This window comes from Suncus etruscus, chromosome 8 (assembly GCF_024139225.1).
Source record: "Suncus etruscus isolate mSunEtr1 chromosome 8, mSunEtr1.pri.cur, whole genome shotgun sequence".
Classification (NCBI taxonomy): domain Eukaryota; kingdom Metazoa; phylum Chordata; class Mammalia; order Eulipotyphla; family Soricidae; genus Suncus; species Suncus etruscus.
Window position 1 is genome coordinate 46,041,628 of NC_064855.1, and position 72,089 is coordinate 46,113,716.

Sequence of the window (72,089 nt, forward strand, 5' to 3'; positions counted from 1 at the left end):
ACTCTTATCCACTGCTGGTGGGAATGCTGTCTAGTTCAACCTTTATGGAAAGCGATATGGAGATTCCTCCAAAAACTGGAAATCGAGCTCCCATACGATCCAGCTATACCACTCCTAGGAATATACCCTAGGAACACAAAAATACAATACAAAAACCCCTTCCTTACACCTATATTCATTGCAGCTCTATTTACCATAGCAAGACTCTGGAAACAACCAAGATGCCCTTCAACAGATGAATGGCTAAAGAAACTGTGGTACATATACACAATGGAATATTATGCAGCTGTCAGGAGAGATGAAGTCATGAAATTTTCCTATACATGGATGTACATGGAATCTATTATGCTGAGTGAAATAAGTCAGAGAGAGAGAGAAAAACGCAGAATGGTCTCACTCATCTATGGGTTTTAAGAAAAATGAAAGACACCCTTGTAATAATAATTTTCAGACACAAAAGAGAAAAGAGCTGGAAGTTCCAGCTCACCTCAGGAAGCTCACCACAAAGAGTGATGAGTTTAGTTAGAGAAATAACTACATTTTGAACTGTCCTAATATTGAGAATGTATGAGGGAAATGTAGAGCCTGTTTAGGGTACAGGCGGGGGTTGGGTGGGGAGGAGGGTGATTTGGGACTTGGGTGATGGGAATGTTGCACTGGTGATGGGTGGTGTTCCTTTTATGACTGAAACCCAAACACAATCATGTATGTAATCAAGGTGTTTAAATAAAAAAAAAAATTAAAAAAAAAAAAAAAAAAAAAAAAAGAAAAAAAGTTTAACTAGAAAAAAAAAAAAATAAAATAAATTAAATCAAATAAGCTGAACATGGTGGAGTCCTTCTAGAGGCTTTCAACCTCAGTTTGAGCGAGGACATGAAAAAGGTAATTGAAACACAACATTAATACAGAAAGAAATATCCAATTAAATATCCAGTGAGCACTACAGCAATAAAGACAAGCAGCACTCAATAGTCTTGGTTCTGAAATCAAACTATGCCAGAGTACAAAAAGAGAGAGAAAGATAAAATAAAATAAAATAAAATTGGAGACATCAACTTTAATATCTACACCAAAATAAAGACGTCAATAAAAATCATTTAATAAATTTATATGTGGAAAATGATTATTTTGTGCTTTTTTTCTTTTTCTCCCTGCTTAGGCACAGTAACTATTGGGGATATTATAGAGGGAATTCCCTTGGCATAGGAGATACAGGGTTTCTCCACCCCTGAAGTATACTCTCATGGGATTAACTATAGACTCCTTGCATGATCATTTACTCTTCCCTCGGTGCTTTTTTCAACCCCCAACTTCTTCTTCTTTTTTTTTTTTTTTTTTGGTTTTTGGGCCACACCCGGCGTTGCTCAGGGGTTACTCCTGGCTGTCTGCTTAGAAATAGCTCCCGGCAGGCACGGGGGACCATATGGGACACTGGGATTCGAACCAACCACCTTTGGTCCTGGATCGGCTGCTTGCAAGGAAAACGCCACTGTGCTATTTCTCCGGGCCCACAACCCCCAACTTCTAATCCTTTCTCCTTTCCTGACAATCTGCCCTTTGTATTTTAGACTTCAGTACCAACCACAGAAACAGTAACCTCAAGATTAAGGGTTGAACTGTGTCTTGTCGTGATGAGGTGTTCATCAGTCTTCATGTAGCCCATCAAATTATGAGGAACAAGTCATGCCAGATTAGGAACCTGGTCTATTCAGCATGTCTTCTGATTGATTTTTGCAAGGACCTCACTTCTACATAGGGTCATGTTCTGGCATAGAAGAAATTAGGTCTTGTGTCTTTTGGAAGACACAGTTCAACCCTTAATCTTGAGGTTACTGTTTCTGTGTTTAATTTTTATTTTCCCATTTTTACAAAAATTTAAACATTTGTACACTGTCAGCAATTATGAGACACCTCCTTATTCTACCTTCTTGCTAACCATCAAAATATTGTTTATAATAGATGGTTATTTGTAGTTTTAATTTGAACTTTCTTGATTACTAATGATGTTGAGCATCTTTTTATGCATATGTTGGCCATTTGTGTCTTTTGTGAAAAATCTATTCAAATAATTTACCTATTTTTAAGATGGGGTTGTTTATTTTCTATTGACTGAAAGTAGAGCTTTATTTATTCTGGATATATGTCCTTTGTCAGATGCATGTATTACAAATATTTTTTTGTCTTGCATTTTAATTTTCTTAAGTGTTTCTCCAGAGGCTGGAGTGATAGTCCAGTAGATCAGGGTGCTTGCTTGCCTTTCATCAGGCCAACCTAGGTAAAATCTCCAAAATCCCATATGGTCCTCCAAGCCCTTCCAGGAATTATCTTTGACCACAGAAACAGGAATAAGCCCTGAGCACCATCAGGTATAGTACAGAAACAAAATAAAAGGGAAGAAGGAAGGAAGGAAGGAAGGAAGGAAGGAAGGAAGGAAGGAAGGAAGGAAGGAAGGAAGGAAGGAAGGAAGAGGGAAGGAAGGAAGAAGGAAGGAAGGAAGGAAGGAAGGAAGAAGGAAGGAAGGAAGAAGGAAGGAAGGAAGGAAGGAAGAAGGAAGGAAGGAAGGAAAAAGGAAGGAAGGAAGGAAGGAAGAAGGAAGGAAGGAAGGAAGGAAGGAAGGAAGAAAGAAGGGAGGGAGGGAGGGAGGGTGAGAGAGAGGGTGGGAGAGAGGGAGGAAGGAAGGAAGAAAAAGAAGGAAGGGTAAAGGGAAGAAAGGAAGGAAGAAAAAAGTGTTTCTGGAAGTACAGAACTTTCAAATTTTGATAAAGCCTAATTGGTTGCTTTTTCCTTTTACACAGTTCACATTTTGTAGTCTTACCTGTGTATTCTGCCTTTCTCATAGTTCCAAAGACTTTCTGTGTGTTCTAAAATATTTATATTTTAAACTATTGTTTTTTTCCTTTGGGGGGGCAGGGGAGATGTTTGGATCTACACTGAACAATATTTAGGGATCACTCTGAATTCTGTATTCAGGGATCATTCCTGGAATTTTCCAGGGACCATATACTGTGCTGTGGATGAAATCAGGTTCTCCTACATACAAGGCAAGCACCCTACTTGGTGTACCTCTATTTAAATTTGACATATTTCTAGTTACAGTTTGTTTTATTTCTTTCACCCCCTCTTCCTTAGGAATATCTGGAGTCAGTCTCGAGGAGATCCATCATCCTTGCCTTAGGAATATCTATTTGTTACAGTATCCTTTGCTGAAAAGGATATATATAACATATATATATGTAATATATATCCTTTTACATATATATGTAATATATATCCTTTTCAGCAAAGGATACTGTAACAAAAAACCCTATATATATGTATGTGTATATATACATACATACACACACACACACACACACACACACACACATATATACGTCACCCAGTGACGTTCAGGGATTACTCCTGGCTATGTGCTCAGAAATTGCTCCTGGCTTGGGGAACCATATGGTATGCCGGGGGATTGAATAATGGTTTATTGTGGGTCAGCCGTGTGCAAGGCAAGTGCCGTACCATTGCACCACTACGCTGGTCCCTGAAAAGGATATTTTTTAATTTTCTTTCTCACTTTATCAAAAATGCATAATATGTATGAGCATCCAACATTTTATCCAGTTGTACTTAATACTTTTATATGAAATCATGCCCATTACTGATCTCTTTTTTTTTATACAACATAAAAGGCCAACCAGGCTGGTACCAAACCTCTGTTCTTGTGGATAATACACTGCACCAAGTTTTCTGTACACTATTGCTGTGTGTATTTATCAGAGGAACAGGAAGAGGCTTTTAGGATATTTTCGTTTCTTACAGTCCTGTAACTGCCTATGGATTTCTACTTCTTTCTTGCTTCCTTGCTCTGATATTTTTAATGTATGATGTGACATTCTAGAGAACAGAGGTCAAATCTGTGGATGTCATTTTGATTTGTAGGGCACCTCTCAATACTCAAGGCATGCATGAAGTCTTTAGCACTTGATTGAAGCAAATTCAATAGCCCTCAGTTTCCTCCTCTATAAGATGAAATAATGGCTCCTCTCTATTAGCTCAATTTAATTTAAAACCATAGGCTGTTCATGTATAAAAAGTCCATCTGATTGAGGCTGGTCAAGCAGATATGGCACTTGAACCTGGCTGATTCAGCTGTTTGGGAGTCTATTGAGCAGAACACCTAGGACAGATGGCAGTCTAACTTTATCATATAACATACTTTTCTGATCAGTATTGACTAGAAAAATCCTTGGATTGACCTCTATTGAAATGAATATTTTAGGTCTGGGGAGATGAGTCAAGGGTAAAGAGTATATGTTTTGCATGAGAGAGCTCTATGCTCTATGCTCCAGCACCACCCAACAGTGCTATTGCTCTTCCACTCCAAAAGAACTATAGGAAATATTTTTAATCCCTTTCTATAATCTGTGCTTCTAACCTTCCATAGTTCTATGTCCTGCTTTCTGTGGATCCCTAACTGAGGAAAATTCTGTTCTATCCTTATTTATGTCAAAGTATAGTCTGATCCTAATGGACTTGGAGGGTAACCTTGAATGGAGAGTGCAGGGAAGAGATGTCCTGAAATAACAGCAGGCACCCCAGGTGACATGAAGGATATATGAATGTTGTTGACTATGGATAAAGTGGCTCCATGTTGTCATGGTGATGGAGGTACATGTGCCTCTGTGTGAGTGTGGAGAGTGTGTGTGTGTCTGTGTGTGTGTTTACATAATTGAGTGTCTGAGTAGCATCCATGGTTTCTAATAGCAGCTGGTCAGTGCCTCCACCATGCCTGAATTACTGCCTCGCTTCCTTCCCATGTCCTCCCCGCCTTGGCCCCAGCTGTCCTGATCCCTGTTGACAAATGGTTGTCCTTCACAGTCAAGTACTAGTGGTACTCTAATTAATGAATGTGCTAAATATTCCTCTCTCCTCTCTGCACATTTGTCTAAGTAGACTGTCACATGCAAATCTCAGAGAAGTGTATGCAGAAGCACAGAGGGGCTTCGGGAATGGGACTGGCTGAGAAGGGCTTGTGAAATCACCATCACCAGCAGGCAGGTCTCTAGGGAATGTGTGTCAATTTTCTATGGCATGTGGCTGCATGTTACCCTTTCTTTACTTTAGGGCTTGAGGAACCATTGCTCTATTCTTTGTTTTCTCAAGGGTTCGCCAAGCCTGATGCAACTTAATCAGGGAGGCTCCACTTTGAAAGCTTTTCTAGAAGTAGCACTGTGCAGGGTGCTACTTGAAAACCCAGACTTGCAAGGAGGCTTTTGTTTGAATTTGTTTTGCTCCATACTGGTCTGTGACTTTGGACATATGCTTTAACTTCTCTGAACCTCAGTTTTATCCCTTGGCTGATGGAAAGAGGGACTTGTTCCCAAAGGATTTATTGAGGAGTAATGAATTCTCATATCGTGGTGCCTGGTACAGGTTATTTCCCCAGAACTCAGCCACCTGGTGCCTAGGGTCCTAGGCCTAGTCTACTCCAGTGCGGGTCCTGCTGGATCTGTGGGTCACAGACACTCTTGTTAGGAATCTGCTTGCAAGTTGACTGCTTCCTTCATTTTTAATTTTGTTCTGTCTCAGCAGCTCTCCATTGAGTTGAATGGCATTTCCACAGGCTTCACCTCAGAGAAGTGTTCCCAGAAACTTAATGTGCAGTCTGTAATTTAATGGCTCTCTCGGCACATTTTCTGAAAAATGCCCTTCTCGCCTGAAGTGTCCTCTTTCCCCAGCCTGCTACTGGCTTTCCACCTCAGCAGGCTAATCGAGGACTATGTAGGTCCCACCATGGGATTGAGGACCAATGACTGAACCTCTTAGAAAAAGCTTTCTTTAAAGTAGCAGTAGCTAGCACCCCCACCACCACCATCACCAGTGCTGGCATTGGTGAAATACCTAGAGGTGAAGTACTTCTTTCTTGTTGCCTGTAAAAGCTGGCAAAATTTCCAAGGGCATTTTATGCTGACCTTGCTGTATTATGTGGATACTGTTTTCTGTGGAACTTTTATGGACCTGAAGAGGTCCACACTTCTATAGCAAGGACCTAAACACACAGCAACCTGCAGGTGAGAGAGGTTTCTGTAAAAATGAAATCTTGTTACTAATTTTTTTAAATTTTTCTCCATATTTTTGGTTTGGGAACCACTGCCTGAGCAGTAAACTCAGGGCTTACTTCTGATAGTGCTCAGGGATCACTCATGGTAGGCTTGGGGTAGAGGGGCTATATGCAGTGCTAGGGATTGAATCCAGACGTTGGCTGTGTGCAAGGCCAACATATTCCCCCAAACTATCTTTCTGATCCTGAAATTGTATTTTAATCTGAGATTACAAGTAATGGGCTATGTTCCTTATGAAACAGTCTCCTTTGGGGGACAAAAAGAAAAAGAAATGAAACAGTTTCCTGGAACTTAATGACAATCTATGGAAACTACCAAATTCTTTCACTGTCCTGTTATTTGGTTGCTTTAGGAAAGAATACCTGGGGAGCCTGGACCAATGAGATTGTCTCAGAAGTTTCATTGTTTTATTTTTTACAACATATCTAGTGTAGAAATACATATTAATTATAGAGTCCTGAAAGGTTATGGATGGTGATGGGTGGATGGTGAGGCCTTTCTCTGCCAGCCCAGGCCACGCGTCGGTGGGTCTGAAGATTCAGTGTAGTGGCAGGGAAATGATCCACAGGAAATCATGAAGTTTCAGAAGACAAGGTTTTATTACAAACCATAGCCACCATGTGTGACCTTAATCTAACTTTTTTTTGTTTTGTTTTGTTTTTGGGCCACACCCGGCGGTGCTCAGGGGTTACTCCTGGCTGTCTGCTCAGAAATAGCTCCTGGCAGGCACGGGGGACCATATGGGACACTGGGATTCGAACCAACCACCTTTGGTCTGGATTGGCTGCTTGCAAAGCAAACGCTGCTGTGCTATCTCTCCGGGCCCTAATCTGACCTTTTTTTTGTTTTGTTTTTTTGTTTTTTGTTTTTTTGGGCCACACCGGCGATGCTCAGGGGTTACTCCTGGCTGTCTGCTCAGAAATAGCTCCTGGCAGGCACGGGGGACCATATGGGACACCAGGATTCGAACAAACCACCTTTGGTCCTGGATCGGCTGCTTGCAAGGCAAACACCACTGTGCTATCTTTCTGGGTCCTAATCTGACCTTTTAAGCAGGCTCCTTCAGCCGCCCAGCATCTCAACCTGTTTCTATCATCTCTACCTCACCTGTCAATCTCCACAGGCTTCTCCTCCTCAATCCCCCTACACCCCTGAGGAAACCCCTTTATTAGCAATCACAGACCCCTCCCAGTTATGGGAGGATCTCCCTCTCCAGGTGAGATAGGAGGAAGTTGGGAGAGGGGCTACAATCTGGCAATGCTCAGGGGTAACTCCTGGGTGTGTTCTCAGGCGGGCTCCTGGCAGGTTCAGGTAGTCATACGGAATGCTAAAGTTGGAACCCAGGTTGGGCCACATGGAAGAACCCTTCTTGCTATACTATTTCTCTGGCCCGATCCTAAAAATTTAGCTAAAAGAAGTTAATCATTTATTTGCAGATGACAGAAGCTTGGTGATATAAAAGTGGATTGGGGTGGATTTATTTATTTTTATTGGGGGGGTCACACCTGGCAGTGCTCAGGGGTTACTCAGAAATTGCTCCTGGCAGGCTCGGGGGGCCAGATGGGATGCCAGGATTCAAATCACCATCCTTCTGCATGCAAGGCAAATGCCTTACCTCCATGCTATCTCTCCGGCCGCTGGGGTGGATTTACTTTTCATTGTGTGGAGAAAACCTAACTATAAAGAAAAAAAAAGGCTGATATGCCAACAGAAACAAAAAGAAGGAGAAAGGCAGACAGAGGAAGAGGAAGTGAATGATACAGAGAGAGAGAGAGAGAGAGAGAGAGAGAGAGAGAGAGAGAGAGAGAGAGAGACAGACAGACAGAGAATTCCCTGACTCCAAGACTCATTTAACTGCTTTTTTTCAACTTTTGGTTGTTTAGCACCTTGAATTCTTTAGTTGATATATTTGACTTAACTTTTCTTTGTCTATAGTTAACTGCAATTTTGTTTTACTTATTTAAAGAAAATACATTACATAGTTGAAATAATTGATGGCAGTACATTTATTTTAAGACAAGTGAGAGAAAAGTTATTTTAAATAAGAATAGAAAGAAAAGATAAAAAAGAAAAAGAGAAGAAAGTTTAAATAAAGAAAAAGTACAGGGGCTGGAGAGGTGGCGCTAGAGGTAAGGCATCTGCCTTGTAAGCACTAGCCTAGGGCGGACTGTGATTCCATCCTCTGGCATCCCATATGGTCCCCCAAGCCAGGAGCAATTTCTGAGCTCATAGCCAGGATTAGCCCCTGAGCATCATTGGGTGTGACACTAAAACAAAAACAAAAACAAAAAGTACAATAGTAAGCACATTTTGTAAAAATTATTGTATCTCCAATAAAGTTATTAATGGCAGAAGGTTTAATAAGTTTTTGTTAGCATTTCATTCTGTTATATTGGTGTGTTCCTATGTGATGACAGTATCAAATAAATGAAATTATTCAGAAATTCAAAGCACTATTACTGATACTGTGGATTTTACATTTTAGGGATGTGTTCTCAGCTTCCAAGCTTTTTGCAAGGATGGGGGTGGGGGGGTTGAGAATGCCTGCACTCACTCCAAAAAGCCCTGGTGACATCATCCCAAATACCAGTGCAGCTGAAGCTTGGTCAGATTGGTATGCCCAAAGAGAATTGTAGAGGAGTGATGAGGCATGGCTATTGACAAAATGATTTTAGGTTATGGATGCAGCAGATGTTGCTTCGGCAGGCTGAAAGTTTGTCCAACCCTCCCCTTCCTAGGTTGCTAGCTTTCTGCTGTATGGCCAGTGGACACATGATTTTTCGTGGCTTGGTTTACATTTCATTAAAAAAAAGAGTGAATCTATAAATCCGGTCCCATATGAACATGGCAACTTCCTAGTTGACTGCTTTTGAGCCAACCTCTGTTCTATTGACTGCAACTGGGATCTGATGAGTATTAAACTAGTCTTTATGGGAGTCTGGCTTCTCCATCAGTGTGCCTGAGCATTTCCTAAAGTTTAATTCCTTGAAGTGTATGTACACAATCAAATTTATTAAGGTAAATAGAGGTAAATAAGGTAAAATAAGGTAAATAAGGTTTTTGTTTGTTTGTTTGGTTTTTGGGCCACACTGACGTTTCAGGGGTTACTTCTGGCTATGCGCTCAGAAATCGCCCCAGGCTTGGGGGGATCATATGGGACGCTGTGGGATCAAACCGTGTTCTGTCCTAGGCTAGCGCTTGCAAGGCGGAAGCTTTACCTCTAGTGCCACCTCTACACCCCCAATACTCAGCCCCTAACTAATCTTGCAAAGCACCCTGGGCAAGCCGGCCTGGGCTGCTCCTGGACTAGTTTCCATGTCTGCCTTTTGCCTCCAAAACCTTTTTTTCTCTCTCTGCAAGCTGGCAGTTCTAGGTATGGGATGCACATTTCTTGTAGGTGTCTTCCTTTATGCTCTATTGTCTTCTTCACTAATATTTACTCTCTGCTGCCACTGAGTATTTTGGCCAATTCTCTCTCAGGAGGGAAAATTTGAGAAAAAGCTGTCCTTTATCATTGCCAAGTAATTGTTTCCTTTAGAATGAAGATCACTGGAATCTTTCATCCCTCTCCTTCTTTCTTGATCAAGAGTCATGGGTGGGTTTTATTAGCAATAGAGGTAGGGATTTCACAAATATTATAAAAAACATTATCTGCTTATTTTTTTTAACAAGAAAATCACACCCCCTGCTCTTCTTAGGTATTGAGGCATTGATGCCTTTGCTTTTGTTAATGTTTTTAAGTGAGTCTTTTTTTTTTTTTTTTTTTGATCTTGGCAATGCTGGCAAACCTTTTCTCTCTTTTTTTATTTTTTTATTTAAACACCTTGATTACATACATGATTGTGTTTGGGTTCAGTTATGTAAAGAACACCACCCATCACCAGTGCAACATTCCCATCACCAATGTCCTCCCCACCCAACCCCCGCCTGTACTCTAGACAGGCTTTCTATTTTCCTCATACATTCTCATTATTAGGATAGTTCACAATGTAGTTATTTCTCTAACTAAACTCATCCCTGTTTGTGGTGAGCTTCATGAGGTGAGCTGTAACTTCCAGCCTTTCTCTCTTTTGTGTCTGAAAATTATTATTGTAAGAATCTCTTTCATTTTTCTTAAAACTCACAGACAACTGAGACCATTCTGCATCTTTCTCTCTCTTTCTGACTTATTTTACTCAGCATAATAGATTCCATGTACATCCATGTATAGGAAAATTTCATGACTTCATCTCTCCTGACATCTGCATAATATTTCATTGTGTATATGTACATCAGTTCTCAGACCACTTACCTCTACCAGCAGCCAACTAACTCTCCTTTGTTTTTATGTAAAGAGCCACTGACTGTTCATGGAGGCTATACCTGGCAGTGCTTGGGTGTCACACGCTGATATGGCTTAAACCCTTGCATTGCTGGGCATGTATGCTCCCTATGCACTCTCTCTAGGGCCTTCCTTAGCTTTACTATGATGTTTTTCTTTTCTTTTCTTTTTTCTTTTTTTAAACACTGCAATGTTCTTGCAATGTGTTTGCAATGTAAAAGCCAAGTGCAGGTTTCTCAACAGTGACCCCAGAAAGGGGAGAAAATCATTCTGCGCTGTTGAACAATCCATTCTGTTGCAGTTTTCTGTAGGATCCACTTGTAATCACATTTTTGGGGGGTTTTAGAGGCCAAACCCAAAAGTTCTAAAGTATTACTCCTGGCTCTGTCAGAGAACACTCCTGCTGGGGCTTGAGAAATAATATTGGGTGCCAGAAAATTGAACTCAGTTGGCTGTGGCATTTGTGTCCGCGTGACATATATACATTTAAACTTCACCCAAAAATGTTCTTAATTCTTTATTGTTTCTAAGAAAAACAAAATGGAATGCTCTAGATTTGGAGGATAACATTCAAATAGGTCCCTAAAATCAGTGTATATGTAGCCATGACTTCCTATACAGTGGTCCTCTCTGACTGCCAAGCCTAATCCATAAACAATTCAGCTATACAATGTATATAGCCCCTCTGATATATTTTCCTTCCCCCACACCAGAGCCCCTTCTACTCACTCATCTTCCAATCCAGATTCATTATCTTCCCCTTAATTAACCCTCTTTACTCTCTGTTCTTAACTTGTTAGGCACCAGCAGATTCTGCCCTTTCTCACACCCCTACAAAGCTCGTTATTACTCCTTAACTCTCTCACCCCCAACCACCAGTACCTCACATTTACTCTTTTTAACTTCAGTACTGCACAGTCCTAATCACAGACCAAAGTCGTGCATTGGATTTAACAACCCCCAACTATTTCAAAAGACATAAAATGGACACATATGTCTTTTGAATATTTTATTATATGTATTTCTTTGACAGCTATAACTCTTACTAAGTATTTTTTTTTTTACAGTGACGATTCTACCCACTTTTTATCTTTTCTTCTCTTTGTGAGCTGTTCAATAAGAAATTTTGGTGAAAGAGTCCCTCAGTTTAATGCTTATGATTGAACCATGTCATAGGGGTTGTTGGACTTGTTCATATGGCCCCATATGCGCCGATAACGCCATGTGCCATTGTTCCTTGTTTGCATAGGCACATTAAAATGGGAAAATACTATATATACAAATAAGTTCTTATCTAATAGAGATTGGAACACACAAATCTTGTAGTGCAATGGGACCTTACACCCTGAACATTGATATAATGACCAGGCACAGGCCTCAGAAGAATGGGCATCCTCCATTTACCCCTGAACCAGGGAACCTATCTACGAAACATCCAAGGTTTTTTATAACAACAACTGGAAGCAATCCTCTACCACTGCTCTGACATCAACCTGCTCAAAAGAGACTTCCCTTAACACTAAGAAGACTTGACAACAACAACGACCTGCTTACTGGACAGGGTTCTCTGCATTGCCCTTTAATTGTGAAGTGAAATGAGAGGGCGCTCCGCACCATCCTGACTGCAATGTAGGATATGCAGATTCCAGGATCTCTAATACAGAAACATGATACCAACAACAGAGACTGTGTGAAAAATAAAAGTATGTTGGCACTACAGACAACGACTTGGATTGGGCAAACTAGTTTGCCTGGAGCCTAGAGTTGGTCTTATGCCAGGAAACCTCAGGGGTAGGGTCTCCTTGTATTTAGGTCAAGGTTTTTCCTTTCCATGTCCCCCATATTTTGGTGGGCCTATACAAACAATAATTGCCACTCTAACACTGTTTTTACTGTGCTCCTTTGACTCTAATCCTTAAGAAAAACAACCCACTTAAACTTTTGAGGTTAACTTAAACTAATATGCATGTGCATGGAAATGTAAAAAAGTACTTTGCCTTCAATGTTTAAGGAGTTACATAAGTTTTATGTCTTTAGACTGCTTTGTGTGCTAAGAAATATTATGTATTACAATCTGCGGACTTGTGGGACAAATAATTGTACATGGCTTCTGTTTTATTTTTCTTAATTGTTCTTTGGCTGAAAGTTCAAAGTTCAGATATCAACAAGGGTATTTCTGAGAATTCTGTTTATGGATGATTGTCCTTCCTGTAACTTTACCTTGTCCTCTTTCTTTGCATCTTAGTTCTCATAATTAAAAAGAAAAAAAATTTTAAAAAGTGCCTATTTGCTGTACTGTTTCTTTGTTCTCTAATCATATTTGTGCTTCTTACTAGAACTTTTATATTTAGATTTCATTTTTGTTTGCTTGTTTTTTGGGGCCACACCTGGCAGTGCTCAGGGGTTACTGTGCTCAGAAATCGCTCCTGGCTCGGGGGGATCATATGGGATGCTGGGGACTGAACCCACGTCCATCCTGGGTCAGCCACATGCAAAGAAAAATGTCCTACTGCTGTGTTACCACTCTGGCTCCAGATTTCATTATTTCTTGTTTGTTTTGGTTTTTGTTAATGGGCCACTATGCAGTATTCCAACATTACTCCTGACTCTGCTTAGAAATTACTTCTGGAAGGCTTGGGGGACCAAATGGGATGCCAGGGATCAAACTTGGGTTGACTGTGTGTAAGTCAAATGCTCTACCCATTGTGCTAATGCTCCAGCCCCTGGATTTCATTCTTATCTGACCATTTTTATTTTCTGTAGAAATAGAAATATTAGCTACCCCAGAGCACTGTCACTCATAATTTAGACCTAGTTAAGGGGGCTCTGTAAAAGTCCTTTTTCTTGGTAAAAGGCTCATTCCCTACAGACACTAAAAAAAAAAAATCAAGAATAATATTCTCAGAACCTAGATTTTTTTGGTGTCTTATTTATTTATTTGTTTTGTTATTAAAATATTTTACTTAATGTAGCTTGGGGCCATACCTGGCCATGTTCAAGAACTATTCATGGCTCTGAACTCAGAGATCACTTAGGGGACTGACTGTATTGGGGTGTTGGGATTGAACTTGGGTCAACTGTGTGCAAGGCAAGCACCCTACCTGCTGTACTGCCTCAATAGTATAATACTTTGCTTTCTATTTAAAAGAAAAAGGTGGTAGCCTTGTGTCATTGTATCCTGACTTTCAGAAATTGTAATAATGAAAGGTGGTGCATACCTCACTTCCCCTTTCTGCAGTCTAGAATCGGTGCCACATAGCTGGAACAGTTCTCTTTGTGAAGCCCGAGACAAACATGGATCAAGAAATTGTGGGTAACATTGTCCTGTTGGTCATTGTCACTCTTATCAGCGTGGTCCAGAATGGTAAGTTAGGGAGCCCTTCCATAGGGTGGAATGCAAGGGCAATTTGGATTTGCTGATTGTGAAAGACAGGCGTCTGTAGTTCAGTGTGTGTGAGTGCTATTGACTATCTGTATTTGCTTTCTTCTCAAAAAAAAATTTGAACGTATAGGGAGGAGTGCATGCCTTGGCATAGACTTGTTATTTACCTTCTTTTGAGCTTTTACTTTGTGGGGTGACTAATCATGTTGGCAGAGCCTGGGGCAGCCACCTGCAGGCTTTACAAAAGTCCTTGCTGACATGTCTATACCAACATTTTAGCTTTTAATTAATGACACTGGAAGGGAGGGTGGAAGGCAGGAAGTCTAGAAAGAGAAATGCTACTTTCATTTTGACACTGGACTTAACTGAGTGGAGTCACAATCACCTGCCATTTAAGCTAAAAAAATGTGAATTGGGGACTGGAGGAAGGGGAAACACCTATTATTTTACCTCTGTATTGTTTTTCTTTTCTTTTAAAAAAATGTTTTCTTTTTTTTTTCTTTTCTTTTTTTTTTTTTAAGTTTATTTCTGGGCCATACTCAGTAGAGCTCAGGCCTCACTCTGACTTTGTCCTCAGAGATTTAGGATGCCCATATAGGGATTGAATATGGTTCAGCTGCTAGTATTCTACCTGCTGTACTGTTAGAAAATGTATTCTTTGTAGTCTGTAGAAGACTTTATGCATAATTTGGAAGCATTTAATAAATACATATTACATAGATACAGAGAATAAGGAAGGATTTGAGGTTTGTTTATTTATTTTTGGGGGGCCACACCCATTTGATGCTCAGGGGTTACTCCTGGCTTGGGGGGACTGTATGGGATGCTGGGGGATCAAACCACTGTCCGTCCTAGGCTAGCACTTGCAAGGCAGACACCTTACCTCTAGCGCCACCTCTCCAGCTCCAATGTTTGTTTATATTTTGATGAAACTAAGTTTAAAATCATGTTTAAAACTAATTGTTTATATGAGCTGGAGAAATATCACACTAGGAAAGGTGCTTGCCTTGCATGCAACCAACCAGAGTTCAATCTCTGGCCATCTATATTCTTCCTTGAGCACCATGAGGAGTAATTCCTGAATTCAGAACAGGACTAACCCCTAAGCATTGCCAGGAGGCGGTTCCAAAACAAAAACAAAAAATCCCAGCACCCAGACCTGTAAAACCAACAACTGTATATGAGTTTTTCCTAAAGCTTTGAATTCTGATAGCCTCAGATGATTTTTATTACCATCTCCAGTAGCTTTGTATTTTGCAGTTTATTAAGAGGAATTTAAAAACTCGGTGGTAGTTCCTGAATGTTTACACACTGCTACACTTTGAATTTGAGTATTTAATTAATTTGAGATAGTCTGCTGCCCCCCAAAAAGCAACAAACACACATTTAGGTCATAGTTTCTTGCCAGCCTCCTCACTCCCGACTGGCCCAACTGTAACTTTGAGTAGGCCTCTCATCTGGAAGAACACTTTGAGCTTTCTGACCTAACGTTTTTATATGAGATCATATGCAACGGAAATGCTGTGAGGAAATGAACAAAGGGATGGTTTATACTGCCTTTCCTCAAGTTTTGCTATTTCTTGAACCATGTCTGGGCTTCCTTTACCTGGGAAATCAGCAGGCAGGTTATTATTCAACCTGTGTACGCCTCTGGGGATACTGCTCGATTGCGGTCTGTGTTGGCAGGTAGAGGGAGGTGTAGCAGTAAATAAGACAGCAGAGGGAAAAGATAGGCAGGCCAGGGGAGCTGGAAACTTCTTTATACAATTCTAATAAACCTCAAGGTTACTACTGTGGATCAACTTTATAGAGTTCAGAAAATATGCAAAAATACTGGTATTTTTCTCCCAACCCACTTCTTATTTCCCCAAATGCCATTCCCAACCCTTCTTGTTAAAGACATATTTACATGTTTTTTTCCCCCAGGCACCACTGCACACTTTAACCTTGTCTTCAAACAATAAGACCCTGTCCACCTATATCTGAGAGCTGTGGTCTTGTTACATATGAGCCTCATTTCACTCAGGGTTAAGCTAGAGGCTGGCCCACCTGCTGCAACTTCCTTTTCTGCCCCAGGAACATTCTTTAGTCATCAGAATCTGTGGATTTCTTCCAACTTGATCCGAATGCAGATCAGGAAAGGTAGAACAAGTTGAAAATCTCTCCTGCCAAAAGTCTTCCTCCAAAACTGCACAAGCTGTGTTCCCATGGAGCACAGAGAAAACCATAATCTAGAAATGGTAGTCAGAAAGCTCCCACCTTCTTTGTCAAGGTGCCAGCAGCTCAGAGGTGAAGCAAATCTGGGAAACACAGAGATAAGATAGAGACAACTTCCACAGGAAGCCATACTAATTAGGATGATGAGGGACAGTGTGTGAAGCCTGCCTAAGAAGACTGTTCCTGCATGTCAGGTTATAGGAAAGGTAGTGGGAGTTAGTATTCTTTCTTTGCTTTTTTTTTGTTTTTGTTTTTGGGCCACACCCGGCGGTGCTCAGGGGTTACTCCTGGCTGTCTGCTCAGAAATAGCTCCTGGCAGGCACGGGAGACCATATGGGACACCGGGATTCGAACCAACCACCTTTGGTCCTGGATCGGCTGCTTGCAAGGCAAATGCCGCTGTGCTATCTCTCCGGGCCCCGTATTCTTTCTTTTCTATAGGAGGCAAACTTCTCTATTTCCTTCCTTTTCTAAAGTCCAGAAGAGAGACCAATGACTCTGCTGACCATTGATTAGTAAGAGATAAGGAAAGAAACTAAGTTGACAGTCGTCACCTGCCTTTCTGGTGATCACTGTTATTCCTGCACCAACCACACAGTCTGATTGATAAACCTAACAACACAACCTGGGTGATTTAGATTCTAAATATAGAACTGTGGGGGTTGAGGTGATAATACAGAAAGTAGGGTGCTTGCCTTCTACTTATATGACCCTGGCTCAATCCCTGTAATCTCATATGGTCCCTTGAGCATCACCAGGAGTGACTCCTGAGTGTAGAGTCAGGGGGAGAAGAAAGGTAAAGAATTATGGACTTCTGAAGTTCCCTAAGTATAGACCTTATCTTTATTTAAAAAATTTTTTTTTGCTTTGGGGCATACCTGGAGGATATTCCAGGTTCTGCACTCAGAAATGACTCCTGGCAGACTTAGGGCACCATAGGATAATGGAAATAGAACTCAGGTTGGCTGCATGAAAGGCAAATACCCTACTTACTGTACTATCAGTCTGTCTCAACAAGCTTTGTCTTTAAACACCATCAAAAAAATTCTATCTGCACCCTCTAGGATTGGAAGTTTGGGAATATTCACACTCTACTAAGTTCTCTTTCTTCTCATATCTTATTTGATATGAGAGTTTGCTTTGTGTCAAGCACATGGCTTGTGCTGGACATAATGCTAGCTTATTTAATCACTGCATTCTAGGAAACAACTATTATTCTTGTTTCAGAAAATAAATGTGTGTTGGAGTGATTGGAATAATAGTGGATTGTTTTAAAGCTGTTAGTGAGGTGTAAACATAGTATGCTTATATGGCAGAGTGCCTCACTTTGTTCATCCAGCACTCACTCCTAAGGAAGTGTTTTCATTGACTTCAGATCACTGCCTTGTGTTTTCTACCAACCTGCCCTGTCTCTGTTGGAAAAGTATATACCAGGTATGCTACTTTGGTATTTATCAAGTTAGTGTAATCTTCCTTCTCCACCCAAACATCTAATTTGGTTTCTAGAACCCCGTGTCAAGGGTGGAGTTATTTCTTCATTTTAAGATGCAGATTGGCACTTTCTGTGTAGGAAAACTATTTTTGCAATCCAGCTACAAAGTCTATTAAAATAATCTATACATAAATTATTGCTTTGAGAACTTAAAGCACACTGGGAACTCACATTTTTAACTCTGAGGTTAACTAAAATTTCAAGATCTTTCTATGCAATCCTGAGGAAGTGATTTCACTTCACTGACCTAGAGTTTCCTGAAGTTACAAGTCTGGTTATGTGTAACCTCACTATGTGGTATTTGAAGAAACTACATGTCATAGATAATATTAGAGAAGTGGCCAGCATGGGGGTAGACGTGGCCTTGTCTCTCTGTGTCTGTCTCCATTTTTCTCTAGCCAAGATAAATGTCAGTGGTCATTGCACACACTGTTTCTGTATCAGAATAAGAGATGATGGGGAGCAGAGGATTGGTGAGGAGTAGTCAAAGGAAGTGTAACTCTTTCAAGTTCAACTTAGAAGTATCCCTGAGTGGAACTATGGACTGAGGACAGGTTTGTTTTTTTCTTGTTAAAAGGGTAAGAATGCTGAGTAGCTTTTAGGGATGTAAAAAAAGGAAAGAAAAGATAGAGGTTCAAGAAACAGGGAAAACACCAATGAAACAGAATTTCCAACATGAATGGCAGGAACAGAGTCAATACTAAGTCTTGGAAAAGAGGAAGGGGTTGCACTTTGAGCAATGATAGAAGAAAGGCAGACTCAAAGAAACAGAACCAAATTGTGTTGCTGGCTGTAGAAACCACAGATGTTCTGCATAGTATCTTCTTTCATATATTAAGAGACTATCTTGGTCCTGGAATGACACACATCAGAACCTAGACCTAAATGTGTGGTCAGAAGAGATATTCAGAGGGTCTGGAATGATAGTATAGTGAGCAGGGCACTTGCCTCGCATGTGACCAACCTGAGTTTGATCCCCAGGACCCCTCATGCACCACGCACTAGAACTGATCCCTGAAAGCAAAACCAGGCATAAGCCCCGGTTGTGGTCCAAACCTTCCAAACCCTGCTACTTAAAAGAATAAATATTGAGAGTAGGTAGATACTTGCCTGAGCCTGGACAGTAAATTGAGTCCCTGCCATGAGCTTCAAGGTGACATGGCTCTAAGGAGAGCCACATACTCACATGGTCAATTGGATCTGAATCTCAGCTTTCCACTGAAGTGACTTAGAAAGTTATTAGACTGCTTAATACCCAATGCCTTTGTCTGCATCTGCAAGGTGGGGGAGCACCAGGGAACCCCTGTTATGTATCTCTTACAGAGCCTATGAGTTGACACACCTTCATCCTCTCCTTCATCTTCATTCATTGCACTGGTTCAGTGCAATGCTCAAATTGGGCATGCTACAAGTTGAAAGAAGATAGTTTGACTGAAAATAAAGCCAGGAAGGAATTTTTATTCATCAACAATTACAATTCAGAGGGTGACATGAAGCTGGTGAAAAGGAACATTGAGGCTGGGTCTCCAAAAATTATATTTTCTCCTTTCACTTTGGAAATGGGGTTAAAGAAATAAAATCAGAGAGGATGAAAGAGTGAGAGAACCCCTTTCTTCATTCTGCAGACACCCACTCCGGCGTTTTGTTGCCCTGCCCTGACCCTACGTACCCTCCTCCTTCCTATGCCCTGGTCTCAGCCCCACCAAACATATTTTAAACATATACTAAGAATAGCAGTCACCTGATGATGCAGTCTTCAGTGATACCTGCCAAACACAGCATATTTTCCCCGTGAACTCTGTTTTCTGTGGTTGTTTCTCTGCTCTCCTCACTAGAACACATGTTCTTTGTGTCCTTCATGTTTTTCTTCTAAAAGTGTGATAGAAGACAAATATCACAGAAAGAACCATTCCCCTGTACTTACTCTTTCTTTGGCTTCATTTGTAAATCTACAAGATTCCACTCCCTCACCTCCCACATCTCTCATTATAAGTTTAACATGCTATATACCCCACACTCGGTCACTATAATATTAAATTCCCATGGAGTACAGTGATCTAACTCTTACATCTGATTTTGTCCCCTGCATCTTCCATCTGATTTCTTTCCCTGATTCCTTCATCTGTTTTTATCCTCTGTGCTGCTCATGCCCTCCTCCCAAGCACAATGTATGTGGCCTCCCTCTAGAATGAATTCTCATCTACCTTCAGCAAGGCATTTCAACATTATGGTTTTACCTTGACTCATTGGTCTTTTTCCTTGGACTGGAGGGAGATCCTTGAAAGGAGGGAGACTGTGTCTTGCTTTCTATGGGGATTAGCAGATAGCAGTGCTCTCTGCCTGTCTGTGTCTATCTAATCCATCCATCCATCCATCCATCCATCCATCCATCCATCCATCCATCCATCCATCCACCCATCCATCCATCCATCTATCCATCCATCCATTCATCTATACATCCATCCATTCATCTTCCCTAAAGAATGCTTGGTGAAGCACAGTAGGAATGTTGGATGAGTAACCATATGAGCTAATGAACTTTCTAGAAAATAATGGAGGGGGTAACTGGCTCATACATATTCCCATGACAAACCAAATCCAAATCTTTTTCTCTGGCAGCGTTCTTTGCTCAGAAGGTGGAACATGAAAGCAGGACCCAGAATGTGCGAACCTTCCAGAGGACAGGGACACTCGCCTTTGAGAAGGTCTACACTGCCAAGTGAGTGATTCTAAACATTGACACTGCCGACATGAGCATGCAGTCTGCCATATGGACTGAAGCATATTCACAAGGTCACATGTCTCTCTAGGCCAGTGTGGAGAATGCCAGACAGGTGGGCTTCCCAAAGCACATTGAACTTGACATGGGGACACACCTCTTGGTGCTAGAAAGTGCAGACATTATAAGTAACAAGTGGAGCTGGGGCTGAGGCTCAGTGACAGAGCACATGCCTTTATACCAGGACCTGAGTTTGACTTAGCTCGTCATGTTCTCCATACTCTTCATTCCCTCCACTATGTACACCCTTCTCAAGCGCTGGCTAGGAGTGGCCTGTGACCTGGGCACTATTGTGTGTGTTCCATACAGAAAATGAAAAAAGGAAAAGAGATGGGCAATTGTTTGGATTGGAGACATGTGATATCTATAGACCCTTGCTGCCTTTATGATTCCACATACCTGTCATGTATGCAAAGGAGGAACCAGTTTCCCAACAATGTTCACACATTGCTCTAATTTCCGGAATCAGTTCTGAGGTCAGACAAAAATTTCATTAGGTAGTAGGGCTCCTTGAGTAACCCCATTCTGAAAAGAAAGAGCAAGCCAATTGTGCAAATGTTCCCTATTCCTTCTCCTTTATTTTCACTAGGCATGCTGTTGCAGTGATAATGCCACAAAGGTGCTGTTTGGTCAGCAAATTCTCAGGAGATTGTTCTAAGGGGCACTTTACTTTTATGGAAAATGTATTTTTTTTTGTTCACACTCAGTGGTGCTCAGGGGTTATTTCTGCTCTGTGATCAGGCAGATTTCTGGCAGGCACAGGAGACCATATTGGATGCCAGGATTTGAACCACTGTCTGGCTGCATGCAAGGCAAATGCCCTACCACTGTGCTATCTCTCCAGTCCCTGGAAAATGTATAAATTTTTGTTGCGACTTAGGGGCCCCACTCAGCTGTAGTCAGGGCTTAACCCTAGTTCTCAGGTGCTCAACAAACTCTCTATGGTGCCAGAGATTGAAAAGGGGTTAGCCCTCAGCTAACATCATGTATGAAAGTAAAATCCAAATGGATTAAAGACCTTGATATCAGATTTGAAGCTATAAGGTATATAAAACAACATGTAGGTAAATCACTCCATGACATTGAGACTAAAGGCAACTTAAGGAGAAAACAGCACTCTCCAAACAAGTGGAAGCAGAGATAAATAGATGGGACTATATTAAGCTGAGAAGCTTCTGCACCTCAAAGGAAATAGTGCCCAGAATACAAAAGCCACCCACTGAGTGGGAGAAATTATTCACTCAATACCCATCAGATAAAGGACTACTATCCAAAATATACAAGGTATTGACAGAACTATACAAGAATAAAACATCTAACCCCATCAAAAAATGGGGAGAAGAAATGAACAGACACTTTGTAAAAGAAGAAATGCAAATGGCCAAAAGGCACATGAAAAGATGCTCAACATCACTAATCATCAGGGAGATGCAAATCAAAAGAATTATGAGGTACAACCTCATGCCACTGAGATTGGCACACATCACAAATAAGGAAAACAAGCAGTGCTGATGGGGATGTGGAGAGAAAGGAACTCTTTTTCACTGCTGGTGGGAATGCGGTCTAGTCCAACCTTTATGGAAAGCGATCTGGAGATTCCTCCACAAACTAGAAATTGAGCTCCCATACGATCCCGCTATACCACTTGTAGGAATATACCCAAGGAACACAAAAATACAATACAAAAATCCCTTCCTCACATCTATATTCATTGCAGCGCTATTTACAATAGCCAGACTCTGGAAACAACCAAGATGCCCTTCAACAGATGAGTGGCTAAAGAAACTATGGTACATAATATACACAATGGAATACTATGCAGCCGTCAGGAGAGATGAAGTCATGAAATTTTCCTATACATGAATGTACACGGAATCTATTATGCTGAGAGAAATAAGTCATGGGGAGAGAAAAAGACACAGAATAGTTTCACTTATCTATGGGTTTTAAGAAAAATGAAAGACATATTTAGCAGTATCTCAGAGACAAGAGAGATGAGGGCTGGTAGGTGCAAAGTGGTGAGTGCAGTTAGAGAAATAACTACTCTAAGAACTATCATAACAATGTGAATGAATGAGAGAAGTAGAAAGCCTGTCTCGAGTACAGGTGTGGGTGGGATGGGGAGTAGGTAGATCTGGGAAATTGGTGGTGGGAATCTTTCACTGGTGAAGGAGGTGTTCTTTACATGACTGTAATCATACAACTGCAATCATGTTTGTAATCACGGTGTTTAAATAAAGATAATTTAACAATAAAAAAAAAGAAAAGGGGTTAGCCCATGCTAGGCAGATACCTTTGACCCTGTTCAATGTCTCTGGCCATAGAAATGCAGGGTTTGAGAGTCTATTACCTCTGAGCTCCTCTGTGACCAGTAGAGCCTTTATAAACAAGATATTTTTTATATGGCCAGAGATCTTACCACAATGGAAAGCAGTAATAGCAGAAGCAGGCCTGCAGACTCGTGCAGAAGTGACAGGAGGCTCTGAGGCCTGCTGGTTGAGAGAGAGCAGGCCAGACTAGTGGGTTTCTACCACTTCCTCCTGGAAATAGTGTCAAACTAGCTGTTGTGTGTGTGTGTGTGTGTGTGTGTGTGTGTGTGTGTGTGTGTGTGTGTGTGTTTAATTAGCTACGGTGGAGGCACTGCCTTGGTGCCAGTCTTCAAATTGTGGAAGAATCGTTGGTGGTTGTGCTGTGTCATTTAAAAGGGTGGTGTGGACTTCCTAAGGCCAGAAGGAGCCACTGGGTACAGTGAGAGTGGGGTGATTGTTGCTTGGGGTTTCTAACATGGAGGTTACTGCATCCTATCTACTTCAATCTATGGCAGGGGTCTCAAACTCGAGGCCTGCGGGCGGTTTGCAGCCCTCCGTACAACATTTTGTGGCCCACGGCCGGCCTTCAGATATCGCAGTAATCTCGATTATTCGCTTACTGAATAATCGCAATGAAAATCGAATTAGTAAGAAAAAAATCGCATTAAACATTCACATACTCCGTGCAGTCTGTTCGGGGTACGCAAATGTTTAATGCGATTTTTTTCTTACTAATGCGATTTTTTTTTCTTTTTCTTTTTCTTTTTTTTTTATTTAAACACCTTGATTACATACATGATTGTGTTTGGGTTTCAGTCATGTAAAGAACACCACCCATCACCAGTGCAACATTCCCATCACCAATGTCCCAATATTCGGTAAGCAAAATCCCTTATGTGGCCCTGCCTCACCCAGACTTTGCCTCCTGCGGCCCCCAGGTAAATTGAGTTTGAGACCCCTGATCTATGGGCATTTTTTTTTTTTTAGTTTTTGGGCCACACCCGGCAGTGCTCAGGGGTTACTCCTGGCTGTCTGCTCAGAAATAGCTCCTGGCAGGCACGGGGGACCATATGGGACACCGGGATTCGAACCAACCACCTTTGGTCCTGGATCGGTTGCTTGCAAGGCAAACGCCGCTGTTCTATCTCTCCGGGCCCGCATTTTGTTTTTTATTTTTTAAGATTGGAGGTCTGAGAGGGGACAAAAATCATGGACTGAAAGAGAGCTGGGAATAGGTAAGGAGGGGACTCCTATGAGTCACCCAAACACCACTGAAGTTCTGTTACTAAGACCACTTCCTCCCTGACATAGCTCCATGTGTGTCTGTGGATGGTTATAGAGAGGCTGAATCACAGATGCATAAGACAGCTGCTGCTGGCCAAAGCAGGTTGTCAGGGTTGGTCTGCCTTGGTCAGGAGGCTGTAAGAGGATTATTGTTTGTTAGGTGAGGGGTTCATTTGTTAGTTCAGTTACTTGTCCCTAGTAAAAGCTTCTCCCAGTGCACCAGGAGGCAGTCAGGATGAGTGGTTGAGGTAGAAGAAAAGAGCATGTATTTAATCTTGCTATCTGAAAAATAAGAGTGAAGCATCACTCATTTTTAAGACACACTGAGAATGGTTGGGCTCATGTTTATATATATAATGATGATAAAATAATTTGGTTGATGGTTTGTGTTTAGCAAGAATGTTTAACAACAATAACTATAAAGGAAAGGTAGCATAGAGGATAAATGTGCACTCGCACTCACGAACGAATGTGTGTTTTGTTGGACCACACCTGACAGTGTTCAAGGCTTATGCCTAGCTTTGTGCTCAGGGATCACTTGGCAGAACTTGGCAACCATATATAATGCCAGGATGTCCTGGTTGTTCATGTCTAAAGCAAGCCTCTTGCCCACTATACTCTGTCTGGCCTGGAATCTATTTCCTTTAGCATAAAAATTGATGGCAAACAAATACTTTGCAAGTTTGAGGCAGATTTAGTAGCTCAAGCTTAGTCTCAGTTTATGGTCTAGCCCACCATCTCCTCTGAAACATTAGAGAAATGTGAACCTTAAACTTTATTTGTGTGTATAAAAGACTGAATTCAAAGGTATGCATCTGCCCACGAGCATGACTAGAACATTTAATGCATCAATGCTTGATTTTTTTTTTGATATCCTGCTTGATTGACCTAAGATCCCTCTCCTTGAGTGTACAAGCCCAGGTTGCAGAGAATACCCAAAATTGTAAAGTTATGGCTTTTTCCTTTTAACTGTGTTCCCTACCTAGATGAGCAGTTCATGCATTCTTTAAAAAAATTGTTTGTTTTGGGGCTACATCTGGTGGTACTCAGAGCTTACTCCTGGCTCTGTGTCCATCTGCTGTACTATTTCTGGCCCTGGTTTATGCTATCTTAAAGAGTGCTGCAGAGAAGTTATACAACAAAAAATATTTTTAGTTTTGTGTCACACCTGTCTGCACACAGAAATCACTCCTGGCTAAGTCAAAGGATCATGTGGAATGCCAGAGATTAAATCCAGGTTGGCCACATAAAAGGCAAGTGCCCTTCCTGCTGTACTTTCTCTCAGACCCCAACAAAGCAAAAAATTTAAGAATATAAATGTGCAAAGAGTTAGTATGATTTCTGGTGGTCCAAGAAAGTGTAGTCTCATCTTACTATAGACCTTGCCTCTCATTTTATAGTACTTAGCCAGGGTTTAACATTTCACAAAAGACATTATGGGAAATGCCACCCTAATGTTCCTTCTCCTCTTTACCTCTCAGAATCCAGTCTAGACTAATTTTTAAGCACGTGTCATATGACCTGAAGTTAATAGTTAATACATTGAGACTGTTGATTAGTATTGACACTCTTGATGGTATGTACTTACTTTAAATTAACCTTAACTAATATTAATCTAAGTGCTTCTGTTCCTAAAGGTGAAGAAAAATGGAAGTAGCAATGACTTCTTTTCACCATAAAAACATTGAAAATTCAGAGCATCAAATTGAACATAGCATGGTAAATTGCCTCAAAATCAGCTTAGAAACTCAGTTAGGCTTCAAGGATTGAGAACTAAAATAGGTTTGTTAGTTTAGTCTTGCAGATAAAAATGGCACAGAATTCTTTACGAAAGAAGATTTGCAGTAATAATAATTTGTCAGTAGGAAAGACATTTCCATTGGGATTTACCTAAATGAAAACATTGAAGCAATAATAGCACTCACATATTGAATTCTTACTATGAATCAGGTATCACTTTATTTCATTTTCTTCTCACAACCATCTGGAGAAGTAATTAATAATTTCTCCATTCATCTCTACAGAGGGAAAAAAATTGAGACTCAGAGAAACAAGGAAACACACCAACATTCACATTGCCAGTAATAAATGGCACCTCTCAGGATAGAGTCAGGCTGTGTGATGAATATCTGCTGGAGATTCATTGTAGTTACTGAAGTCCTGAATTCAGTGCTGCATTGGCACTTTGTTGAGAAGAGACACATGTGTATGAAGCTTTGGATGAAAGAGAATTTCTGACCCCTATTGTCAGGATGGCCCAGTTCTCTGGGTTCTTTCCAGGGGATGGATCAAGGGTTGGGCACTGCAGCATTCTTAGTGAAATCACTGATGCGAGGCCCTTTATGTCTAAACACAAGTACACAGCTAATTTATGGGGTAAATGATGAGAACTCTGGAGAAGAAACCAGATGAGGAATTCCAAAGAACACATTTGACTAAAAGGTCAAATATAGTGTTAAAATGGCACCTTTGGTACTACCTATGCTGTGTGAAATAAATTTGAACACTATATAATCAAATGTATTGAAATATATTTGAAATAAATCAAGTTATTCTCAAACCTGAGCACAAATCAGACTTGACAAGAGAGTTCACTAAAATTCAGATTCCTAGGCCCTTCTTGGAGAGTTTTGAGTAAAAATTTGATTTTTTTGACTAATGTTTGCATTTCTAGCAAGTAAATAGGCAATTCTAATGCCAGTGATTCCTAGACCATACCTGAAAACCACAACATTAGTCTTTTTTAAGCCTGACTAGGTCTTAGAGTCATTAATGATCAGTCTCTTGGTCTTGTAGGTAAGGAATCTAAGTCCAGAGAGATTCTGGGCCAATAGCTAACAGCTGGTTTATGTCAAGTTAGGAACTAAATCTCAATCATGAGCCCTTTCTGCTATACTGCTTTATCCCTCTCTCAGACCTCCATATCCAATTGAGCTTATTGTTCATGTCTTATTGATTGTTCCTATCAAGAGTGTATGCTCCTCAAGAGAATACTCAGCATTTAATTGAATGTAGTTGAATAGATTTGTAAAATAGAACGTAGTTGTAATAGATTTTGTTTTGAGTTAAAATGACCAATGATGTAACATCTAGCTTTATCACTTCATAGCCTTATGACCCTGCCATGTCTTTTAACTTCTACAAGACTTAGTTTTTCAGCTGAAACATGCATGTAAATTGTGGTAGATAGAATGTGCTCCTCCCTTTTTTCCAAGAATGTTCATAATGAACCCCTCAAATTAGGTAAAGCCACATGGTAAGGGGAACCAAAGATTGCTAATTAACTGAGAAAGTGAAAGGTTGGTCTGAGATTATCTGTAGGGCTAATGAAATCTGTTGGGTTCTTGAAAGTGAAAAGAGGAGGCTTCGAGTTAGTCTTTGAGTGTTTTTGTGGTAAGAGCTCCAGGCTTGGAAGGAAGCCATATAAACTTGAGGTAGCTGGGACAGGCAAAAAGATGAATACTTTCCTGGAACTTTCAGAAGAATTAAAGTCATGTCAGCAAGTTGATTTGAGCCCATTTCAGACTTCTGACATCCAGATGACTGATTTTTGGGCTTTGTTGTTTGTTTTGTTTTGTTTAAGGGCGGTCAGGCACATTTGGCAGTGCTCAGAGTTTGCTTCCAACTCTGTGCTCAGGGATAGCTTCTGGCAATGCTCAGGGAACTATACATGGTGCTGGGACTGAACACAGGTCAACTGCATGCAAGGCAAGTGCCTTAACTGCCATTAAATTTCTCTAGCCCCAATTTGTATTGTTTTAAAGCCATTATGTTTGTGGCTTTTTGTTCCAACCACAGAAAACTCACACAGTCTCTATAGGGAGGGGTTTAAAGAAGAAATGTATAAACAGTGCCTATGGTAGAGTGAGAGTTTCTTAGGGGCAGGGAAGCCTGAGCTTACACAGAGCCATCATATGGCCCCAAGGCACATTCCTCACACCATTTTTTTCTTAATCCATTTTGGTTTATATATATATATATTTTTTATTTTTTATTTTTTTTAGTTTGTGGGTCACTATTTGTGATCCTCTGGGAAGGAACTCAGACCTCTTAGGTAAAGCATGAGTTCCACCCTTTGATCCATCTTCCTGTCCTTGATCTTATTTTCTTTTCTTTTTATCTTTTGTGTAGGGCACACTTGTCATTGCTCAGAGTTTACTCCTGGTTCTGTGCTCAAATATCACTGGTTGGGTTTGGGGGACCATATATGGTGCCAGGAATTGCATATAGATTGATGATAGATAGACAGACAGATGGACAGAAAGATAGATAGATAGGTAGATAGAAAATAGATAGTGCACCTGCTGGAATATCCACATCAATCCCCTTTATTTTTTTCAAATTGCATAAAATAATTTGAATACTTTTTTGTTTGTTTAGGGGGGCGTACCTGTCTGTGCTCAATGATTGTTTCTGGGATCATTCCTAGCAGTACATAGGAGAACATAGGTGATGCCAGGGATCCAATAGGGGCCAGCCATGTACAAGGCAAGCAAGCATTTTACCTCTATACAAGCGTTTTTCTTTTCTTTTTTTTTTTTTTGGGCCACACCCGGCGGTGCTCAGGGGTTACTCCTGGCTATCTGCTCAGAAATAGCTCCTGGCAGGCACGGGGGACCATATGGGATGCCAGGATTCGAACCAACCACCTTAGGTCCTGAATTGGCTGCTCGCAAGACAAAAGCCGTTGTGCTCTCTCTCCAGCCCCTATACAAGCGTTTTTCAACCACTGTGCCATGGCACACTAGTGTGCTGTGAGATATTGTCTGGTGTGCCATGGGAAAAATTCCAATTTCATCTGTAACATGTGGCTTTGGCTGAAAATAGACCAATCATTAGATTATTTCATAATAAAGTAATTATAAAATAATTTCTTTGTGTTTATTTGATTCCTATTCAAAAGAATTACTTTATATGTAGTCAATATAGGCACAGAGTTAATTTTTTAAAACATTTTCTAATGGTGGTGTGCCTCGTGATGTTTCTTTTCATGAAAAAAGTGTGCCTTTGGGGGGGGAAGTGTGCCTTTGCACAAAAAAGGTTGAAAAACACTGCCTTATACTATCAACTGGAGTTCAGTGCTCACTCTTGTGTCCTCAACCTGCCCTGTGAGTTTGCACTGACTTGTGTGTCTGACACCAGAGCTTTCTGCTCTATGCTTGTCTCCTTTTCTACCACTCTGCTGCCTGCATTGCTCACTTTTCAATTCCAAGAAGCACTTTGGCACCAGTCAGGAGCAGGAAGCCTGCCAAGATGAATCTATCAAGAAATATAGTCTCTGATCAGCTTCAACGAGGAACAGAGTAAATGGATTCCAAGAATGTATTTGTTCTCCACCACTGCCTGTGATGTGGGCTTCTTCTTGAGTAGACAGAAGTGGAATTATGAATGGGGCTTGCATGCCCTGAGTTGTGGTGATTATTCATTTGGGGATTTGGGTCAATTTCTTCAACTACCCTATGGCAAGGTGTTTCCTGACCTATCTGTGACTTCTTTCTTTATTTCACAGCCAGAACTGTGTGGATGCATACCCCACTTTCCTTGCCGTGCTCTGGAGTGCAGGGTTACTCTGCAGTCAAGGTAACTCAGCCTTCCCTTTGTTCTCTTTCTGAAACGTGCCTTTGGAGGGGATTTAAGTGCATGCCTTTGGTGGAACAGACTTTTCCTGACTTCCAGCTCCATCCATAATGCTCCTGGAGAGGTGCGCTCCCTTCCCCCTTCTGCAGGGACTGTTTCAGGCAATGCTTTGTGATTGAACAGAGCAATAATTCATCGCTAATGCCTGTTCCCTGGTGGCTAAGGAGAGGCAGGCTGACAAGGGTGGTTTAAAGCTAACTGTGACTCAGAATCCTAGAGCAGCCTTTGCACAAGTACAAGGCCATGATCAATGAGCACTCCTGAGGGATCTATGCTGGCACTGTAGTCACTGGCCCTTATGCTAATCAGCTTCCTGTTCTGGGCCAATCTTCCTAGACACACTGGCTTTCTTCATGTGATCAGCGGCCCATACTTTTGACTTTGGCGATTGACATTCCTGGAGTTGATTTGAAATGAAATAGAAATCAGAGTCAAGCTTTTGCATCCCCTCATGGGCTGGGCTGTGTGTTTGGGTGAAACTTGGAACAAACTGGTTACTTCCACTCTGTGGCCCAGCAGGGGATCTACAGAAAGGCCACCAGTATCTTCTATTGATCTCTGTGACCTTATCTTTATCCTGCCACTATTTCCCTCTATTGCCTTTGGTTCTGGGAAAGTAGCTGGTGTCAGGTTTCCAGCTGGTGGATAACAGGATCAGGAATGATATCCCAAGTCTTTTTTGGCTAAATTCTGGCCTAGTCTCCAATTTACTCTTTTTTTTTTTTCTCCATGACATCAAATACCTACTATGTGCTAAGCTTTGTTTCTGGTGATAAATGAGACAGAGATGGTGGTAAGTCCTGCAACTGTTATTGGCCTGTGAATTATAGAAAACAAGTGAACCAAGAGTTTACTGCTGAAGTGAGAGTATCATGAAGGAAGCAGACAGGATGCATGATGGAAAGTGGAGGCGAAGGGCAGCAGAAGCCACTTCAGAGACACCATGTGGCCTCCAGCTGTGCTCTGCAGGGCTGTCAGTAAGCGATTTATTTTTTCCTCTCTATCCTGAGTTAAATAAGAAACATGCCTGGCACTACTTGAAAAATCAAGTTGAACTACGCTCAGATGAAGAGTTATGATGCCTTTTATGTCTGAGATGAAGCTTGATAGAGACAAATCTAGCGTTGTTACAGCTAGATAAATACAAAGAGAGTTTAAAGATATTTCAGAGCCCTGGAAATAAGTATTTCCTACCCAAACAAATTGGTATTGCCAAGAACCAAAAGTGTCACCCAATCTTGTTAAATAATTATTGTTTCTTATTGATGTAGACTGTATAATATTTTACATGGGCCACCCCCAGTAGTGCTGGGTGTTGGATCCCAGGAGTTAGTGCCTGCCAGTTCAGTTCTTGCATCTGGTGAGATTTGGAGGCTCACTTAGAGGTCACCAGAGTTACACTCAGTGTTGAGGGGCATGTGGTACTGAGGATCAAATTCAGGGTGTTGCACATGAGAGGCAGGTATCCTACCATTTGAGCTATTTCTCCAGTCTAGTAGAATTTTTTAGTAGTTTATTTTTGTTAGTTTTGTTTTGAGGCTACATTTGGCAATTTTCAGGGCTTACTTCTGGCTCTTCAGTCAGGTTCACCCATGGTGGGCTCAGAGGACCACAGAGAATACCACGGTGGAGCCAGGTTGGCTGCATGCAAGACATCTTACCCACTCTATTATCACTTTGGCTCTAGTAAAACTAAGAAGAATCTGGGAGATTATCCTCGCCCAATGTAACCCCTTCAGTTTATAGAACCAGAGCACAAATCTGATCAGAAAGATCAATGATATGCTCAGATTGCAGACTCTGGGAGTCTGATATGAGCCTAAGGCACTGCTCTTGGTATAAGCAGACCATATGCTCCAGAGAAGGTTTATGTGAAGCCTGTGCCCACCCCTTAATGCTTGCAGCTCAAGCTCCCCTTTATCCTCATGGAAAAAGGGGTGTTAATTAGAATACCAGTTGGATGCCACAAATCAGGAAAAACATTGTCAAAATGGTAAGTATGGCCATTTTGTGACTTTCAGAGAAGAAGATGAAATCTAGAAGCCATTTGTTTCCTTTCCTTTTCTTTTCTTTCTTTAATTTAATTTAATTTTATTTTATTGCCACACATATGTTAGGGCTCATGGCTTACTCTTGGTGGGCTTAAGGAACCTATGGATAGAATCTAGGGATAGAATCTGGATCGGTGCTTTACCCATTGTGTGGCTCTGGTCCCAGAACTCATTTCTTTTGTACGTCTGTGTGTTTGTTGTTGCTGCTGTTGTTGTTATTTTGCCTCTACTACCTAACAGTAGTATTTCAAGGAGCTCAGCAGACTCATGGAAAGTAAGTACTCAGGTATAGAATTGATGACAGCAATTTTGAGGTGACCCATTGAAGGGTCACGACTCAATCACGACTCAGGTTTAGAAGTCTCAGTTTATTTGTGAGACAGGCCCATGCCTCTCCTATAGATTAATGCGCTTAAAGTCCTATTCATACTTGGCATAAATCAGACTCACAAAGTGGCACTGCAGTGTATTTCAATTTAGAAGTAAAGTCCAAAAAATGCTGCCACTAATGGTGTTACTGGGTGTGATATGGCTTAGAATCAAACAGACCTAGTCAAATTTCCTGTCTTCCTTGTTCCAGCTACCTGAATAGTACTCATTCATTTTTGGAAAGCCTGACATAGAGCCAATGGCTAACAAAAGACTCCTGTTCTCAGGGAGTATTGGGTTTGGAAGGCAATTTTGAGTAAACTGACCTTCTGAACCTAATCCAGTTAGTGCTCTAGCCTAGGTGGCTGGCACCATCAGACACCTGAGTGCTTGGGGTCCTTTGTAACTGTCAAAAAGTCAGTGTGGTTAATTTGGTGCATGAATAATGTCAGGAGGTTTTATATCTCAGCCACTGTTTCTGCCTCACAATGATGTCTGATTGCTCTTTACTTTGCTTATTCCCCCCCCCCCCCCACTAAATGCACAATGAATACAGTATGTCTTCTAGGGGGCAGAAGTTCTGGTGAATCTGGATTTATAACTCTCATCTGGAGACATTTGAACTTTATGGGTTATTTGGGGTGGGGTTTTGTGGCAAGTCCTCAAAGGGTAAAATGTAAAGCAGAGTTTCCTTTTCTAGAGATCTTTTTGGAACAACAACAGTTGTGCAGAAAAGAGTAGGCATAATGTTGCAGGGACATCTAGAGATGAAGGATGCCTTTTAAGAGAACAATAATCAATCAATCAATTAATGGCTTTTGAGCCACACCTGACTGCACTTAGGGATTATTTCTGGTGGGCCAGAAGGACTCTATATAGGACAGAGGTTGAACCCAGGTTATCTGCATACAAGGCAAGCACTTTATCTATTGTACTATCATTCTGACCCCCCTAAGGGAACTACCATTCAATTAAAGTTCAATTAAAGTTCAATTAAAGTTATCCCAGTGCTATGAATAATCTTTTTGGAGAGGAGGTACACACTTTTAGGTAGATGCTTGTGGTGAACCATACATTTTCTTGGTAAACAATTTGGGGCACTTGCACACAGAACCTAAACTTCAGCCCTTTGAATGATCTTGTGTTCCACCAGCTGATCGTCTCAGAAACTTTTTGAGCCACATTCTGAGTCTGGAAATAGAAAACATGATTCTGGTCAAGTTAAAAGTGTTCAACTTACAAGATGGATATGAAAACACTTGATTAACAATAGTACAATGCAATATATATTCACATTACTGGTATCAAAGTGCTCAGATTTCTTCTAATCTGAGGTTTTGTGATGAAATTCATGATGTCCTCAACTGTCAGAACTCAAGGCCTCTTTGACCCACGTGATATTGTATAATTATGGGTACTCATGGTTTTTTTTTTGGCCACACCCATTTGATGCTCAGGGGTTACTCCTGGCTAAGCGCTCAGAAATTGCCCCTGGCTTGGGGGGACCATTTGGGACGCCGGGGGAACGAACTGCGGTCCTTCTTTGGCTAGCGCTTGCAAGGCAGACACCTTACCTCTAGCGCCACCTCACCTGCCCCTCATATTGTTTTAAACATGCTTGTAATATGGATACTTTTCTTTCTTCATTTAGCACCTGCTGCCTTCGCTGGACTGATGTACTTATTCGTGAGGCAGAAGTACTTCGTTGGCTATCTAGGAGAGAGGACTCAGAGGTAGGCTGCCGGTGGTGAAGAACCAAAGTGATCCATACTTTTGAGCACAAAGAATGATAATGCATTCCAATATCAGCCTAACATTTAGAGTTTGATGGGAGATGAAGACTGATTCAGATTCTTCGTTTTTTACTCTCTCAACTTTGCTGGCTCTGAAGACATAACTGGGGGATTTGATTAGTTTTTTCCATTAAAGCATGCCCTCCTCCCTTCTCCCCCACAGCATTGGGATCATAAAGGACATTTCACCTTCAGGCTCTGCACCTTGATTGCAACCCCACACCCTCTGCTCCCACCTGACAGAGTCTGGAGGATCAAATAACATTCTCTGTCTGGCTCCCCCAGCAGTAAACCATTTCATTGTTTTCTTAGAGAAATGAGAACTAAGGCTGGCACCTTGTGATAAGTTCCCATGAGTAACGGATCTTCTGGGGAGCAGCACAAAGAAAGTCTAGAAAGCAAGATGCAATGAGATGGAATGAGGAAGATCACATAAAGTCACCCCCACATTGCTTCGAGGCTCTGCCAGACAGAAGGCAGCAAAGCAGAGTTTCCACTGTTTTCTGAGTCCTGGCTGGGAAATTTGAAAATTTTGGGGGTGGGGATGAGGAACACACCCAAAAGTGCTCAGTACTTATTCCTGGCTCTGTGCTCAGGGATCATAACAAGTGATGTTTAGGGCATCTAGGTAAGGAGTGGGATAAAATTTGGTTTTGCTGCATGCAAGGTGAACACTCTGAGTGCTGTATTATCTCTCTAGCTCTGGAAGTCTGTTTGTAAAACAAAATGATGATGCAAAAAAAAATGCTCCAGTTTTAGTGTGCACAACTCAGTTAGTAAGAGATTAGAATTTTTACTTTACTAGAAAAACTCCGGAGATGGGATAGGATCTGGGAGACCTTCCCACAATCCCTCTTCCTTCCCTTGCCTCACACACCTCTTTGTTCTTTTCAATTGCTCTCTTCTCTGATGGTAATGACTTCTCCTGCCAATGGCTACCTTCAGCTATAACAAGGGCAGAAACTTTTACCCAGGAGGTGAAAGTTCCCCATAGTGCCTGTAAGCTCACCAAGTTGGGGATTTAGATGGTGAGCTGCAATGGGAGAAGAATGATTCCTCACTACAATTCCTTTCTGCATAATACTCCTCATTCTGTTGAAACCACAAGTTTGTTATCTCCCTAATAACAACGTTTTTATCTCCCTAATACAGTCGTAAGTCATATTTTTCATTCTTCCTGTCTCTGAAAGCCTCACTTCTACTGGCCTAGTTGGCTGCCTGTTGTCAGGAGGAGAGAGGACAAGTGTCTTTCATTTAAATAAAGGGTTTTGCTCTCTTTAGTTGTTTCTCTCCCAAAGACTCTATGCTTTGGCCAGTTTCCACACTCTTCTGTCACCTTAAAAGAGCTTCATTTCTAAACCAATCTGTGGAGCCTAGCAAATTGTTCTCTGTACCAACAGATATGTCCTTTCACAGGTGATCACTTCTAGGGAGTGATCAAGTGGCAGGCGTAAGAAATAGTCTATAGACAGAAAATCTTAAAGCCCCTGGACTTCCCTGAACCCCACTGAAATGTAAATGGCCTGACTTTTTTTTTTTTTTTTTTTTTTGGTTTTTTGTTTTTGGATCACACCTGGCTGCGCTGAGGGGTTACTCCTGGCTCTATGCTCATAAATCACTCCTGACAGGCTCGGGGGACCATATGGGATGCTGGGATTCGAACCACTGACTTTCTGCATGCAAGGCAAATGCACTACCTCCATGCTATCTCTCCAGCCCCATCGCCTGACTTCTTAAATTCTCTATTTATTTATTTATTTATTTATTTGTTTGTTTGTTTGTTTTTGTTTTTTCGGCCACACCCGTTTGATGCTCAGTGGTTACTCCTGGCTAAGCACTCAGAAATTGCCCCTGGCTTGGGGGGACCATATGGGATGCCGGGGGATCGAATCGTGGTCCTTCCTTGGCTAGCGCTTGCAAGGCAGACACCTTACCTCTAATGCTACCTCACTGGCCCCAAATTCTCCATTTATTTTTATTTTTTCATTTTAAATTCTCCATTTTGATAATCACCCAACCACACACCCCACCAGAAACCAGAACTAACTTTCTTTCTTTCTTTCTTTCTTTCTTTCTTTCTTTCTTTCTTTCTTTCTTTCTTTCTTTCTTTCTTTCTTTCTTTCTTTCTTTCTTTCTTTCTTTCTTTCTTTCTTTCTTTCTTTCTTTCTTTCTTTCTTTCTTTCTTTCTTTCTTTCTTTCTTTCTTTCTTTCTTCTCCTTCTTTCTTCCTTTCTTTCTTTCTTTCTTTCTTTCTTTCTTTCTTTCTTTCTTTCTTTCTTTCTTTCTTTCTTTCTTTCTTTCTTTCTTTCTTCTTTCTTTCTTTCTTTCTTTCTTTCTTTCTTTCTTTCTTTCTTTCTTTCTTTCTTTCTTTCTTTCTTTCTTTCTTCTCCTTCTTTCCTCCTCCTTCCTTTCTTCCTCTTCCCTCCTTCCTTTTTTCCTTTCTTTTTTCTTTTCTCCTTTCTTTTCTCTCCCTACCTTCCTCCCTCCCTCTCCTTCCTCCGCTCCCTTCTCCTCCTATCTCTCTGGTGCCTCAGCCTTTTAGAAACAATTTGCAAAACATTTTTCTGAGTTGAAACTACTTGTTGTAGACCCTTTTGTTTCTTACCTTACTGTACTCTCCATGGACTGTATCATACTTAGAACTGGAAAGTACCTTAATTTCTGCTCAGGATCTGCTTGATACCTGGACCTCACTCACATCTGGAGAAGGCACTGCTATGGAGAACCACTCTCAGAATCTCTCCTGTGGGGGGAGCTATAGGTCATCTTTGCTCAGGCCTTGCCTGAGGCCTTTCCAAGTTATCAGTAACTGACCTGTCTAGTGGGACTGCACTATCAAAGACAGTTCTATCTCCCCCATTAAAAGGATTTTCTTGAGATTTCTATGTATCCTCGTCTTTGCTGTTCTCTTCTTTACCCTCTTTTAGAAGTTCTTTATCTTAGTTGTTCAACCTTCTCTTTGACCTTACATATTAGTTCACATGCTTAATGACAGCAGTTAACAATGAATTTGAGCATCTTTCTTCATTCATTCTTAGGTACTCTGAGCCCTAGACTTAGCTAGGTTAAGACACTCAATTTGCCCTTGGCACATGGTCCTAGGCTGTCTCCTTTGCCTGCCTCTTCCCTTCCACACCACCCAGGGCCCTGACTCCATGCAGCACTTACTGAATTCCTCTTTGCACTTTGTAGTTTTCAGTTTAACAATGAAAGAACCAAAGACTTGTTAACCTCAAAACCCAAAAACTGAGCTTTCCTTGTCCCTTCCTCTCCTCATTGGCTCACACATTCATTCACTAAGCAATTATCTGATAAAAATTATTATTAGTGCCACCTGCTGGAACCAGGTACTGAGTCACTGAGATGATGACAATGTGTCAGTCTTTAGATGGAAAATTAGGCATTCTCTAGAGTCAGTGACATGGACCTATATATATATATATAAACTATAGGGGGCCAGAGTGATAGTATAGCTGGTAGGACATTTGCTTTGTATGCAGTTCACTTGGGTTCAGTTTCTCTCATTTAATATTATCTTTTAAATCTCCCACATCAAGCACCACTGGGAGTAATTCTTGAGTGCAGAGCAAGGAATAAGCTGAACATTGGTGGGTGTGGCCCCAAGAAAACAAAACAAAACAAATCAATCTACAAAAGTCACAATGGGCACATATTTTAAAAGAACTGAAAGCATGCAGCCACTATATGTTAGGGTCAACAATTTAGTCTTTGAACTATCTGTGAAGTAAATATGATGGGGTGATTGCACCAGTCTGAGGAAGCACTTGCTTCTTTGGAACCTGCTAGTGAATAGATCACAAAGGCTAGAGTTTCTCAACGTGAAACCCACCAGGCAATTGCACCAGAACCAACTGAAGTGCTTGGCCCCACCCTAAATAGATGGAACCACAACCTCTGGGATGGGCCCAAGAAGATCCTAATGACTTCATTAGATAATTTTGATAGCATCATAGTTTTGGATTCACTGGAAACTGCTCATGTCTTTCATATGAGGATTATTCATTGGTTGCTAAAGTTTGTGTGGAAGATCCAATTTATTAGAAATAATAAAAGACAAAAGAAGATGACAATGTAATTTTATGGAACTTAGGGTTTCATTGTCTCTGAAGTTACCAAATTTAACATGGCATTTATTTATGGAAAAAGACAATTTTAAAGTCCAAAAGGAGCAATAAGCTTGTTCCTGCCCACATGTTGGGTCCATTTCTGCAAGAGATAGGGGAGAGTTGATACATCTTCATGGTGAGATATTGCTGTGATTTGAATCACCTGGATGAATTTCCTTTCCCTCAGCACAGAGATTTTTTCTTTCTGGAAGTTAGGTATATTGGAGATGAGAAGCAAGGTAAGTAGTTTTTATTGAAATTGAATGAAACTTATAAAGATGTGAGTGGAAGAGAACCAAGAACATGAGCTTGAAGAACGAGTGAAGAGACTTAGAAACAAGCAAGCAAGATACATATTAAAGGAAGAATGTGGGCATGAAGAGCAAATCTATGCACACACATATATTTTTATCGTTTTGGGGTCATACATGGTAATGTTTGGGGGTTTCTCCTGGATCTGCACTCAGGAATCTCTTCTGGTGGTGTACCAGTGATCATATGAGAAGTTGGGGAGTGAGCCTGGGTTGGCTGTGTGCAAGGCAAGTGACCTACCTGCTGTACTATTGCTCTGACACACATGTCTATATTTCTGTGTAGCTTTTATGTCCATGTAGGTACATTGTTTTCAATACTAAAACCCAAATCTTTATGATCTGAAGGAATCCTTAGGAAGTTGATGAAAGAGCAGGCCTCTTGACCATATACTTATGGGGCTTGAATTTTCACTCTGCCTCTTTCTGATTAGTTGTTTTTCACAGACCCACCCCTAATCAGGCTAATGTCAGTTTCCCTATCTGGAAAATAGGTTATTTGTACCTCACAGGAAATGAAATTCTGAAAATGAAATCAAGTCATAGAGATCAAAACCTACAGATACTATGCACAATACTTGACTTTCCTAATTTTATCCATCTTTCAAAATAAGTTGAGAGGCCTTTTTTTATTCAAAGTTAGGTTCTGCATCAGCATACTTGTAAGGCCCATGTACTTCTGCCTCATTCTAAGTTACCTGCGGCAGTCCTTGAGTCTCATTTGCAGGCAGCAGGTGCCCCTGCCAATGCCATTGTCCACCTCCGAGTTTAAGAGATTTAAAAAGGCCTCAAATAAAATGTCTGGACTGGAAGTCCCTATTCCCACTTTGCTTTACAGGTGACAGATTCTGCTTTACCATTTTCTTCATGCCCTGCAGGACCTGGAGTTCCAGTCCCTTGGGACCATTTTTCTGTATGTGTGTGGGCTATGCATTGAGTCCTTTAAATATTTCTTGGATCTAAGAGCCCCACATTTTTTAAATCACACTGCTCTTTCATTCTGCACTACAGATTTAGTTTGAGCCTCTTTTTTTTGTTGTTGTTTTTTTTTGGGCCACACCCATTTGATGCTCAGGGGCTACTCCTGGCTAAGCACTCAGAAATTGTCCCTGGCTTGGGGGGGACCATATGAGACACTGGGGGATCGTACCGAGGTCCTTCCTTGGCTAGCACTTGCAAGCCAGACACCTTACCTCTAGTGCCACCTCACCGGCCCCAGTTTGAGCCTCTTTTAAAACAATTTTGAAAATTACTTTGTCTGTTTCTGTCATCAACATATGTGGTGATATCATTCATGGTATCATAATTCTGAATCAAGTCTAGATTTGACTTTTCCCAATTGATGTTCTCCAAGCCCACTGCCCTCTAGCAAAATAACAACTCTTTCTTGGATGCCGTTTTTTTTTTCTTTTTCTTTTCTTTTTTTTTTTTTTTGGCCACACCTGGGTTACTCCTGAATCTGCACTCAGAAATCACTCCTGGTAAGCTCAAGGGACCATATGGGATGCCGAGATTCGAATCTAGTTCCATCCTGGGTCAGCCATGTGCAAGGCCCTACTGTTGTGTTACTTGCTCCAGCCCCCAGCCTTTTCTTATCAGTATCAACAGGTAACTATTTATTTTCCAGTGCTATTATGACCAACTGTCATAGATAGGGATGGTTTAAATCATAGAAATGTACTTTCCTCCATTCCAGAGATGAAAATCTAAAACAAAAATGTCCTTTGTTTTAAGTCCTTGACTAAAAGTGATGGTCTAGTCTCTGTACCTGACTCTGTGTGTGTGTGTGTGTGTGTGTGTGTGAGAGAGAGAGAGAGAGAGAGAGAGAGTGAGAGAGAATTATGATTCTCCCTATGACCACTTTTCCATTTAACTGCCTCTTTAAAGATCCTTTCTCTCATGCTGAAGTGCCACCAATTAGAATTTCAACCAAGAAATTTGCCTAAAACATAGGCCCTAACACTCCTTTGAGAGATAAATCTCTCTGTAAGGAGTTGTTAGCATGCCTCACTCATAAATGAGTCAGTGAATGGGAAGCCAAGGACTGGAACAGGCTGTTCAGGAAGAGTCAGGAGCAGGAGTGATAGTACAGCAGATAGGGCAATTGCCATGCATGCAACTGAACCAGGTTTAACCCCGGGCATCCTATAGAGTCCCTAAGAACTGCTAGGAGTTTAGTACCTGAATATAGAGTGGGGATTAACCCTGAGCATCACCAGGTGTAGCCCTCAATATCCTGCCAAAACAAATCACAAAAAAAACAAAACAAAACAAAAAAAAAAACAACAACAAACCCAGAAAGCAATAAAGGTGTCACCTGTACTTTTCATGTCTAAACACAGACCCACTTACAAAGAGGGGCCTCAGGTCTGAATTCCTGTGTTTTGTGTTTGACAGGGCTGCCTTGCTGGTCTACTTTGAGTTTGATTGAGATTGATAATCTTTGATTTCCAAATTCTTTATTTTGTTTTGTTTTGGGCCACACCTGGCAGCATTCAGGGGTTAGACTTTTGTTTGTTTGTTTGTTTTTTGTTTTGGGGTCACACCCGGCAGCGCTCAGGGGTTACTCCTGGCTCTACGCTCAGAAATCGCTTTTGGCAGGCTCAGGGGATCATATAGGATGCCAGGATTCAAACCACTGTCCTTCTGCATGTGAGACAAACACCTTACCTTCATGCTGTCTCTCTGGCCCCGATTTCCAAATTCTTGACATAGGAAACTTTGGCTTTACATTCTGATTTTTGGGGATTCCTTTCAAAAAGTTCAAATGTTTATTATCAAATCTGTGGATACTGAATTCTGCTTGAAGACTGCCTGAAGTAGCTTTAGCTCACCTGTTTAGCATAGCTCACCTGTTTAGCTGAGCTGGCTGTCCTTGGCAAAAAGGTCCCTTCCTTTGGGTCTTTGCTTACAACCTTAAAGAGCCTTTTGTCTGGCTTTCCAAAGAGGCTGTGCCTGCAGAGATGGCCTAAGTGAAGTATAGGAGGCAGGGGAAGTTAGTGGGCTCTGTGCACCAGGCGGTCACATATCACTGGGGAAATGCCTCCTGACCCCGGCTGATGAGCTGCCTAAGCAGTTTAGGATTTAGAGGCTTTCAGAGGAGAATATGAATGTACTCAAGTCTCTTTCCCTCCATTCACTTAAAAGCCTGTCTCCCGTTGCTGGGGGCCCAGCTCTCATTAGTGTGAACATGAGTTATTCTCTGGCAGCCTTGGGAGAATAGATTTTACCCTTGGATGCCAGAGTACCTTTTAGCTTCTACCAGCCTTATTGGCTCATTTAAGCCATCATTTCTCACATTGAGATACTTAAAGGCTTGCATTATACACAGAGCTACCAGTGTGACGCTTCCAGACGCCTCTCCAAGGGAAGCAGCTGAAAAGGGTCTGAAGGAGTTGATGGGGTTTTGAATGCCCAATCAGAATACCTGATACCTAGCAGAACTTGATGCCCTTAAGGAACTGGGATGCAGAAGGAGCCATAGCAAATCCCCATAGCCAAACCCTGTGGTTTATAGGTTTTGAGGTCCAGACTTATTTTGCTTGGTTTTGAAAAATATTCAATAACTAATAATAGCTCAGACACTTATATTCTTCATATGGAGTAAATGGAGCATTCTTGAGTTGAAGGAACTAAAATTTAAACCCCGTGTATCTCAGAGATAACTTTTTTTTAGTTGTTCTTAAAATGGCATCATTTGTGCTGCTTCCATAATTTTTCCTTTTCTTCTTTTCCAGTACACCTGGCTATATATTTGGGAAACGCATCATCCTGTTCCTGTTTCTCATGTCCCTGGCTGGCATTTTCAACTACTACCTCATCCTTTTTTTCGGAAGTGACTTTAAAAACTACATAAAGACGATCACCACCACTATCTCCCCTCTGTTGCTCATTCCCTAATTCTGTGCTGAATACAGGGTTGGTGCTTTAATCTAATCAATATCTAGATGTCATCATAACTCAATTCTTTCAAGAATGCAGTTCCTCTTTCAATAGCTGTAAATCTAATGGCCATCTAGGCTTGCCAGCTGAAGTTAATCTTGCTTTGCTTGGAATAAAATAGCAGCTTGGTTTCTTGAATGTAGCTGTGCCCCAGAGGTGTGGGACAGATCCATTTTGTCCTTCCTTGGCTTTTATTGCTTTCTTATGATCATGTTGATGTTTTCTAAAATAAAATGCAGAAACATTTAGTCTATTAATTGAGTTTTTAAAATATGGGGTGTTGCTACAATTAAATAATTAATAAACATGCACTATTCTTATGCAAATAATAAACAAATATCCTGGTGGTGGGAATGTTGCAGTGGTGAGGGCTGTGCATTCTTTATATAACTGATACCCAACTACAATTATATTTGTAATCAAGGTGCTTAAATAAAAATATTACTAAAAATAAAAAACAAATATCCTTAATTAATAAAACATACACAACCCTTACACACGCATACATCTGAAAAGGAGTTCACCAAAATGCAAGGTGTAATTATCTCTGGTGAACAGATTTGACTTATAGCTTATGCTCTGCTATACAGCTCCAGGTGTAATTTTTTTTACTTTATTACCGAGACAATAACTAACACTAAACAGGGAAACAGAAGAAACAACTGTATCCCTGTTTTTTCCAGGAAATCTTTCTTAATTTCAGATGATCATACGTTGTTCTCGATCTCCCATAACACTCAGGCACAAGCCCAAAACATACTACAGTGTAAAGATATTTATTAGTTTGTGTCATCCCTCACAACTAAATTGTCAACACATGATCAGTTTCTGAATGCTCTTATCCTCTTTGTTGTGTCTTTCCTGAGCCAAGTTCACAGACTGGCACTTAGCAGACACTCAATAACACAAACTAGTAACACAAATTAGTATCTTGCAAAACAATACATTATGAGAAAAAGTAGGTGTGAGTTTTATGGTGTGTGTGTGTGTGTGCATGTGTGTGTGTGTGTGTGTGTGTGTGTGTGGTGTTTTACAGTGCATTGTGGTGGAAAAATATTGATACTTACAAGTGGGTTTGATTTGGTGACTTCTTTTCCTCTATGAGGTGAAAAATTGTATTCTCAAAACATGTATCATTATACAAACCAACAACACCTTAATGAAAACTAAAAATATAATTAAAAAATTCCCAAAGATTTACTGAGGTAAAATAGTGACAGAGTAATGAAAACAAAATAAAACAACCATATTTCTCTACTCAATCAAAACTGCATTATCCTTCCTGCAAAAGACTTCCTGAAGAACCTTGCTGACCTCACCACTGCTTTCCCACCTATCATGGAGTTGGTGAGTATTGCTGAATGCTAGCATCATTCCCCACTCATCATCTCATGTAGTTCAAAATGTGCTGTAACTCATTGTCAGAGCCCAGGATAATGCCAGGCCCATTCTCAATGCTCCAATATTGGTTAAACAAACAAACAAGAGACAAATAAATAGATGGCTTCACAAATCTCTACCTGGCCATGTTTAATAAGATTTGTTTGTAAAGTCACTTCCCAGAGTGAGGTTAGATTTGTAGTGATTCAACTTGAGTCATACTGGGAGTCTTGAGCACAAAGACCATAGTCTGGAGGGTGATTGATGTGGCCAAAAGTCCAAGCCAATTGACAAACAGCTCAATTCTAAAGGGGAGCCAGGCTAGAGCTTCCAGTGATGGAATTCCTTTTATCCACAGCTGAATTGGAGAACATGGTACATTCAGTTACAGGGTCAGGTCTGCAAGTATTTCATCATGATACTCAAGGCAAGTAGCTCTCTAAGTCAAGAGGGAAAAACCTTCCACATGAATATCATTTCCTTGACCTAGCTGATGGCCCAGGCTGAAGTTCTGCCTGGTTTTACAATACTAAACTTTATGCAGAAGGAACTTTTTAGTGCCAACTGCTTAAAGAGAATTACTTTTGTTTCTAATTCTCAATAGTATCATAACTGGGACACCCAAAGCCACAGCTATGTAAATGGCACAGCTTCACAGCTAATAACCTTCACAGGACTAATCTCAGAAGAAACAGTAAGCTAAGCAGATAAAACTTACATGTACACTGGTCTTTGAGCTGAAACTCCAGGATTCCCTCGTTGGGGGGGGGGGGTCATGGGCTGAAAACTGTTCTAATTCTACAGATCCTGGAGCTCCTGGACTGTGCAGCCATATATGCTGTCACACAACATCTCTACATTCTATAATTCAGACAGCTCAGTAGAGCACAACAAATTAGATGGAAAAGTGGCATAGAAGCTCACCATGTTCAAAAGCATAAACAATAGAAGCCTCAACTAGCAACAAACATAGTTGTCATTTTCACAATTTCTTTAAAAAACTATTTTTTTATAATTTAACTCTTTTGTTCTAATCAGCAATATAAAATAAATTTTGTTGTGCCTGTAAAGGGAGGAAACTCGGGGAAAGGGGTGTGAGGATCTGGGGACAATGATGGAGGAAAGGTGACAATGGTGTTGGAATTGGTGCTGGAATACTGAATGGCTGAATAACTGTATTATGAACAACTTTGTAAACCATGGTGTATAAATAAAATGACAAAAACCTTATGTGATTTTTATTTGGTTTTGGGCCACATCCTGGGGTTACTCCTGGCTCAGGGAATTACTCCTGGCTCTACGTTCAGAAGTCGCTTTTGTTCCTGGCAGGCTCAGGGGACCATATGGGATGCCAAGAATCTAACTGAGGCCCGTCGGGGTTGGCCACATGCAAGGCAAATGCTCTACTGCTGTGTTATTGTTCCGGGCCCTTATGTGATATTTTTAAACTGTTTTTTTTGGTGGGGGGGGGTTTACACCTGATGGCACTAAGGGGTTACTCCTAGCCCTGGGCTCAGAAATTTGCCCCTGGTAAGCTCAGGACCATTTGGGAATCTAACCACCATCTCCTGGGTTGGCTGTGTGCAAGGCTTAACACTGTGCTATCTCTCTAGCCCCAATCATGTATTATTATTATTTCTTCTTCTTCTTCTTCTTCTTCTTCTTCTTCTTCTTCTTCTTCTTCTTCTTCTTCTTCTTCTTCTTCTTCTTCTTCTTCTTCTTCTTCTTCTTCTTCTTCTTCTTCTTCTTTTCTTCTTTTCTTCTTCTCTTCTCTTCTTCTCTTTTCTTCTTCTCTTCTTCTTCTGCTCCTCCTCCTTCTCCTCCTCCTCCTCCCTTTCCTCCTCTTCTCCTCTTCCTCCTCTTCTTCTCCTTCTCCTCCTCCTTCTCCTCCTCCTCTTCTCTTCCTCCTATCCTTCTCCTCCTTTTCTTCTTCTTCTTCTTCTTCTTCTTCTTCTCTTCTTTTCTTTTCTTCTCTCTTCTTCTTTTCTTCTTCTTCTTCTTCTTCTTCTTCTTCTTCTTCTTCTTCTGCTCCTCCTCCTTCTCCTCCTCCTCCTCCTCCCTTCCCTCCTCTTCTCCTCTTCCTCCTCTTCTTCTTCTCCTCCTCCTTCTCCTCTTCCTCCTCTTCTCTTCCTCCTATCCTCCTCCTCCCCCTTTTCTTCTTCTTCTTCTTCTTCTTCTTCTTCTTCTTCTTCTTCTTCTTCTTCTTCTTCTTCTTCTTCTTCTTCTTCTTCTTCTTCTTCTTCTTCTTCTTCGAGGTTTTGGATCAGTAATTCTCAGAGCTACTCCTGAGTGCGCTCAGGGATCATTCCTGATGGTGCTCTGGAAACCATATAGGATGCCTGGGATCAAAACTGAGTCAGCTACATGTAAAGTAAACACCTTACCTACATGCAAAACCAGGGGATACTATTGCTCCAGCCCACTCATTTACTAAAGTATCAATTTCTATTGGAGTGACTAAAACACATCAAATCATTATATCAATTTTAGTTTGCATATGTATTATAAATTAACATAAAATAATGCAACACTAAGGCCACAACAAACAGTTCAATGTTAATTTTTCATTATACACTTTTATCTTTTTTGCAACCACAATTTGGTTTAATACCCTAAAAGTTTGGTTTGCTAAGTTAAATCATTTGTATTCTATCAGTATATCACACATGTCTGTGTTTGTTTTCCTCTATCTTATTTCACTAAATGTGAAATAAGTAGATTCATATTGTGGTAAACAGCAACATTTTTGGGCAGGATGACTCACCTCTCAGGAATAGGGGGTGCATCCAGTGATGAAGCCATGCTAGATCAGGTCTTAGGCCCAGGCAGGAGAGCAGGCAGACTGGACAGCCAATGAATATCAATCACCACAACATGTAGAAAAAAACCACAATACAAGTGTGACAATGGGGAAACAAGGCAAGCTAGCATCAGGAACAGAGAATGAAGATGGTAACTATGATAACCCCAAAACGACCAACCACTTAGCTAATTTCTCAGATATGGAGTTTAGAAAAGAAATCTGAAGTATGTTCACAGAACTAAAAGAAAGCATAGATTGAGTTTAATAGAACACTAATAAGAACCAAGAAAATATGAAGACAGAAATTAGAAAACACCAAACTGAAATAACAGATCAAATAACAGGTCTAAAAAACTCAGTAGACAAATTGTCAGGCAAAATAGATAAGCTCTCTAACAGGGAAACAGCAGCTGAGGATAGAATTAGTGTGCTGGAAGATGAGATGCATGACAATTCCATACAGTAGAAGAGACTGGAAAAAAGCCTTAAAGCAAATGATCAGACAATAGAAAAATTAGTTAAAGAATGTGAACAGATGAAAATAGAATTCTATGATAAGATCAACAGACAATTTAAGAATCATTGGAGTCCCAGAGACCCAGGAAAAAATCTCCAGGAAGAATCAACAGTCAAGGACATCATTAAAGTGAAACTACCAGAGCTAGAGAATACATGAAACAAAATCCTGCATGCCCTAAGAGTACCAACTAAAAGAGACCCCAGGTAAAACATTCCAAGACACATCCTAGTCACAATGACGAACCCCACAGATAGAGACAGAATACTGAAAGCAGCAAGATCAAAAAGGGAAATTACATTCAAGGGAGAATCCTTGAGATTTACAGCAGACCTGTCACCAGAACACTCAAGGCCAGAAGTCAGTGGTTGGACATAGTGACAAAACTCAATGAAATAAATGCTTCGCCTAGAATACTGCACCCAGCAAAACTCACTTTCAGGTTTGAAGGAAGTATACATGGCTTCACAGATAAACAACAGTTAAAAACCTTTACAGACTGAAAACCAGCATTAAAAGAAAAACTGAAAGATCTACTTCAAGGCAAAACTGACCAACAGACACACCAAACTTCGATAGAAAGATGGCACTAACACCCAGGATAATTCTTTCTCTTAATGTCAATGGTCTAAATGCACCAGTTAAGAGACACAGAGTGGCTAACTAGATCAAAAAACTCATCCAACCTTTTTCTTCCTACAAGAAACACACTTGAATAGTCAGAACAAGCATAAACTCAAAATCAAAGGCTGAAGAAAAAACATCCAAGCAAACAACACCCATAAAAAAAGTGGAGTGGCCATACTAATATCGGATGACACAAACTTTATTCTCAGAAAAATTGTAAGGGACAAAGATGGACATTTTGTGTTAATCAAGGGATATGTACAGCAGGAAGAAATCACTCTCCTAAACATACATGCACTGAATGAGGAGCCAGCAAAATATTTAATAGAATTGTTGACAAATCTGAAAAAAACATATCAATAACAACAAAATAATTGTGGGAGACCTCAACACGGCTTTGTCAACACTTGACAGGTCAACCAGACCGAAACCCAACAAAAATATACTAGGCCTGAAAAGAGAAATGGAAGAAAGAGGCCTAGTAGATATATATAGGACACTCCACCCCCGAAACCTGAATAAACATTCTTCTCCAATGTACATGGGACATTTTCCAGGACAGACTACATTCTGGCACATAAAACATACCTCCATAATATCAAGAAGATGGAAATTTTGCAGGTTACCTTCGCTGACCACAAGACTCTGAAATTATATGTGAACTATAAAAAGACACAGAAGAAAAACTTTAACACCTGGAAGTTAAACAACCTAATACTGAACAACCAGTGGGTCTGAGATGAAATCAAAAAGGAAATCAAAACTTTCCTGGAAAAAAATGACAATAAAGACACAAACTATCAGAACCTATGGGACACAGCAAAAGTGGTACTGAGAGGAAAATTTATAGCTTTGCAAGCACACATCAGAAAAGAAGAAGGGGCATACCTGAATAGCTTAATGACACAGCTTATAGAGTTAGAAAGAGCTCAACAAAAGGAATCAAAAATAGGGAGACAGAAGGAAATAACAAAGCTGAGAGCAGAAATCAAGAAAGTGGAAACACAAAAAAACAATCCAAAAGATCAACAAAAGCAGAAGTTGGTTCTTAAAAAAATAAATAAATAAAATAAACAAGATTGATAGAGCATTGGCAAAACTAACAAAGAATGAGAGAGAAACTTGATAACTCATATTAGAAATGAAAAGGAGGAGATCACTACCGATATTGCAGAGATTCAAAAGGTAATCAGAAACTACTTTGAGAAACTCTATGCCACTAAATATGAGAACCTGGAAGAAAGGGATACATTCTTGAAATCTTATAACCTTCCACGATTGAATAAAGAGGATGTAGAATATCTAAACACCCTATCACTATTGAGAAAATTAAAACGATAATCAAAGGTCTGCCTAAAAATATAAGCCCAGGTCCAGATGGATTCACTAATGTATTCTTTCAAACCTTTCAAGAGAAACTACTAACAATCCTGGCAAGACTCTTTCATGAAATTGAAAAAACAGAAACATTTCCAAATAGCTTTTATGAAGCCAACATCACCTTGATACCTAAACCAGACAGAGATGCTACCAAAATAGAAAATTAAAGACCAATATCCCTGATGAACACAGATGCAAAGATCCTCAACATAATTCTAGCAAATAGGATCCAATGTCTCATTAAGAAGGACATTCACTACGATCAAGTAGGTTTCATCCCAGGAATGCAAGGATGGTTTAATATGCATAAATATATCAACATAATACACAACATCAGCAACAAGAAAAATAAAAATTACATGATTATATCAATAGACACTGGGAAAGCATTTGATAAGGTCCAACACCCACTCTTGATCAAAACTCTCAGCAAGATGGGAATGAAAGGAACTTTTCTCAATATAGTTAAGGCCATCTACCACAAGCCAATGGCGAACATTATTCTAAATGGAGAAAAACTAAAAGCCTTTCCTCTAAATTCTGGCACAAGACAAGGCTGTCCTCTCTCACCCCTCCCATTCAACATAGCACTGAAATTACTTGCTATAGCGATTAGGCAAGAAAATATATCAAGGGAATCCAGATATGAAATGAAGAATTCAAGCTCTCACTGTTTGCAGATGACATGATACTCTACTTAGAAAACCCTAAAGACTCTACCAAAAAGCTTCTAGAAACAATAGACTCATATAGCAAGGTGGCAGGCTACAAAATTAACACACAAAAATCAATGGCCTTTCTATACACCGATAGTAATAAGGAAGAAATGGACATTAAGAAAACAAGCACATTCACAGTAGTACCACACAAACTCAAATATCTTGTAGTCAACTTGACTAAAAATATGAAGGACCTATACAAAGAAAACTATAAAACCCTGCTCCAAAAATAAGAGAGGGCAAACGGAAATGGAAACTTATACCCTGCTCATGAATTGGCAGGATTAACATAATTAAAATGGCAATATTCCCCCAAGGCCTTATACAGATTTAATGCAATTCCTCTAAACATACCCATAACATTCTTCAAAGAAGTGGATCAAACACTGTTGAAATTTATTTGGAATAATAAACACCCTAGAATAGCTAAAGCAATTCTTGGGAAAAAGAATATAGAGGCATTACTTTCCCCAACTTCAATATGTATTACAAAGCAATAGTTATCAAAACAGTATGGTATTGAAAAAAAGTAGGCCCTCAGATCAGTGGAATAGGCTTAAATACTCAGAGAATGTTCCCCAGACATACAATCACCTAATTTTTGATAAAGGAGCAAGGAATCCTACATGGAGCAAAAAAAGCCTCTTCAACAAGTGGTGTTGGCATAACTGGCTAGCCACTTGCAAAAAATTGAACAGCTAACATCATTACAAAGGTAAAATCCAAATGTATTAAAGACCTTGATATCAGACCTGATACCATAAAGTGTATAGAACAACACGTAGGTAAAACACTCCAAGACATTGAAACTAAAGGCATCTCAAGGAGGAAACTGCACTCTCCAAACCAGTGAAAGCAGAAATTAACAGATGGGAATACATTAAGCTGAGAAGCTTCTGCACCTCAAAAGAAATAGTGCCCAGGATACAAGAGCCACCCACTGAGTGGGAGAAACTATTCACCCGGTACCCATCAAATAAGGGGCTAATATCCAAAATATACAATGCACTGACAGAACTTTACAGGAAAAAAAAACATCTAATGCCATCAAAATATGGGGAGAAGAAATGGACAAACAATTTGACAAAAAAAAAATACAAATGGCTAAAAGGCAAATGAAAAAATGCTCCACATCACTAATCAGGGAGATGCAAATTAAAACTACTATGAAGGCCAGGGAGATAGCACCACGGTAAGGCGTTTGCCTTGCATGTGGAAGGTCTCTGGTTCGAATCCCGGCATCCCACATGGTCTCCCAAGCCTGCCGGGGGCGATTTCTGAGCGTAGAGCCAGGAATAACCCCTGAGCATTGCCGGGTGTGACACAAAAACAAAACAAAACAACAACAAAATCTTTGGGGGCCGGGCGGTGGCGCTAGAGGTAAGGTGCCTGCCTTGCCTGCGCTAACCTTGGATGGACCACGGTTCGATCCCCCGGTGTCCCATATGGTCCCCCAAGCCAGGAGCAACTTCTGAGCACATAGCCAGGAGTAACCCCTGAGCATTACCGGGTGTGGCCCAAAAACCAAAAATAAAAAATAATAATAATTAAAAAAAACTACTATGAGGTACCACCTCACACCACAGAGATTGTCACACATCACAAAGAATGAGAACAAGCAGTGTTGGCAGGGATGTAGAGAGAAAGGAACTCTTATCCACTGCTGGTGGGAATGCCATCTAGTCCAACCTTTATGGAAAGTGATATGGAGATTCCTCCAAAACCTGGAAATTGAACTCCCATACAATGCAGCTATACCACTTGTAGGACTATACCCTAGCAACACAAAAATACAATACAAAAATTCCTTCCTTATACCTATATTCATTTCAGCACCATTTTCTATAGCAAGACTCTGGAAACAACCAAGATGCCCCTCAACAGATGAATGGTAAAGAAACTGTGGTACATATATACATATATATACAATGGAATATTATGCAGCCATTAGAAGAGATGAAGTCATGAAATTTTCCTATACATGGATGTACATGGACTCTATTATGCTGAGTGAAATAAGTCAGAAAGATAGAGAAAGACACAGAATGGTCTCACTCATCTATGGGTTTTAAGAAAAATGAAAGACACTCTTGCAATTATTTTCAGAGACAAAAGAGAGTAGGGCTGAAATTCCAGATCACAACATGAAGCTCACTACAAAGAGTGATGAGCTTAGTTAGAAAAATAACTACATTGAGAACTATCCTAACAAAGAGAACATATGAGGTAAATAGAAAGCCTGTCTAGAGTACAGGTGGGGGTGGGGTGGGGAGGAGGGATATTTGTGACATTAGTGATGGGAATGTTGCACTGGTGATGGGGGGTGTTCTTTGCATGACTGAAACTCAACCACAATCATGTTTGTAATCAAGGTGTTTAAATAAAATATATTTTTTTTTAAAAAAGAAGAGAAATAAAACTAAAAAAAAAAGATCCACAGGAGAGCCTCTTTTCTGCCTTATTTTGTCTCTGATCTTAAGACTCTTAAAGTTATATGAGTGTATCACCTATATTTTCTTACATGTAATTTTTTGCTTCAAGTTTATTAGCTAACTTATCCACTAAGTTAATTTTTGTGTGGTTTTGATTTGTTTTTGTTGGTCATATCTGGCAATACTCATGTCTTATTATTGACTCCATGAGTAGCAGTTCTCAGGTTACCTATATATGATACCAGAGATTGAACTGGGTTGGCTATGTGCAAAGAGGCTTATATTCTGCACTTATCTCAGGTCCTGGTTGTTTTTTTTATAGATTAAATATTGCTGCAAGTGTGGGATTATTTTGGTGTCTCTCTACAGCAATGGTCCTCAAACTACAGCCCACGGGCCACATATTGTATTTATTCCAATTTTGTTTCTTCACTTCTAAATAAGATATATGCAGTGTGCATAGAAATTTGTTCATAATTTTTGTTTTTACTATAATCTGGCCCTCCAACAGTCTGGAGGACAGTGAACTGGCCCTCTGTTTAAAAAGTTTGAGGACCCCTGCTAGTATTGCACTGATCTGGATGCCCATTTTTGTTTCAGTATCATTCTGTTCTAATTATCCTTGTGTTGTAATATAGTTTGACATTAGTAAATAGTGTATCTCTATTTTTTCTTTTTTTCTTTTTTATGTATTTAAAGAAAATGCATTACACAGTTGACATAGTTAATCATAATACATTTGTTTCCAGAGAAGTAAAAGCAAAAATATTGAAAATAAATAAAAATGAAGGAGAAGAATAAAATAAAGAAAAGGAAAAGTACAGTAGCAAGCACATTTGTGAAAATTATTGTATCTCTGATGAAGTTATTAGTACAATGGCAGAGGTTTAGTAAGCTCTGTTGTTAGCTGTCCATTCTGTTAAATTGGGTGTTCCTTTAGGGTTAACAGCATCAATAAAATTCAGAGCACTATTATTGATACTATGATTTTTAGGGGTATGTACTCAGCTGACAGGCCTCATGGAAGAAGGAAGATATGGGGTCTAAGTCCACATTTGCTCCAAAAAGCTCTGGTATATCTCAGCCCCAAACCTGTGTACCTGAATTGTGGTCAAATCAGTGTCCTTGAAGGGAATAGTAGAGGGTTGGTGATGAGATAGGGACAATCAGGAAATGGTGATTCTAGGAGATAGAGGAAGCAAGTGTGGTTTCACTAGAGTGGAGGCTTGGCCTACCTTCTCCTCCTGAGGTGCTTTAGTTATTGCTGTGTGGACCATTGTAGCCATAATCTTTCATAGCTCAGTTTATATCTTGTTGGAGAAAAGACTGAATTTATGAGCTGGCTGGACTTGACTCTGGCTACTGAGTTTGTGGGCATGGTTACACCTGCCAGGATTCCTAGAAGAAAGAAGATATGGGGGAGGGTCTCTGAACTCTCTTCAGAAAGTCTTGGTGATAACAGTGTCTAAACTGGCATCCCTAAATTGTGGTCAGATCAGTGTCCCCTAAAGGAATAGTAGAGGATCAGTGATAAAGTAGGGATATTGGGGAAATGGTGATTCTGGGAGATGGAGAGAGCAAGCACACCTTCACTTTAAAAAAAGAGTGGGCCCCTAGGGATATACCCTAAGAACACAAGAATACAATACAAAAACCCCTTCCTCACACCTATATTTATTGCAGCACTATTTACAATAGCCAGGCCCTGGAAACAACCAAGATACTCTTCAACAGATGAATGGCTAAAGAAACTATATACACCATGGAATATTATGCAACCATCAGGAGAGATGAAGTCATGAAATTTTTCTATACATGGATGTACATGGAATTTATCATGTTGAGTGAAATAAGTCAGAGGGAGAGAGAGACACACAGAATAGTCTCACTCATCTATGTGTTTTAAGAAAAATAAAAGTCATTTTTGCAACAATCCTCAGAGACTATGAGAGGAGGGTTGGAACTTCCAGCTCACTTCATGAAGCTCACCACAAAGAGTGGTGAGTGCAGCTATAGAAATAGCTACACAGAGAACTACCATTATTATGTGAATGAATGAAGGAACTGGAAAGCCTGTCTGGAGTACATGTGGGGGTGGGGTGGGATGGAGGGAGATTTAGGACATTGGTGTTGGGAATGTTGCACTGGTGAAGGGGGGTGTTCTTTACATGACTGAAACCTAATCACAATCATATTTGTAATTAAGATGTTTAAATAAAGAAAAAAAAGAAAAAAAAAAAGAAAACTGCACAGGCTAGAAAAAAAAGAGTAGGCCAGTTAGAACATCTATTGTTGTTCTTATCTCTCAGAATTGCATTGGCTATTAAGGGTCTTTTGTGGTTCTATGTAACTTGTAGAATAGTTTGTTTTGATTTTGTTCAAGGATTTTTTTCTTGGTGGCCTGGGCTGAGTGCAGTACCTACAAGCACTGAGTATTCGACATCTGGGTGATTCTGTGCCCCATCAAATCTCACTTCTGTGACTTATCTCTGTCCCCCAGGTTCACATCTTATAATAAAGAAGAGCCATGTGTATTGGCTTGCCATGGCAAATAGAGAAAAAAAAAAACACTAAAATAATTTGCATTTAGTGCCAAGTGTCATTATTATATAATTACATAATATGTCTTATTGTGTTACTTTTTAAATGTCTCCTAAAAAATCTTTACATGACTAGTGACTTAAAATTCCATACACTTGCTATCTTACAGCTCAGAAGTCCTTTTGACTAAGCTGGTCTCTACTCAGGGCTATCAGATAAAAGTACTATGTACACAGGTCAGATGCTCAAGATTCTCCTCCTGGCTCTTTTGGTAGTTGATTGTCAGGAATTCATTCTTTGCAGTTGTTGGATAAAGGCCCAAGATTCTTAGAATCCCATTCCCTTTAACCTGGCCTTTTTCTGAACGTGGCAATTCACTTCTTTAAGATCCACAGGGGAATCTCTTTGCTGCCTTTTTTTGTCTCTGATCTTAAGACTCTCTTAAAAAGATTCTCATGATTAGGTCAGGTCCTCCCAAGGAAAGCTCCCTTTAAGAAAAGAAATTTGTGACTTTAGTTGCATCTGCAAAAATTCTTTACCTTGTGAAATGACTTGGTGAAATTCTATCTCATAATCTGTTCACATTCCATAGGAGATAAATATATAAATGAATTAAGTCACTTTAAGATTCTACCTTCATCACCTGGCTTCTAGTTTCAGCAGGAACAAAAAGCAAGTATGAAAGGAGACATGTGGGTCCTCTGGGGAGAAGCATATGCACACCAAGCATGCTTATGGATGCGTGTCACACACTGACACACATACTTGCACATGTTCAAGAATAAATAGGTGAACATCTGGTAGGGAATTTCACAAGGAAATAAGCATAGGTCCCTTCAATATAGGGCACAGAAACTTCTTGATATGTGTGATATTGGTGATTTCTTGATATGTGTGATATTGGTGATTTCTTGATATCTGTGATATTGGTGATTTCCATGCACATCCATCTCCAACACCCCACATTCATCACTTGTGCTTCCACTTCCTTTCCCCAAGAATTCCAATGCCTCTTCTCAATTCAAATACCCAAGTATGGATGACTGGATCAAGAAGTTGTGATATATATACATAATGGAATACTATGAAAAGCTCTAAAAAAAAAAAGAACAAAACCATGCATTTTGAAGCAAAATGGAAGGAATTAGAGGCAGTCATAAGTGAAGTCAGTCAGAAGAAAAGGGATAGATATAGAATAGCTTCACTCAGCTTTACATTTTATTATTTTTATATGCACCATCCCAAAATACTTCCCCATTCCAGTAAATGTCACCTCTGTCATTGAGTTTGATCTGGTGCCAAATGGAGACATTGACCTCCACTTTCCTTTTCTCTTTCCCATCTTGTCCTCCTCCCACCCAGTCTTCCACATTTAGTCCTCCTCATCCAGTCTTCCTTCCATTTAGTCTTCTCCACAGAATCCTCCAACCCATTTCTCCTTACCCACTCTTCTCATCCAGTCATCCTCTCACTCAGTCCTCTCAATTCAGTGCTCATTCTCTGTCAGTCTTCCTTCCCTGCCATTGTGATCTAAGTTTCAGTTTCTCAATTGAACCACACCAACTGCTTCTCACTGTTCTCATTGGTGCAGCTGATATCCCTGCTAGTAACAGTTTTCCCAGGGTCCATGACCACCTCTTGTAGGTGTTATGACACATCTCACTTATAAACCCCGCCAGGGAATTTTCATTGTTCTTGAGATAAACTCTAAAGGTTTTGACATGGTCCTCCAGGGCTAAATCCTCAATCCTCATTCCTTTCTGTGGCTTGCACCTGTTGTGGCATCCTTGGTACTGCTCCCTCTAATGCAGGCTTCTCCAGATCACTTGGTTCTTCTTCCTTGTCCCATATTTAGAGTCAGGTAAAGTCAACCCCTCACAGAGCCTCTAGCAGGGGGCTCAAACTCAATTTACCTGGGGGCCGCAGGTGGCAAAGTCGGGGTGATCCTTGAGTGCAAAGTCAATAGTAAGCCTTGAACATTGGGGGGTGTGACTTAAACAACTAAAACAAAACAAAACAAAAAAAGATTCTTTTAGGGCAGGGCCACAAAATGTTGTATGGAGGGCTGCAAACGGCCACTGGCCGCGAGTTTGAGACCCCTGCATGGCTGCTTCTCACTTTGCCTAGAGGCCTGTTCTTTCTCTTCTGCCTCATCTCCTTCCAGTCTTGCTTCTTTTCCATGGTGCTCACCAGCACCTGAAATTACTAAAATCTTCCCTGGATGAGATTTCTAAAAATGTCTTATTGTTTATCAATGTGTACCAGGGGCTAAGAGTGGCACCAGAGATAAGTTTATCTACACCCAGAATAGACTGTGAGATTGCACCTATTGGTCTGTGACCATGGGCTGAAGGGTTGTGGTGCTGATGACCAAAACAGTGGTTGCAGTGAGCCTCTTCAAGCTCCAGGTACAAACCCTATGGAATAAAGTAAATCTCCACTACCACTCCTAGAGATATAGTTTAGTGGGTCAAGAATAGGACTTAGGAGTTTACAGTCTTATGAAGATAGCTATGCTTTCATGATGAAGTGGCTATTGACTTCCTGTCCTGAAGTTTTTGACTTGACAGCTTCACCTCCAGCCATCCTGGTAGCAAGCAGCTGCAAGGGTGCTGCTGAACCTCTGAAAAGTGACTGCCGGATCTCCAAAACTTCATGAAAAGAGAAAATTCAAATCATTCATTAATGATTTCTGGTTTTGGGGTCACACTCGTGGTTCTGAGCTTGGAGGAAGTTTAACCCAGGTTGAATGCCTGCAAGGCAAGAGGCTTACCTGCTCTCCTATCTCTTTGACCCCAATGTGTTTTGTTTGTTTTGTTTTGGACCACATTTGCTGTGCTCAGAGCTTACTCTGGACTATGCACTTAGGACTCACCTTTGGTAGCGCTCTGGAGACCATATGGGATTTCGGGGATGGAATCCTGAATCCAAATCAGCTGCATGTAAGACAAGCACCATACCAGCTGTGTTATCTCTCTGGCCCAACTCTAATGTTTTTAACAAGTATGTTTTCATTAAGGTAACTTTAACTTTTGACATTTTAGAAGTTTTTTGTGTATAGCATTCTAAAAATTAATCATGTTTTTTTTGAGATTTTTTACATATTGAATGCTCATCTTGGGCCTGGAGTGACAGTACAGCAGGTGGATTGTCTGCCTTACATGCAGCTGACTCAGGTTATATCCCTGGCACAACATATGGTTCCCTCAGTCCTGCCAGTAGTGACTCTTGAAAGAACCTGGAGTAAGCCCAGAATGCAGTTGGGTATGAACCAAAAACTGAAAGAAAAAATCATCTTGAGGACACATTTTCTTAAAATGAAATTGAATTTCAATGATGGTGTTTTAAATTAATGTGTTTACTAAAATTTCTGAATTACATAAGTAGCTTGAATTGTATTTTTATTGGGAGTAAGGAACCCAGAAGTTCTATCCAAGCTTTAGCTGAAACAAATGTTTTTTCACACCATAGACATTTATCTTTAGGTATAGTTTCCTACAACCATATTGGAACTTGGAGCAGTGAAAGTTACCACATGAAGCAAATCTATCTTGCCTAAATCTGGCAGTTCTTTGAAGCTTGTTACTGTATGATAATTAGAGTATTTCATTAAATATTTCTGATCACAGATGTGGCATATTATTAAGATATTTTTATTGTCACCCTAGAGACAAGGGTGATCTGAATATGGAGAGAGAAACAGCTTGTGGAACTATTGTATGAATGAAATTACTAGAAAGCACTTCACTTGATTGCATATTGGCTTGGGGGCTTATACTTATTAAGATGTTTGGATAGCAATTTCTGTTCATTCTGCAGGATTGCTGTCCAAATTAAAACACTGGCGAACACACCAACATGGCAGAGTCCTAAGAGAAGTTTATCTTTCTTTTTCTTCTGGTTAGTAAGGCCTAACAACATAAATTTTGTGCTGATAGGAAGCTCAGCTCTAATTCACATGAATCATGTGAATTAGAATTTTCTACATCCCTATAAAATTGACAAACTTCAGTTTCCCATAAGAAGTCAGTGTGGGCTTCAAGAAAGTCTATCAAAAAAGCCACAACTCCTGCCTTTTGATAATTTTTGGAAACACTTTTTGTTTTAAAATTGGCATTAATAGTTGAGAAAATCATGTAAAAGTGGATTTGCTATTAACAGACTAGAATTTACTGCATAAATAAAATGGAACAAAAGCCTCAGAACTCAGATAATAAGTAGCTGCTCAAAAATACAGCAAAAAACAAACAAACAAACAAACAAAAAAAACATTTGGGCCAAAAATATAGTACACAAGTAGGGCACTTGTCTTGCACATGATTAATATGGGTTTAATTCATGGCATCCCATATGGTTCTCCCAGCCCCACCAAGGTGTGATTTTTGGGTACAAGCCAGAAGTAACCTCTGAGTATTTCTGGGTATGACCCCTAAACTAAACGAAATAAATAGAAAAAATACTTCAAAAATAATGAACATATGGCACACAATCACATAGTTCTGTACATGTATTTTTATGTTTCTAAGGTCAGTATTATGGCATCTGGGATGTGTACAGAGCAACCATCTGGACATTTCTGGAAACATTTATTATCACATGGATCCAGGAAATCATGCTGATTGGGCAAAAACCCTTTTTTTCTTGCTGGAATTATATTTAATCTTATCAATGAACTAGTCAGTGGTATATGAAGAATCACTGGCTGATGCAATTGAGTCATGAAGCTGAATTGTTCTTGTAATGTCTAGTCTAAGAAGGATGGGGAGGAGGACAGAGAAGAGGGAGAGAAGAGAGATTGAATGAGAGGGGGATAAAGAGGAAAAAGAGAGAGCACACAACAGAGGAGAGGGAGATACAGAAGATAGTGACAGAGAGAACAAGCACAAGTTAGGGAAAGAGAGAGAGAAAGAGAGAATAACATTTTGTGATTTAGCTGATTCATCCTTTCCAATCACCCTGGGGTTAATGGGACCACAGAAAGAATTAACTCTACCTAAAACCTCATCTTATTTTAACCCTTTGCTTCACAGTCCTTTTAATGAACACAAAATTTCTTTCTAGTGTCCCCTTATAGTGAGACTGTAACTAAAGTATGAAATGTAAGACCAAGCAGAGAAAGGAAGTGGAATATAGGAAGTTGAGAATTGCTCATGTGATTTTCCAGAATGTTTCTTTGATTCTAGTGAGGAATTCTCAACTGAATGTGGTAACAAGAAACAAGCCAAATACATTTCTGAGTTTAGGGTCTGATGCAGATGAAATGTTAAAAAATAAAAATAAATCAAGACTAATTACTCTTTTTATTCTTGTTTGTTGCTCTGTTGTAAACACCTTAAAGCATGATGTCAGAAAAATAACTGCTATTTAGATATAATTTGGTGTTTGTTTCACTAAACTTGAAGAAGCAGGAAAGAAATTGCCATTGAGGAGGACAAAGAAGAGGAAAAGAGAACAAAATTAAAATGATTCAAAAATACACTTTTAGGAATGTGAGGTGATGCTGAAGCCTGTTTGTGCTAATGATACAATCATGTTGGAGATCATATTCAGCAGTGTGGGATAGTTCTGGGCATCAAATTCTTGCTCTCATGCTCTCATGCGCTGTGTCACTATACTATATTAGTAGGCTTCTGTAAATGAAACATTTATATAGTAAAACAAACACAGAAACAATATGTAAGAAATCATTGAATTCTAGTGAAAAGCTGGATTATAAAAATGGAGATCAATAGGAAATAGTGAGTAAACCATTTCTAGAGTGAAAAATTTCCTTAAAGAAAAGTTTGTGTTTTAGAGTATGAAGACCTCATTTGTCAGCTCTCTGTAGAGTTGTTGCAACTGTTTCATTCTTGTTTTTAGAGGATGACTTATGAAATAAGAAATTTAATAGAATAATCTGGCAGCTTGTAGAAGATAATTTGAAGAAAGGAACCAACTAGATAGGAGAGGGAAAACAGCTAGAGATTAACTGGTAGATCAATATTTCAATGATCTAAATGCAAGATAGAACCTGAGCAATATTGTAACTGAGGAGATGAAGAAGATAGAATGAAAGATATAACATGAATAAAAGTAAAGAAACAGTAAGCTTAATTAGTGGGCACAGAGAAAGGGGAAGGAGAATTAGAATTAGGGAGAACTTCTGGCTTTGAGTTTGGAACCAAGCGACTCATTGTGCTCTTATATTCTAATCCTGCAATTAGCATAATTCAGCCTTAATTCAGATGTTAGGTAACAATGGTGGTTGAGATATCTGTTCTCAAAGAATATTCAATAGAGACATGCAGAAAAATAACTTCAGAATAATAAAGGTCACAAAGGGCCGAGTAAAGATTGTCAATTGATAATTCTTAGTTAAGTGTAAATCACTATAAAATATCAAAGTCAAAAAGCATTGAAAATTATATTATAATAAGAGAATGAAAATCCCTAAATGCTTAATAATAATTATGATGATCTATTCATTAATCTCTCCCCAGTATCAATTACTGCACTGTGCTTTCTGTGTCTTACCTCATTTCAACCTTTTGTAATACGTGGATGGTGACATTGCCCAAAGCCATAGAAGTAGGAAGTGGTGTAGTAGAGGTCAAATTCAACTCTTTACATTTAACTTTATTTTTATTTTTGAATATTTTTGTCCTTAGGGCCAAATGAAGTAGTGAGCAGGATCTATTCTTTGTCCTGTTGCTCAGGGGCCTTTCTTGGCAACAGTGTTCCACAGGTAGAACTCTAGAGTTGTCCTTAAGCAACCAAATATTTAAGGAATGGCTTTGTCTCTTGACTTTCTGAAGATGGACACTCCCTGCAATCTCTACACACATGACCAAAGTTCTCTTAAGATTGCAGAGAACCTATGTAATATTTTATTATATCTTTCAAATTTGAATTTTATTAATTTTATCATTGAGAGTCTATTTCTGAAATACATCTTGTAAACTGGTACTGTCTCATTTTGTCAATAAAAATTACTTCTCATTCCCCTGGGGCCGCTCCACATGGGCGCACAGAGACCTCTGCGCCTGCCAGCCTGAGTGCCTGTCCCCAGAGTGAGTGCAGTGCCCTGAGGCCACTCCACCTGGGCATGCAGGGACCCCTGTGTCTGTGACCCCCTGCGCCAGTGCCCAGGGTGAGTGAATTCCCCTGGGGCCGCTCCACGTGGGTGCATGGAGACCTCCGGGCCAGCCAGCCTGTGTGCCTATCCCCAGAGTGAGTGCAGTGCCCTGAGGCTGCTCCACCTGGGCACGCAGGGACCCCGCGACCCCTGAGTGTATTCCCCTGGGGCCACTCCACGTGGGTGCACAGAGACCCCCTTACCTGCCTCCTCACTCCACTGTCTCCAGAGATCACCCCACCCAACCCGAGCTTAGACAGGGGAGTGCAGTTCCCTGGCACGTAGCCGGTCAGAGTCACCTGTGCCAGACCCACTCTGGGCTGCTTGGCCTGGCTGGGACCAATAGACTGGGTGAGCTTGGGCCTGCCAACTGGACCTTTGGGTAACCTACAGCAGCCTACCACCCTGAGCCCTGGAGTGAACCTGAGAGTCCCCAAGGGCTGAGGGCAGCTACTGGGTGGGTTTGGCTGGGGGGAATTTCTTCAGCTGAAGCTCAGAGGGGCGGAGCTTCATTGACTCCCAGATAGGGGAGGGAACAGAGAGCGAGGCTCAACAGCACTGGCAACCATTGTGGCCAGGAGCAGAACTTCACTGGCTGACAGGAATAAAGAGAAGGAAATTGACCAGACCCACTGAAGGAAGGCTGACCTTCAGGTAGCAGAGCAGAGGAGAAAGAGCTAGACTCAACAGCACCCTCCACCATTGTGGCCAGAAGAGGACCAGCACTAGCTGACAACAAAAGGGCAAAGCAATGGATCAGGCCACATAAAGAGCACAGGAGGAGCCAAACCTCAGCGAGCTCACCCAACAGCCCCTCTAGAACCATCCTCAGGGAGGGGACCCATCCCCACACCACAGGGGATCAAAACTAGCTGAAATTAGAAGGCACAGCACTCCAAACCACACCAATAAATGCAACAAAATATGGGTAAATCAAGGAGAACCCTAACATATGGAGATACGGAGACAAACCCTAGAAAGTTTCCAAGTCCATCAAAACGCACAGATCCATGGGAAGGTGACCTAAAAGCAACCATGAGGAAGGAAATGCAAGAATTGATAAAAAAAAAAAGAAAGAAAGAAACGCTAGCTACCGAGTATAAGAAATCTATGGATGAACAAATCAGCCAAATTAAAGAAGAAATGTTAAAGAACATGAGAGATTCCATACAAAAAGACTTGAAGGAATTAAAAGACAAAGTAACAAGCCTTACGAGCAGAAACACAGAGTTGGAGAAGCACATTGAAGAACTTGAAGGAAAACTTCAAACAAAAAATGATCAAGAAACCAACAAAGAAATAAAAGGCAAAGCACTGGAAGGAAAAGTCCAGTATCTAATGAACAAGGACAAAAGAAACAATCTAAGAATTGTGGGTATACCAGAGGGGAGGAAGTAGGGAAAGGAGAAGAACAAGTAGTCAGGGAGATAATAACAGAGAACTTCCCCACCCTCTTGAAAGAAACTTCAATGCTAATCCAGGAAGTGAAGAGAATCCCTAATAAAATAGACCCTAATAAACCAACACCGAGACATATAGTAATCCAAATGGCAAAAAAACAAAGAGAAAGATGAACTCCTTAAAACAATAAGGGAGAAAAAAATACCTCAAGTACAAAAGAAGGGACATAGAATCAAACCAGATCTCCCATTTGAAATAATACAAGCAAGAAGACAGTGGAATGACATATTTAAACAACTGAATAAAAGAAATTTTCAACCCAGGGTCCAATACCCAGCAAAACTATCACTCATATGGGAAGGCAGACTAAAAACATTCTCAAACAAGAATGAACTTGAATTATTTGTGCAAACAAAGCTGATCCTAAACGACCTTCTCAGAGACGAATTACACAATCCAAACCCCCAATTGTAACAACAACCATCCTACACAACACAACTGCACAACAGTCATCTCTGTCAATAATCTCCCTAAATGTCAACAGACTAAACTCTCCAATTAAAAGACACATAGTAGAGAACTGGATTAGGAAAAATAAACCAGACTTCTGCTGTCTGCAAGAAATACACCTACAACTACAGGATAAGCACAGGTTCAGAATAAAAGGATGGAAAATAATTATTCAGACCAATGGAAAACAAAAAAGAGCAGGGACAGTCATTCTTATATCAGACCAAATTGCATTCAACCTCAAGAAAGTGATCAGAGACAAAGAGGGTCACTACTTACTGATCAGGGGAACATTAGATCAAGAAGTACTAACACTGGTCAATATCTATGCACCTAACGTAGAGCCAGCAAAATATGTGAGGCATCTGCTCGCAAACCTGGAGAAACACATGAAGAGAAATGTGATAATAGTAGGGGACCTCAATACTGCACTATCACCACTGGACAGATCCACCAAACAGAAAAATAGCAAGGAAATAAGAGCTCTAAAGAAAAAATTAGAAGATCTAGGGCTAATAGACTTATATAGGACCCTCCATCCCCAGAAAGCAGAATACACATTCTTCTCAAGCCCACATGGAACCTTCTCCAGAATAGACCATGTCTAAGGATAGAAAGCCAACCTATATAAGACCACAAATGTAAGGATCATTAGAAATACCCTATTAGATCACTATGCAACAGAGGTCAAAATTGACTTCAAGAAGAAGCAATGGAGAAAAACTAATACCTGGTGATAAACAACATGCTGCTCAACAACAGCTGGATCAAAGAACTACTCAAGGATAAAATAAAAAGATTCCTTGAGACAAATGATAATGAAGAGACAACATGTCAAAATTTGTGGGACACAGCAAAAGCAGTAATTAGGGGGAAAACTCATAGCAATACAGGCCTATGTCAAGAAACAGGAAAATGAAAAAATCAACAGTTTGAAGGATCACCTCAAGGAATTGGAACAACAGCAACAGAAAAATACAACCATAACCAGAAGGCAAGAAATAAAAAAAAACCAGAGCAGAAATAAACAACATAGAAACTAAGAAAACAATACAAAAAATCAATGAGACCATGAGTTGGTTTTTTGAAAAAATAAACAAGATAGACAAACCACTGGCAAAACTCACCAAAAAAAGAGGGAAAACACCCAAATCAGTAGGATCACAAATAAAAGGGGAGAGATTACAACAGAACCCCAAGAAATATAACATATCATGAGATCATATTATGAACAACTATACTCAGCTAAGCTAGAGAACCCAGTAGAAATCGACAGATTCTTGAAAAAACACCCTCTTCCAAGACTGGAAAAGGAAGAACTAGAAAGCCTAAACAGACCAATCACCTCAGAGAAAATTGAAGATGTAATTAAAAAACTCCCTAAGAACAAAAGTCCAGGCCCAGATGGATTTACTGGTGAATTCTATCAAACATTTCAAGAAGACTTACTATCACTTTTTCATAGGCTCTTCTAAACCATAGAAAAAACAGGAATCCTCCCCAACTCTTTTTATGAGGCTAACATCACACTCATTCCCAAAGATGGCAAGGACAACACCAAAAAGAAAATTACAGACCAATCTCACTAATGAACATAGATGCAAAGATACTCAACAAAATCTTAGCAAACCAAATCCAGCACTGCATCAAAAAGATCATACATCATGACCGAGTGGGTTTTATACCAGGAATGCAAGGTTGGTTCAACATATGCAAATCAATCAACATTATACATCACATCAACAACAAGAAAGACAAAAACACATGATCATATCAATCGATGCAGAGAAGGCGTTTGACAAAATCTAACACCCTTTCATGTTAAAGAGACTCAGCAAAATAGGGTTAGAAGGAACCTTCCTCAAGGTAATTACAGCTATCTATGAAAAGCCTACAGCCAATATTATACTTAATGGTGAGAAACTAGAAGCATTCCCACTAAGGTCAGGAACTAGGCAAGGCTGTCCACTTTCTCCACTCTTATTCAATATAACCTTAGAAGTCCTAGCAATAGCAATCCAACAAGAGAAGGGAATCAAAGTAATCCAAATTGGGAAAGAGGAACTCAAACTATCTCTATTTGCAGACGATATGATGATATACATCGAAAATCCTAAAGAGTCTACAGTAAAACTCCTAGAAACAATTAACCAATACAGCAAAGTGGCTGGATACAAAGTCAATACACAAAAGACAGTAGCGTTTCTATATACAAACAACAAAGTCAAGGAGAGAGAGAGACTAAAAATACAATTCCATTTAAAATAGTATAAAAAATATCAGGTTCCTAGGAATCAACCTTACAAGGGAAGTGAAAGACCTATACCAGGGAAACTTCAAAACACTTCAGAAAGAAATAGAAGAGGATCTAAAGAAATGGAAGAACATCCCATGCTCATGGATAGGTAGAATTAACACAGTCAAAATGACTATCCTACCCAAACTACTATATAGATTTAATGCAATCCCTATCCAAATTCAGACATCATTTTTTAAAGAATTAGAACAATCAATCACAAAATTCATATGGAACCACAAAAGACCCAGGATAGCCAAGCACATACTGAAAAACAAGAAGCTGGGTGGTATCTCCTTACCCAACTTGAAACTATACTATAAAGCCATAGTAATCAAAACAGCATGGTACTGTAACAGAGACAGGACCTCAGACAAGTGGGTCAGAACAGAATTCCCAAACATAAACCCCTAGATATACAGCCAACTAGTATTTGATAAAAGAGGCAAGAACTTGAAATGGAACAAAGAAAGTCTATTTAACAAATGGTGTTGGTACAACGGGAAAACCACATGTATGAAAGTGAAAATTGACCCATACCTCACTCCTTATACAAAAGACAACTCAAAGTGGATTAAAGACCTTGAAATCAGATCCGAATCTATAAAGTTTATTGAGAATAAAATAGGCAGAACACTCGAAGACCTATATATCAAAAAGATCTTCGAGAATGGAGCACCAATGGCAAGAACTTTAGCGTCAAACATAAACAAATGGAACTACATTAAACTAAAAAGCTTCTGCATGGTGAAAGAAACCTTACTTAACGCAAGAAGACAGTTAACAGAATGGGAAAAAATCTTTTCACTTGACATATTAGATAAAGGGCTGATATCTAGAACATACAAAGCACTCATACAAAGCAGCTCGGGGCTCAGTCACACGAGATACCATACCTGGCTTGCACTATGAGATGGTCCCAAGAAAACTGTTTAACATACACTTTATCTCTAGGTTTTACCTTCTTCTAGGAATTGAAGCACATGACCAGTCAGACCACCGAAGCAGCAACTGCGACGTACAGACTTAAACTACAGGCTCTACTCATCGAACACATTCAAGCAAACTTGCATTCCCTTGCTATTTTCTCCTCTCTTATCACTACTTTATTTTTTATTTTGTTCTTTTCTTTTTTACTTTTCTCTTCTCCCATTCTTTCTAATGTATTTTCTCTTTTCTCCCTTCCTACCCCTTCCATATACCTTCCCCTTTTCCCCCCTTTGGAAATCCAACTATCCCTTCACCCCTCAATCCCATCCAGACCTCCCACCGTATTAACACTCTTCACCCTCAGTCCTTAATCTATTAGGCATCAAGATTGACCTCCTACCCCAAGGAACCAATACCCAGCACCCAAGAGAAGGGAACCCAGTCAAACCCACACCTCATCCCCTGCAAGAAAAGGCAGCCAACTTCCCTGCGGACTCATGCTGCGCGGTCCTCCCTACCAACTACTCCTAACGTGGACTGTTACTTGAAACTAGGACTTAGTTCCAAAAGTATCCCCAATGCAAGAAGTCTTCCAAGACCTCCCTGTCACAAATCTTTTGCCAATCTTAAGAAGGTCGGGGGTGTGATGTAAAGGTGCCTGAGAACCCACACACCACTAGAAAAAACCCAAAAGACAATGGGAAAACCTGTACTTCCAACATAAGTATAAGACCTGTATTACACTACCTCTTTACCTGCTTTTCCCCAAATGTAAGTTAGTCTTTTGCATCACTTTGGTCCTTTAAATACTTTGTTAATTCATTTTTTAAAAAATGTCTGTTCTACATATACATATGTGAGCACATACATTTTTATGCCTATTTTTATCTTTTTTGGGTGTATGACCTGTTTCTGTTTTCCTCTCTGTCCACCCCCAAATGTAGCACCGTTTCTCCTTGCAAAGGCACACTAAAAAAAAAGGGGAAATCTTACATATAAAAAAGAGCTCTTATCTACTAGGGATAGGAACTCATAGTTGTTTACAATACAGGGATATCTCCTACCTTGAAAATATGTCACGTGGACTCAACTTAGACTTCAGGTGATTAGACATCATCCATCCAACCTTGAACCGTGGATCCCAGACTTAGAAACGGCACAGTTCTTCACAACAGTTGCAGGAAACAAATCCCATCCAGGACAGCCTTAATACTGCTGGGTCACCAACCAGTGCCAGCTCTAATATGATATCCTGACAACGAGGAAAATGGGAACAACTTGACCTAAGAGCAGGTTATCCTACCTTACCAGCTAATGATAAGACAAAATCAGAAGACTTGTCACCCTTTGGTAGGTCCAAAAGCCAAGATCACAATTTACAGATGACTGGCTGCTAGAACCATGACCAGACTGTATATATCTTGGGAACAATAAAAAAGCCCTAGTCCAGGGTTTAAACTACGACCTGCACAACAACCATGATCCCCAGTTCCAAAGGTCTGGCAGAGACAATTGCAACGGAATGGGGCTTCTGGTAACACAAAGAAAGACGCTATCCTAGGTGCCATCCTAGGTTTAGTGCAAAGACCACAGAAGATGGATTAAAATGACACCGAGGGAACAGAACTTCTAGAACCACAAAGAAAGACTTCATCATAAGTCCCACTCCTGGACCTGTGCAGATATTGAGATCTCTAGATACAGAGGTCTGATTTTATCACCCAGGACAGAGCAGAAGTCTTCCAAACACCATGAAAGCACCACTGGGAGAGTAAATGATTCTGAACAGAGTCTATAGTTAATCCCATGACAATATACTCTAAGGGTGGAGAAACCCCATATCTCTTAGGCCAAGTGAATTCCTTTTCGAATGACCCTAATATTTACTGTGCCAGGGCAGTAGGGGGAAAAGAAAGGCAAAAAGCACAAAGCATTGTTTATTTTTATATATTATTTTTTATCTTCATCTATTATTATTATTATTATTTTTATTTACCTATCTATTTTGGTCTATTTCTTTGTTTTGGTGTGGTTATTGAAGTTGTTGCCCCCATTTATACTTATTTTTTTCCTCTTCTTTTCTTTCTTTATGTGCTCTGCCATGTTTCTTATCTCAAGACCATGGCTTTTTTTTTTTTTTTTTTTTGTGGTGCTTATCCTTATTGTTGGAGTCCTCACTGGATATTTGACACTTCTTTTTGTACTGGTGGAGTGTTTCACCTTCTTTTTCTCCTTCATCTCTCAAACCAATGATGAGAGCCTTTAGAAGGATTCCGCCCATTTTCAGCATATTAGACTATTTATTACCCCAGTTTAATACTTTTCTCTTCTTCAAACAAAACCACGTAACTTGAACTAGCTAGTTCTGCCTTCCAGTTAGAGGGGGAAATAAGGGAGGCACCAAGACCAAACAGGTGCAAGACTACTAAGTAGTAGGCTAGGTACAGTGGGGACCACATATTCTAGCAGCCCCAGGGGTGAGGGAAGAGGATATGGGAAGTAGGACGAAAACGGAGGTGTAGGGAGGACAAATTGGTGATGGGAATACCCCCTGATTTTATGTAAATAAAATGTACCTAAAATATTATTGTCAACAATATGTAAGCCACTATGATCAAAATAAAAATTATATTAAAAATAATCCCCTCCTAAGTATCATGAAAGGAGTAAATTTATTAGTACTAACAATAAAGACTCCTGTTGAGGTTTATGTTATTTTTTGTTTTAGAAAACAAGATAAATTTCCAGTTTTTGGAGGAATCTCCATATCGCTTTTCATAAAGGTTGAACTAGACGGCATTCCCACCAGCAGTGGATAAGAGTTCCTTTCTCTCCACATCCCTGCCAACACTGTTTATTCTCATTCTTTGTGATGTGTGCCATTTTCTGTGGTGTGAGGTGGTACCTTATAGTTGTTTTGATTTGCATCTCCCTGATGATTAGTGATGTGGAGCATTTTTTCATGTGTCTTTTGGCCATTTGTATTTCTTCTTTGTCAAAGTGTCTGTCCATTTCTTCTCCCCGTTTTTTGATGGGATTAGATGTTTTTTTCTTATAAATTTCTGTCAGTGCCTTGTATATTTTGGAGATTAGTCCCTTATCTGATGGGTATTGGGTGAATAGTTTCTCCCACTCAGTGGGTGGCTCTTGTATCCTGGGCGCTATTTCCTTTGAGGTGCAGAAGCTTCTCAGCTTAATATATTCCCATCCATATGATCCAGCTATACCACTCCTAGGAATATACCCTAGGAACACAAAAATACAATACAAAAATTCCTTCCTTACACCTATATTTATTGCAGCACTATTTACCATAGCAAGACTCTGGAAACAACCAAGATGCCCTTCAACAGATGAATGGCTAAAGAAACTGTGGTACATATACACAATGGAATATTATGAAGCTGTCAGGAGAGATAAAGTCATGAAATTTTCCTATACATGGATGTACACGGAATCTATTATGCTGAGTGAAATAAGTCAGAGAGAGAGAGAGAGAGAGAGAGAAACGCAGAATGGTCTCACTCATCTATGGGTTTTAAGAAAAATGAAAGACATTCTTGCAATAATAATTTTCAGACACAAAAGAGAAAAGAGCTCACCTCAGGAAGCTCACCACAAAGAGTGATGAGTTTAGTTAGAGAAATAACTACATTTTGAACTGTCCTAATAATGAGAATGTATGAGGGAAATGGAAAGCCTGTCTAGAGTACAGGTGGGGGTCGGGTGGGGAGGAGGGAGATTTGGGACATTGCTGATGGGAACGTTGCACTGGTGATGGGTGGTGTTCTTTACATGACTGAAACCCAAACACAATCATGTATGTAATCAACGTGTTTAAATAAAATATATAAAAGAATTAAAAAATAAAAAATAAGCTACTATTAAAAAAAGAAAACAAGATAAATAAAATTTTAGACTAAAAATTACTTCTCACTCATTTTCTTAATTTTTAAAACAACAGTTTTAATCAGTAAGTGCTACAGAACTGATGTCTCCCTGATATAAATAATGCCACGAATGGAGAATTTTCTATTAGAGTAACTAAATATCCCAGGGCTGAGACTTCCATACAAACTTCCATACAAATTCTCCGTATCAAATTATTTTAAGTAAAATTTCTATATTGTAAAAGAAACCCATGTTCTTGACTGTTATTCCACAAACCTCTAATATATAATATATAATTTAAAATATGATGATCCTGTCTTTTTAAAAATAAAATAATTATTTTATTTAAGTACCATGGTTACAAATTGTTCATGGTTGCATTTCAGTCAATGTACATCTCCCTTCACCAGTACATACTTTTTGTCCCCAGTATCCTTCCTACCCTCCCACTTACCTGCCTCTGGGAAGACATTTCACCTCTCTCTCTCTCTCTCTCTCTCTCTCTCTCTCTCTCTCTCTCTCTCTCTCTCTCTCTCTCTCTCCCTTTTTCCTTTTCTGACACTGATTTGCACTATTGTTAATGAAGGGGCACTTTATCTTCTTTCAGCACCCCATTTTTGTCCAGAGTGATCAGTTCCAACTATTATGGTCATAGTGGTCCCTTCTCTACCCTAACTGCAATTTTGATTCTCTGTCGCATGCTTCCTGCTATGGACTGATCCTCCTGACACTCATCTCTCTTGTCTCAGGATATTATTATTATGCTGTTTTTTTTATTTTTCTTATATCCCACAAATGAGTGATACTGATGATCCGGTATTATCCCTACAGCATTCTCTTCTTCAGTGTATGTATTACTGATCTGAAATTTATCTAACTGAGGAGAAATCTGTCATGTATGTCTTCTTGATAGGGATTGCTGCTCTAGAACATTTCACTGATCCTCTCTAGGACTGTGTTTCAGTAGTTCCCAATCAGCTCAGCTTTTCTTCATCTTGGGCCATAGTCAGTCACAATCATGATCATCATGGTCACAGCCATGTGTGTACTCATGAATGAGAGATGAGAGTCCTATATTCTGTACCTTGTCACTGTGAGATATATATGGAAGTCATAGAAACAAACCACAGACCTTCCTCTCCCTTCATCCCTAGCAACATGAACAACATGGATGCCCACACATTCACTATATATATAGGACTGCCTGGTTATGCCTTTTTTCCCAAGAGTACAAGAGTAAGATCCCTACCTGTTTCTGTGTCTGTCTGGAATAGTGAATGGGGAAAGAGAGGCAAGTTGTGCTTCCTCTTCTCTATTGCTGTTGTTCATGTTCTCTGTGTTTTATCATTACCTGGCTTCTTTTTATGTGCTGTTATTTCTCACCAGTCATTCTATCTTTTATTCTCAACTGGATATTTTTTA

At 40.1% G+C, this 72,089-nt stretch overlaps 1 protein-coding gene across 1 annotated transcript; it reads left to right on the forward strand.

Annotated features, from left to right (window-relative positions):
- Window positions 1-13,722: 13,722 nt before the first annotated feature.
- On the forward strand, window positions 13,723-42,084 carry ALOX5AP (arachidonate 5-lipoxygenase activating protein). The gene is made up of 5 exons (XM_049778881.1): window positions 13,723-13,798; window positions 20,145-20,244; window positions 29,407-29,477; window positions 33,606-33,687; window positions 41,922-42,084. Exons 1-5 carry the CDS (start codon window positions 13,729-13,731, stop codon window positions 42,082-42,084), a joined length of 486 nt encoding a protein of 161 aa, XP_049634838.1. The 5' UTR covers window positions 13,723-13,728.
- The last annotated feature ends 30,005 nt before the right edge of the window (window positions 42,085-72,089 follow it).

What these genes read in the sequence shown, in the direction of transcription:
- ALOX5AP (XM_049778881.1), top strand. Translation starts at nt 13,729, where the DNA reads ATGGATCAAGAAATTGTGGGTAACATTGTCCTGTTGGTCATTGTCACT. An exon ending in GAGAAGGTCTACACTGCCAA is followed by an intron (nt 20,245 to 29,406) that starts GTGAGTGATTCT and finishes TTTATTTCACAG; the next exon opens with CCAGAACTGTGTGGATGCAT. An exon ending in AGGGTTACTCTGCAGTCAAG is followed by an intron (nt 29,478 to 33,605) that starts GTAACTCAGCCT and finishes TTCTTCATTTAG; the next exon opens with CACCTGCTGCCTTCGCTGGA.